This window comes from Gobius niger (genome assembly GCF_951799975.1).
Source record: "Gobius niger genome assembly, chromosome: 12".
Lineage (NCBI taxonomy): Eukaryota > Metazoa > Chordata > Actinopteri > Gobiiformes > Gobiidae > Gobius > Gobius niger.
Genome location: NC_136863.1, coordinates 27,053,376 through 27,124,226, shown reverse-complemented (window position 1 = coordinate 27,124,226; position 70,851 = coordinate 27,053,376). Strand labels below are relative to the sequence as shown.

Genomic DNA, 70,851 nt, shown 5'->3' with positions numbered 1-70,851 from the left:
TAATGCAAGGGTCTCGGTTTCATCTTTTTACGGATGTTATAAAAGAAGATAAGCAGATTTTTCACTAATCTCCTCTCAACATGCAGCCAGGAGAGAGTCTGATGCATGTCATCAATGCTCGTCCTTCGTGGACAGCGAAGAGGGACATCGGTGAAAATAGCATCATGTCCGCGACAGACTTTACCGTGGGTGTGGAAGTGTAGGGCCACTTTACTGCGGTCCAACACTGGGCCTTTTTTTTTTTTTTTTATCACATTTGGGGTTTTTTGTACTTCATGTATGCTCTTTCAAGGTTTAAAGTTTTTATAGTTTATTATTTACGTTTTATGTTTTATGTTGCTCTGAAGACAATTCCTACTTTGTGAACCTGTTCAATGTCAATAAAACCAATTCTGATTCTGTCGGATTATTAACAAGGAAAAGCTTTCAGTTTCTGCACATCTGGATGGTGAGGGAAATGCTTAGTACAGTTTCTTTAAAGGAATAGGCCACCGTTTTTACATACTGAGATATGTTCTTACCTTAGCTTTGACGAGTTCTTTCGGACCTGTCTGGTCTTCACCCATGCCTTCAATCACGTAAACACAGCGCAGACGGCGTTAGCATTTAGCCTCTCCCCCTCTCCTATAGCTCCAAAACACGTCAAGATAGAAGCTACCAAGCTCTTCCACGTTTTCCCTATTTAAATATGGTTACATGAAGTGTTACACTACAAAGTATAATTACACAAAATTTAACAATGTGGATTTTCTAAGCGGATAAAAGGGGGAACTATATTGTAAGGCGTAATAATACCAGGAGTAGTTCGAAATCTGCGCTGTAATCTTCACTTTACTGTGCAGTAATCTTCACTTTACTGTGCAGTAATCTTCACTTTACTGTGCAGTAATCTTCACTTTACTGTGCAGTAATCTTCACTTTACTGCGCAGTAATCTTCACTTTACTGTGCGGATGCCAAACTACTCCTGGTATTATTACGCCTTACAATATAGTCCCCCCTTTTATCTGCTTAGAAAATCCACATTGTTTAATTTTGTGTAATTATACTTTGTAGTGTAACACTTCACGTAACCATATTTAAATAGGGAAAACGTGGAAGAGCTTGGTAGCTTCTATCTTGACCAGTTTTGGAGCTATAGAGGAGAGAGGGAGAGGCTAAATGCTAACGCTGTCTGCGCTGTGTTTACGTGACTGAAGGCACGGGTGAAGATCAGACAGGTCCTAAAGAACTTGTCAAAGCTAAGGTAAGAACATATCTCAGTATGTAAAAACGGTGGCCTATTCCTTTAAGGCCGAGTGTGTTATCAGAAGAGATCCAACAAATGACATAAAAAGCATGTGATGCCATTTAGCCTTTCCTTCAAACACTATAATCCCTCCTCCCCCCATACAATGCTGAGAGAACGCATGTTCATGTAGCCAAATCATTGTGTAGGAGCCTATAAAAGTAAAGATGACTTACTTTCTGCTTTTCTATAGTACAGTTTATATATGTGTGTCATTTTCAGGAAAGAATGATCCCCACACCCAAAAAGTCGACATTTAATTTAGCTTGTGCCACTTGCTATTGGGAATTAAAACGAATATACTTCAACAAAATGTTGGTGGAAGCACAGATACTCACCCTCGATATATTTTTGATGATCTGTTAATATACCACAGTTTTCGTGCCTGTAAAGCAATCTTTATTCATATTGGGAGATAGAACATTTATCCCGATTGACCTTTGACCGGAAGCGCTGCGCATGCACACTACGAGATTACGACTTCGCTTATTAATTAAAAATAAAACATGGCATACTGTCTGTGTCCTGAGTTGAAGGAATTAGCCAAATAAACACGTTTTCATTCTTTTATTTTGTGTTTGTGTTATTATTTTTTATGCATGTTTTTTTTTTTTTTCCATTTTCCAAGGGCCATGTATTGCACCTGACGGTAAATGAATAAAAAGAAACCAGACATACACAAATCAAGGGGGGAAATGTGCATCACATGTTGCCTGAGAAACAACAATACAATTTCATCTCATGTAAGTCCGATGGTTTTATGTGCAATAGTATCGGCACTAAACAAAATAAAGTCATGGTCCAAAAAAACCTCGACAACCACCGTGTAGGATCAGTGGGTAAAAACACCAATATGTTCATTTCACTCCTATCCTATCCCTGAGTGGTGGAATTGAACCTTTCTCCCTACTGCACCTCTTGATGTAATCGACGGGTGGATTGTGAGCTATGTTTACACGCAGTACCACCCCCCCAAAAAAAAAAGTTAAAGCGACCTGCGTGCTCTGCCTGACCCTGATGGCATCTTGGAATTGTAGCATATGAAGTCTTTGGTGCTGAACTCTAGAATCAAACTCCTAGGCTCTAATCAACAAGACAGACAACTTCCCTCCTCTCTCTTTTGAATCGCCTTTTTGACAGACCCTACTGGGAGGACAAGGGCCTGATTTAAGAACTAAAACAGGTGTTCACACTAATGTTTAACCTCCTTCCCAAAGATGGATTAAGGATTGATGTGGGAGTAGAGGTGGCCAGCATGACTCTGCTGAAATTCTACCTCTCTGGGCCCTGTGTTTGAGGTCGGACAAAGTTCACACCACAGGCAGAAAATGTCCATGCAAGGACTGCCGATCACACAGAAAGAAACGGATTTTCAAATATCGGTTTCCTTTCTGACACCCACAAAAATGGTCCACAACACCTGCTGGCCTTGGACGCCTCAAGAAGAAAGAAAACCACACTAATCAAAAACTCTGATTCTTATTGTGTCCCACTGGGTGACCTGGTAAACTTGCCTCCGATGTGCCTTATATGTTGACTTGCCTCGCCGTGTGTGCCATGTGTGTATTGACTTTAATGTTGTGATGTTTTAAACCTCGTGTTTCTCCTTTTCCTTTATGTTTCGTAGTTCATCTTTTTTATCAATTTTTAAGCTTAGACTTCAGCTGATAAGCATTTAACTTGACATTTATAAGATTTAACAAATAATCAGGAAGGACACCAAGAACAGCTTTGTAAATAAATAGCAGACAGTGCTGCTCCCTCCTTCTTATAGAGCAGCGGTAGGCAACGTCAGGCCCGGGGGCCAAATCCGGCCCTCCAGCACAGAACCTCTGGCCCCCAAGGTGATTTTGGGAAACATAATGACTCAAATCAGAAAGTACTTTAACATTTTTAAGGTTAAATGGGAGAAATACTGCCAATACACCCAATTAGGTCATGTCATGTACAACTCTGGTATTTGTAGAAAGTGCACTGGAAAAAAATTAATACAAAATTATAGAAGAAATGACAGAAACCTACTTGAATTAAGAGATTCAATCTAAAGTTTGAGTAGATTTGGTCTGGTCTTAGATCAGATAAAACATCTTATCGCCAATGGAACAACTCATTATTCTCTTAACTCAGATTATATTGTATAATTTCAAGTGAAAAACAAATCTTCATTTGTCTGATTTCAAAGTGGGTTTTTATGCTTGTTCCATTGGCATTAGCATTTGTATCTTTATCTTAGATTAGTCCAGACTCAGACTCAAATTGAACATAAAGAACCTTTTTTCAAGCAATTTTAAGTCATTTATCTCATTTAAGATGGTATTTTTTCCAGTGTATTGCTTTACTTTGGCCTAAAACTGGCGGCTTCGGCCCTCCGTCTTTTTACAAAGAAAAAAATTGTCCCTCCGTTAAGAAAACTTGCCTACCCCTGTTCTAGAGATTGCCAACCCACTTAAAAATAATAATAATAAAGATCACAGTGGTGGGTCCTATAACCATCTCCGGTGATGAATCTAATGGCTGAATGGAAAACTGCATTCAGAGGCTTCAACACAGATGCAGTGGAATACATATATATGACATCAACATTATCCAAAATAGAAAGCAACGTAGTCTGAATTAACAGTTGTCTCTTGTTAGGAGGGATACAGTTTTTGTTTCTGTAGGAAAAAAAACACTTTGCTTTAAGTTTGTTCGTTAGCTCCTGAACATGTTTACTAAATGATCGATCCAAGATGCCAAGATATTTATAACATGACACTTTCTCAATAATGGAGCCGTCTTAAGCAGAGCAACAACATGCATTTAGTTTTCGAAGAATTCATTAACATTTTCAAGTCAGTAACATTTTGTTGAACCAAATTGAAGCCATGTTGTATATCTTGAATTGCTTGTGCAGCAGAGGACGATATAGAGTACAGAATTGCGTCATCTGCATATAAATGAATGGAGCTTTATTTCAGGCAATGGGCGCTGGCTGCTCTGCTTTATGACCATGACACTGGGGGCCGCAATAGCGTACCGCACGAGTGCTATTTTTAGACCGCAAGGCCGCGTGACGTCAGCAGCACAAACCGGAAGGGGGTCAAAATAGAAGCGCGCTCGCTGACTATTCATGCTAATACTGCTTGTTTTCTGCCGGTTTTTGCTCACACTACAAACATGCCCAGTAAACACTGCTGCTACGGAACGTGCAGAAACGACTCTAGACACTATGACCGGCCACATATGAAGGAGGTTTTTTTTATTCGTTTCCCGAAGCCGAAAACCCAGAGGGATAAATGTGAACGGTGGGTCAACTTGTGCGGACGTCCAAAAGACCAGTTCAACGCCAGCAGCGTGAAACCATTTACCTTCATTTGTAGTAAACATTTTGTTGGGGGCCATGGTCCTACAGATGAAAATCCGGATCCATTGCCTGCCACAGCCTGCCCCGAAGAGGTAAGCCATTTCGATAACTTTCTTTTTTGGCTTGGCGTTTGTCCGTACCGCTACTGTTTGACGAGAATGAATGACGTGAATACAGTTTTTAAATGCTCTCTGCCACTGTTGTTCTAACCTGTGTTGTCAACAGCGTGATTTTTTTTTGCCTCGCAAGTCAATTGTGATATTGATGAGTAGTCTTTTAGATTCTGTCTGTATGCTTCTGTCAGTCTACCTCAAGGCAGCTGTGGCTACAGCAGCAGCTTACCAACACCCAGTGTGGATTGAATAGTACAATGTAAAGCGTCTTTGAGTGTCCAGGAAAGTGTAAAACCGATGCTTCATTTATTTATTTTGTTGAGAGTTGAGATGTGCCTGAAGTAAGGCCTCACCTGTGAGATGTATAAGAAGTTATTTTTAGAAGGGATAAGCGGAGTTTTTGAGGAGATTATTAAAGAATGTTGGTTTATTGTTGCAGATTGAACGTATCAAGCGGAGGAGAAAAGCACCAACACCGAGGCCATTCGCAAGCACTCCAGCGACAAAAAGAAGGAAAGTGGTGGACTCAGCAAATACTGATCTGGAGGCAGCAAACATCTTGTTGGATCTCAGTATGATCTCACCCCTAGATGTTGCTGACACAGAAGAAAATGAAGTAAGTGTTCAAAGATATTTATTGATGATGCAGTGTAAATCTGATTGTCATATATTTCAATATGTGAAAAGGTCTTTGAGTATGTGCTCTATCAAACAACAAATTGTGGATATTAAGAAATTGGCCTCTTAATATACACTTTTGGTGGAGTGAAGCAATGTTTGAAAATTTCAATAATCACAAATTTGAGGGCCACTGAAATCATCCAGAAAAGAAAAAATGTTTTTTATACACAAGCTAATTCCTGATCTAGTCCACTAAAATTCTAATTTATCAAGTACATTTGTAGGCCTATAAATCTGTACCAATATTAATGTACATGTATCTTTGTTTTTCTGTCAGGCTAACTGTGTAGGGATTCAAACAGAAGCTCTGGAACCCTGCTCCAAATGTTCAAAGGTGATGGTGGATGTTGGCTGTCAGACTGTATATGACCGATACATGCTGCAGTCCAAGATTGAAAACATCATACTGAAGAATGAAGCAACTGTATCGAGATCCGGGCTTTCTTCTACCGACGTGCCTCCAAGTGATCCGAAACCTGAAGATGAGGCCCTCCTGACTTTAGGTGATGTTAAAGATGATGCCAGAAAAATGAAGTTCTTTACTGGACTTTCATTTTTACACTTCATGGCCTTATTCAACTTCCTCGGCCCCGTGGTAAATAACCTTACTTACTGGAACAGTACTGGGAAAAGTGAGCAGAGTTCAACTGAGAAGAGGAGAAAGACAAAACCAATGGACGAACTATTTATGACTGTTGTTAGACTACGTCGTGGCTATTGCTTTTATACAATGTCATTCTTATTCAAATTATCGGAGTCCTCAATAAGGTCAATATTTACTACATGGCTCCAATTATTGTACTGCCACTTTAAAGAGGTAAAACTGTTCCCAGATAGATCTGTCCTCAAGAAATTTATGCCTAAATCATTCAAAGGGTTCAAAAATATTCGGTGCTCTGTGGACTGTACAGAATTCTTCGTACAAATGCCTCGTAACTTCTCTCAGCAAGGAAACCTATTCTCTAATTATAAGCACCATCACACATTTAAGTGTTTGATAGCTGTTGCTCCTAATGGCACTGGTGTGTTCGTTTCAGATCTATACGAGGGTGCTATAAGTGACAGAGACATATTTGAACAAAGTGGCATATTGGAGCATTTACATCCCGGTGATCTTTTGTTAGTTGATCGAGGCTTTACTGTGAAAGATTTACTCATGTCAAGACAGGTCAAAATGAACATTCCTCCATTTTTGAAAGGTCGGGATAAGCTCACACCCCAAGAAGAGCTTCTGACAAGAAAAATAGCAAAGGCACGTATCCATGTAGAGCGATATAACGAACGTATTAAGAAATTTAAACTGATCTCCGGCACGATTCCATTGTCTCTAACTCCACTAGCAAGTCAGGCTGTTTTTGTTGCTTGTTGTCTTGTTAACTTTCAAGATCAGTTGGCAAAGTAAATAAAAGATGTGCTACAGCTTTACGGAAGTTGTAAAATGTTCTAATTCTGCACATTTAATCCAAAATCTATCAATAGGGGGGTCATCTCAATATTACTATAATGCTTAAAGGCAATCATATTACCAACAAGCGACCCTATCCAATTTCATTGTGAAATATACACTTGAACTTTTGAAAATGTATAAAGTTATTTTCTCTAAACATTAACTTGTATGTATTCTTTCTTTTTTGTTTGCATATAAGGGCAATTTATAAACTATATCCACAGAGAGAATAAAGGTTTATTGCAGAGAGGACAGTTGTGCACTATTGCCTTCATTGTGTATATGTACAGTGAAAGCAATAAAGAAGGATAATAGAAAATATTCTAAGTTTTGAGGTAATGAGCAGATTAACATAGACTTGATTTCATCTTGAGAATTTTTGATCAAAATGTATTTTACATAAAACTAATGAAATGCATACACATGAAATGATCTTTTAAACATTTTATGTCAAAAGTTTATTGTAAATCATTATGAATAACAATGAAATGCCTGTAAATAACTGATCATTTCCGTGGTAAACATTTTTATAGCATCAAAACGTCACCATTGTCTAAAGTAAATGTAATCAAAGTCAATTTTAACAATAAGCTCAGGCAAAAGCTGAGCAGGCACTTCTGCTGTAAAAAAATGTTTGGTGAAAGGTCTACAGGTCTACAGTAAACAAGTTCAAATGAGAACAGTAAAAAAAAAACTACATTCAATGTCAATACTGTGTTGATATTTTATCCGGGAAGAATGAATGGTATTAGATTACGAGGGGCCCTCATTTCAACCAACTCTGGCATGACAACACAGCTCCACAACTTACAGTTTGAGTTAATAATGTCAGCAGTGAAATGTGAATCGGAGTAGATTCTCTCAATGGAAGGATCTCCTTTCACTGACCACAGGACAAAGTCACACCACTCAAGGCCTGTGACACCAAGCTGATACTGAACTTGGTAATAGTAGGGATGAGAACGACGCAAAACAAGTTTATTGTCACTAATCGTGAAACAGGTGGCTTGGATGTCCTTGTTAGTAATTTCTCCAGAGTTGTACTGATCAACACATTCCTGAGGAGATTTCTTCTGAAGAAGCCCTAAAATTTTGATTTCAGCAAGACCAAAACTATTTGTGGAGGGATCATATGATAAGCCATCAGGGCTACAAGCCAGTTGTGGAAACCTGTGTGAAACAAACAGTCCGGTCTTCTCACAAGAGAAGTCAGGAACAGTCTTTTTTTTAAACAACACATAACTGTCCCTTGCTCTGTCCTCGTTTTTGATTCCTTCATTCATCTGTTTTGTGGTGATTCTGTCGAGGCCCCACACATTTTTGCGGATGTATTGTAGCACTCTTAACTTCACCGCAGGACTCATTTTTTGTTCACAGTTTGCAATGACCTCCCAAATCTTGTGAGCCTCTTTACATGTGGAAGCTGTCATTCTGAGGTATCTTTCTGAATACCAAACATCTGAGGATGACTGCTCAACAGTCCCTGGAATCATCGAACTGATGCATTGCACACTGCACTTGGGTAGTAAGTTGGCTTCATACACACTACGTAAGCTGGTGATGACATCCCTGTGGCTCTCTGGCAAATCATAGTCTTCATAATGGTATACAAGGACTGTTTCCCACATACTGATAACACCAGTTCCACTGTTTGCAGCCTGTAACTCAGTCAAGAAGGCATTGACATCCTCATTTTTGACATGACTGCCATCTGGACGCGGATCGAAAGATTTTACTTTAGATGGAGGGAGTTTACCATACGATTTTGCATTGATGCTACCAGGATTATTTCGTTTCCGACCCCGTTTCCACTCACATGGTAGGTCTGTACAAGCCGGTGTTCTCCCAGCATCAGTGTCGACAACTTTTGTCAGGAAAAGAAGAAGGGCAGCCACGTGACTACACCGCCCTAGGGCTGATGCTTTACAACTACACGTTGCACTTAAAACTGCACCACTTACAGGCGACATCTCAACTGATACATCATGGTGCTCATTTTTCATAGATGCATCAACCTTTGCTTTGTATACTATAGAATTATGAGTCTGCCTTACTTTGATATCCTGAACAAAGTTTGAGTCAACATACTGCCAGCCACGGCGCAGAGATTTTTCAGTGACAACTGAAGTTATGTCATTCTCCTCATCACTGTCTTCTGTCTGATTAGTGGGAAGAGTGGGCAGAGATTCCACCAGCCAGTGATACACGTGGCCATAGTTGTACAGTGGTGGGATGTTCGATGGTCGGAACTCCTTCCAATCATGAGATTCAAGAGCAGTTTGTGGATTCTCAGTATGGGTATTTGCTAATTTCTGGTACCATTTCCCTTTGTCAACTGATACGTCAATGTCTGCTGCTTTCCCTGATGCAATGCAATCTTTACATCTGAAAAATACATAAAATGACACAAGTTCAATCATGAGACTTATGTAGGCCTACAGGCACTAGTCCTGCACTACGCCCTAGACATTATTTTGAATAACTATCTATATATATGTATGTGAAGCCCCCCTATTTACTGCTAGTAGGTGCTTCTACTGCCTTGAATGACATCTATCTATCTATCTATCTATCTATCTATCTATCTATCTATCTATCTATCTATCTATCTATCTATCTATCTATCTATCTATCTATCTATCATAAAAGTCATATGTAGGCCTACTTTCTTAAAACACATGTAAGACATGTTCAGCCTCTGCCTTTTTCATTTTTCATTTTTCTGTTAATGCTTACAGGTAGGCCCTAGATCCAACTGATTCACTTTTTCTGTAGTATGGAAACAGCCTTAGGGGAAGGGTAAAATAATTGAGAGAATAGAGATTTTATTAAAAATTAAGTGTTGTTGGTTGTGACCGAGTAGCATTAGCGATCGCTAAACAAAAAATAAATAAATAAATAATGATGATATAAATTACCCCCAACAACTGTCAAGACAACCAGAGGACATAATATATATGACAGACAGGATATAGGGTGGTCAAATATAGCTTGTTGAAACTGCAAAATGTCAGTATCAGTGGCGTAAGGCGATGTTTTGGGGGGAAAAAATGGTGTTGATAACAATCTACCTCTGGATCAGGTCGGCTCTTTTCCCCGTCTTTTTCAGCCCTCTACACTCAAGCCATCTCTTTAACTGAACATTTGTATGTTCTTCTACTTCTATACCAGTGAATCTGGCACCGGGGACATCATTCTCGGACAGAGTGAGAAGATTTAGCTCAGTAGACATCTCGTCCGTAAACTGTTTACATTCGTCTAGCATGAGTGACAGGCGCGAGTTTGACCCCCCTAGCAACCGTTGCTAGCTTCATGAATATTAATGAGAAACGGTGACGTGTATCGTGCGGTACGCTATTGCTCCGCATTGCTGTAGTACCTCCATATCGCCACTAGGCTCCGATTGAAAAGCATTGGAGTTTAGACACCTTAAAAACAACTTTAACGCCTGGTTTCAATTTTTTCAACACTAGACTATAGGCTAGATATTCCTCCTGAGATAACGCTGGGTTAATCACAATATATGAAACCAGGCTGGTTTTCTCGTACTTAATGAGGGTCGGACTGTTGGCATTGGAGCAGCGCGAGCTACACGTCACGCAAGGGCCGAGTCTACGGTGAAAATCCCGCCCGTATGTCCTTTTTAGGAACATGCTTCGTCAGAGCTGGGGAGGGGGAGTCTGTAAATCCGCCATGAATTCCCCCACAGCCGTGGTCATTATGGTAAACGGGGAGGAGTGAGCATAAGATGTCCATTATTTTTACAGTCTATGGTTTCAGGTTATCACCATTAGCGTTCATATACATTGTAAATAAAAGTGGTCCTAAAACTAACCCTTGGGGCACACCCTTCTTAAGACATAAAAATTCAGACTGGTAGCCTTCAGCAACAACCGCCTGGGCTCGATCTGTGAGATAATTTGCAAACCAATTTCTTGCATTTAAATCAAAGCCAAAGAGATCAAGACGTTCTAACAAAATACAATGATCTACAGAATCAAAAGCCTTTGACAAGTCAATATAAAAAGCAACACATTCCTCATTCTTATCTAAAGCAAGAGCGATATCATTTATAACCTTAGTTGCTGCTGTTATGGTGCTATGCCCTGGTCTGAAGCCAGACTGATGGGGAATTAATAATGAATATTTAGTGAGATAAGCGCCAACTTGAGTACTAATCAGTTTTTCCAGTATCTTTGCAAGGCAAGACAGCTTTGAAATGGGACGAAAATTATTTAGGTCATTCATCTGTCCTGCTTTATGTAGGGGGAGCACAAAAGCAGTTTTACACACCTATGGGATGCTTTCTGTTTGGATTGTAAGATTAAAAATATGTGTCACACTGTTTACAATGAAGGGTGCAGCTAACAGCAGTTACCGTGGCTGTGACTTTTTAGGGTCAATAGAGAACAACATTTGTAAGACATCATGTTGGGTGAAGGGTTTCAAGGAAAACGTTTCAGCTTACTGACCATTTTGCAATAAACTAGCAACAGAAGTGGCAGCAGATACATCTTCTGAAGAAACAAAGTGCTGATTGAAAACATCACAAATGTCCTTTTTGCTAATATAGTCTTTCATCATTTCATTTGGTAAAAGAGATGCAGTGTTCAGTGATAGAGACTTTACCGTTCTCCAGAATTGTGCAGAATTGCGATTAGTATCAGTGAGAGTAGAAACATATACAAATAAGTGGATTTGGCTTTGCGAATTGCCGAAATGCACCTATTACGTATTTGCCAATCTGCCAGCGAATGATTGGTTCTGGCTTTTGCCCAGGCCTCATCACGATCATGGAGTAAACCAGGCATTAAACCTCTTTTTCAGATGCAATCTCTTCAAAGGGGCATGTTTATCAGTGACATTATTAAATAATTTTATTTAAAAAATCCAAATTAAAATGCTTAAAAGATCTTTTAAGTGTTGTTATTGGTTTTGATTTGGGTAACGTTGTGTTCCTAACACACCCAACCGGGCAGTGGTAACTAAAATCAAGGGGGAAAACACCACTGTATTTATATTTCTGAGGTTTGTTAGTTAAAATAATATCCAAAAGTGTTGCCTTAAGTGGATCTTTGGGGTCAGGGCGAGTGGGATTTGTAATAAGCTGTGTAAAGTTTAAATTACTACAATCATTTTTTAAGCTGCCAGATGCTTTAGATAACCAGTCAATGTTGATGTCACCTGTAATGAGTTGGTTGAGGTTGAAAAAGTCATCTAGAGCGTTTATAGGTGCTGAAGGGGTGCAGTAAAAACCTATAACAGTTATTATTCCTGAATTATCAAGAGCTAAGAATTCAAAACTTAGAGACATTTGAAATGACGGATACCGAAAAACAGTTTTTCACCAAAAAAAAGGGTAAACTCGCTTCCAACACGCAGCGATTGTCGGCTTGGTGTCAATTAGAAGTCATTTAACTTTGCCCATATACCCCTTTTGACTGTTTTTACTACGTGATTTTTAATACCCCCTAGTAAACCTATCGACCAGGGCCAAACCTTATTAAAATATTATTAAACCAATGTAATGAAGGTACTCAATTCAACGTGATGCTTTAAGTTGTCTGTGTGTGACCTAAGTTTGAATAAATATACATTGGCATTTAAAGTTTGGGATTCTTAGAGTTATTGTGCTTTGATTTAATCAGTATAAAGGATTCAAGAACTTCATTACTTCAGAGTTCACTAATTAAGAGACTTTCTTCCTGAATGTCTATGATTTTGTCAAAAGATTTTGACTGGGTATGGAAGATATTTTGTTTCATCGGACTTTGAATTTTAAATAAGCTTGAATTTTTCAGTTACATTTTTTTTAACCATGAAAAACACGTCTGAATTTTTTTTCCTCCGAATTTCAGTAGCTGAAAATTCAGAGTATACATTTCGATGTGTTAAAAAATTGAAAATTCACCTCTTAAATATTTGATGCATGTATTTTCCAAGTCCTCAAATTCAATTGTCTAAATTCGCAATGTAAAATACAAAGGGAAAAACAAATGAAAAATAATTTGTTTCATCAGACAATGATTTTTAAAAGGGGTCAATTTTTTCCGTCTGAATATGAAACTCTGAAAATCTGTGTTTGAATATTTTTGTCTGTGTTTTTTATACACTGAATTTATGTAACTGATTTTTTTGCATCTGTATTTCACCTCCATATTGAAAAAAATTCAGTGTATTTTTTTTTGCTGCTGAAAAAAACAAATGGTTTGGGTTAAATGCAGAGGACAAATTTTCCTACGGAAAAATAATTGTGGAAGTGTGGGATCTGATCACTGGTGCTGGACCAGGTTGAGAGGAGCAGGCGTTTTTATAGAAACTCACGAATGGGTGTGCAGGATTACTCATGGCTGAAAACAGGGGCGTGTCTTGATGATCGCGTGTGCATATTTAATGAGATAATGGTATGTTTTTTAAAAAGTGCCAAGTTAAGTCAACCTCTTAACCGAGCACATTTTCTCCAGCTTTATCCAAATGTAAAAGCTTCTCGACTGGTGAGTTTACAGCCTGTAGGCAGGGGGAGACAAGTTTGTGTCACGGAAGCCGATTTTCATCATTGCCAAAACCCCAAGGGCCGAACCTCACCAGTGTAGCCTAAATTTAAAGGGGCTAGATGCAAGTTGGCCATTTTATACTCACTACTGCCAACTCAGGTCATACGTGTAACTGCACCTTCTATATTAAGCTTGTGCATGATGGCAATTCGGACCGAAGTAAAACTTTTTGAGTGACAGTGCAGGATTTTAGAGGCAGTTGTGGTGAACAGGTCTGGGCTCATTCTACACATTCGGACATGACTGGAACATGTAGGGGGAGGAAAATACATGATTTTAACATTTTTAAACTCCCTATAGTCCTTTTAAGAACCATTTTCTGCAAATGCCAATGTTTTACATCAGTGGCTCTAAAGATTCAATTACCTTCATGACAAGCTGCGACCCAAATAAAACTGTAATTTGTCATATATCGTATAAAATATTGTATTTACCACATGTTTTATTGAACAAGCTGTAGATTTCCTTTCAAGACTGAAATTGTGATCAAAACAACCCAATAATGTGAATTAACAGACTCCACTGTGTTTCTGTGTAGTTTCAGATGGAACATATTGAAAAAAAGTTCCCTATAGGCTCGTGAGTCCCAACACACCTGCTGAGAATCACTGTTTTACATTATTATTATTATTTTATCATTTTTCCATTGCTTTTTTGCCATGTTTTGTCAGTTTTTTGTAGTGCAGTGTAACTGTGATCAAGTTAAATAAGCAACAAAACATGATGAAAACACAACCAAAAACGACAATCATAACAAGAAAGAGGCTTAGATGAGCTTTGTAGGTTTTAGCTTTGAAATGAGGTTGTAGGATCCAGTCGAGAAACTTTTAGATTTGGGTAAAGCCGAACTGGGGAAAATGCACTCGGTTCAGGTGACGGTTAAGCCCCACCTGAACCAAGCACATTTTCTCTTGTAACACATCAAAGAGAAAGCACTGAACCGTCACTTTTCACAGGAACAGGCCACCGTTTTTCCACACTGACATATGTTCTTACCTGAGCTTAGACGAGTTGATGCGTACCTGTCTGGACTTTGTGCGTGTGCTCAGTCATGCAAAAAGAACAGACATGTTGTTAGCATTTAGCCTCTCCTCCTCTGGGGCCAAACGGGGGTGAAGTTTGAAGCTCTTCCACGGTTTCCCTGTTTAAATACAGTTACGTGAGCGTTTACACGATCCAATAGTTACACAAAATTAAACATATTGATGTTCTAAAAGGGGATAAAAAGGGGAACTATATTGCTAGGCGTAATAACACCTTAGGATCACTTCGACGTCCGTGCAGTAACAGATGATGAGGAAAGCTTTGCATGTTTTAGAAATGATCAAATACATGTATGTAAATGCTTTGATTATGTGTAGTCATCATAAAGTGTTATTGCACATTTTATCACATTATGTAATAAGTTAATAATTACAAATGCAGCATTTTATTACAACATGTGGTTTTGTTCCTTAAAGAAGTGATTGTATTAAGAAATGTTATTACATTTTTAACTGGTATTACATAATGCAGAATTATTACAAATTGTGGCTCTACAAGGACTCACTACTGAGTGGTTCCTGAAGACCTGAAGGAGCACAATGCAGGGTTTCCAGGTCTACAGTTAAGCTGCATAATTGGGCGGCTTTTTAAGTGCCCCATACCTGATATTTTTTCTTGTAATGGAGCAAAATTTGTTTTGTCCTTCTTCAGTGTATCACAAACAAGACATTTGTGGGGAAAAAATGTGCATCTAATGTTAAAGAATGTGAACTAGTTTCATGAACTTGCAGGATTTAGTTTTTGTAAACATTTCTGTGTTAGTGACCCTGAATTTGGATGAAATGAGAGGAAAGATGGGAATGACTTCAGACACAACTAAGAATTCAGTTTATGCACTTTATTTATTTATTTGACTGTGATGCCAGTAATGCAGTCACACTCTTGCTCAATGGCACAATGCCAGCTGGGGTTTTAAAAATAAGGCAGAAACTCTGGTGTTGCTGAGTGGCCATACGCTTCACAATCAGGCCACCCAGGTACGCTGACATGATCAAAGCTGTTGGCACCTATGGCAATACCTGAATAGGTGCTCGCTGCCCAACACCCGAAGAAGAGCACTCCCCAAGCAGCCGCTTTGAGAAATCGACGGGCAAAGGTTTGGCAAGAGTTTGGCACAGTTTCTAACCTGTGCTTGTCCTTGTTTGATAGAAGAGAGTCAGCAGAGTCTTCGTTGTGTAGTGTCCTGCTTTCAGCTCCTTCATTTGCTCTGTTTTGCTCACCATCTGGTTCATTTACTTCTACTTCTTCATCAGCTGTCCAGCACTCTGCTGGTTCCTCTGCTTCATCAGCTGTCCAGTACTCTTCCTCTTCATCATCAACCATCGAACACTCACCTGGTTCTTTTAGTTCATCTGCTACCAAATACTCTGCCTCCTCCTCATCAACTGCCGAGCACTCTCTTGGCTTTTCTCCTTCATCTGCTACCAAATACTCTGCCTCCTCCTCATCGACTGTCGAGCGCTCTCTTGGCTTTTCTCCTTCATCTGCTACCAAATACTCTGCCTCCTCCTCATCGACTGTCGAGCACTCTCTTGGCTTTTCTCCTTCATCTGCTACCAAATACTCTGCCTCCTCCTCATCGACTGTCGAGCACTCTCTTTGCTTTTCTCCTTCATCTGCTACCAAATACTCTGCCTCCTCCTCATCGACTGTCGAGCGCTCTCTTTGCTTTTCTCCTTCATCTGCTACCAAATACTCTGCCTCCTCCTCATCGACTGTCGAGCGCTCTCTTTGCTTTTCTCCTTCATCTGCTACCAAATACACTGCCTCCTCTTCATCAACTGTCGAGCACTCTCTTGGCTTTTCTCCTTCATCTGCTACCAAATACTCTGCATCCTCCTCATCAACTGTGGAACGCTCTCTTTGCTTTTCTCCTTCATCTGCCAAATACTCTGCCTCCTCCTCATCAACTGTCGAGCGCTCTCTTGGCTTTTCTCCTTCATCTGCTACCAAATACTCTGCCTCCTCCTCATCAACTGTCGAGCACTCTCTTGGCTTTTCTCCTTCATCTGCTACCAAATACTCTGCCTCCTCCGCATCAACTGTCGAGCACTCTCTTGGCTTTTCTCCTTCATCTGCTCTCCAGGACTTTGCATCTTCCTCGTTGCTTGGTTCCTGTCCATCACAGCTCAACGTGTTCTCCGAACGTGCGACGCTCAGGTCCTCACATAATGAAATCGCTGGTGTGGGGATTTTGCACGATATACTGGGCATTTTGGAGGGTTTCTCTGTTTCATTGTCACTGCGAACACCTGGATCACTTGAATGGCAAACACAATCGTTGTCATTGCCATCCACACTGTTCTCTCTCTCATCTTCAGGACCCTCCAAGGTCGATTCAGGATCGCCACTGATGGCAAGTAAAAGATCTTTGACGCATAATGGCTCTGATGGTTCCTTTTCCAAACCAGCAGCAGCTTTATCTGCGGAATGTTTTGGTGGACCTCCAGGTGGGCAGAAACAAGAGGACATATTACAGTAATCGCAGGGCAAATCAGAGAGATCTGTGCCCCAGTTTGAACTGCTGTCTGAAATAATACTTGAAGTATCATGAGCTGGGGTTTCTCCGTCTTCAAGTTTCAAGTCCACATGGTCAGAGCTTTTGAGCAGAGTCAAAGGTTCTGCCCAAATCTCCTTTTCTGCGTTTGCTGACTCTAGCAAAGACTGAATGGTTGGAGTAGTTTCAAGTTCACCCTGTCTTCTTGAAGCAACATTGAAAGTCAGATTAGCAGCAGCGCTATCATCACTGGACTGACTATCCTCCTCAGGCAGTTCTGCAAAGTCATTTTGTTGAGCTTGCAACCTAGCCACCTCCAACTGACACTTTAGATCTGCAACTTCTGCATTTTTCTTGCAAACCTCAACCTGATAATATGTCAGGTCATTCATAACGTTGTTCTTCTCTTTTGAAAGCTGTGAATTTGCAGCCCATAAATGTGTGTTGTACTGGTGCAGTCTGTCAACCAAGCCGAATAAGATTTTAACCCAGGGAACCTGTCCTTCTTCACCACAATCAGCACGAGTTTCACGCTCATTAACCATCTCCAACTGATGTTCTTCTATGGGTATACCTTCAAGTGCTAGAAGCCGGATATTGTCTGCAATGAGCCTTTCTGTTTGTTCAGCGAAACTGCGTACCTCCTTCTCAAAGAGCGAATCCTTTTCACCATCCATGTTTGTGAGTGTTTTGACTTTCTCCTCAAGCTGACATTTCTGAGCTTCGAGATCCTGGACCTGATAGCAGTGATGTTTGTAGAGGGTAAGCTGCTGATCTCTCTGATGCTCTACGGCACTGATCCATCCATCCAGTTCTCTCTGACTTTTGGCTTTCTCCTCAGCGTATTTGGTCTCCTGTTCAAGCTCATTTCTGGAGTTTTGTTTAACTTTCATTTCCAGCTCAGCCAACGTCTTCTTCAATGCATTGTTTTCGTCAAGAAGGGATGTGTTACTTGTTTCCATGTTCTCAGAAGCAGCTGGGAGTTCGGATACCCTGGTTTCATTCAGCTCAACTGTATATTTGTCGGCAGTGTTGCTTGGAACTCCTGGTTCTGTGTCCATGCCTTGTACCTCCTCAATTTGCGACAATGTGTGATCCATCTGGGATAATATTTGTAGGATCTGCTGCTCCGAATGTTGCACATGCAAAAGATCAGTGACCAAATGTTTTTCAGGCAACATGGCGCTTTCAGGTTGATCAAAGCTTTCCCCAACAATCGATGTAGTTCTTTCCACCTCTGATCGCTGCAAATTAAGGTCTTTAACTTGAGTTTCGAGCCTCTCTTTGCCAACGTTTTGGGGATTGTCTGCCGTACAAGCGATGTCTAAACACAATATCGTTTCTTCTATTTCTCGTTTTAAATGCCGCGCGTCTTCGGCCTGCTCATCTACATGAACAAGAAAGGTTGTTTGCCGGTCCAGAAGTTCGCTAACCAGGGCAGTCAAGCAGTCCCCCAAAATGACCTGCGCTGGTTCTGACATTTTCTGTGCTTCCAGAGTCTCACTAGCATTCAAATTTGGTTTCCTATTGTCATCCATCTCTACAAAGTTATGTTTAAAGAGAAAATGACCCCAAGATTTGGCATTCAGGGCACTCCCTGCAGGCGTGACGGTCTTTCTGATGCCGAATGCTGCCTGTGGGCGTTTCAGAGACTATTCCACATGATGATGTCACACTCTTTCAAATGAGCTCGGGATGGAGTGAGACTAAATAGAATGGAACGGTACCATAGAAACCCACTCTACTGACTCTGATATTCTCCTTTTTTATAGTCTGTTCAAATGTTTACTTTATTTTCTCGTTGTTTTTATTTTTGCCCCTTTTAAACTTGAAGTTTTTTGTTATTACTCATTGTACATAAGATACCTCTTTTTACTATTCAACTGTTTGCACATTTCCTGTCTATTTTGCACACCCTGAGTGTTTCTCTTGAGTGCCGAATGTAACAAGTGAATTTCTCCATTGTGAGATCAATAAAGGATTATCTTGTCTTATAGCAAAAAAATTATCTTATTCTTATTCTTACATCCAGCAGAAGTACGGAAGTTCTGTCTAAAGCAGAATCTTCATGACTTTCTTCTTCACTTCTCAGTCTGTGACCGAAGTGCAATGAGGCCTTGGCCTTTTAACTGGAAACAAAGAACCCACTGTATATAGTGTCATGTGACTGTCACTCGCAGTGTCTGACCTAAAGTCTAACTAAAGTCAATTCACAATTACACTGAGAAGGTTGGAAAGGCGCCCCCTTGTGTCCAATTGCGTCCAAATGCCCGGACCAAAACTGGCACCCTGAAGAGGTTGAAAAATAAGTTGTGTGAAAGCAAAAAGGCAAATGAAACTACTTAACTCAATTTTATTGCGTTTATTCAAGGAAACACTTATTACACTGTATATTTATCAATTAATTAATGCTAAAAACTACGTTTGAAAAATGTGTTCAGGGTTGAAAGCTCAATACAGGGAGGAATTGTATGGCAGATATTTTGTTTCATCAGACTTTGAATTTTAAATAAGCTTGAATTTTTCAGTTTGAATTTTTTTTACCATGAAAAAACACATTTGAATATTTTTTCCTCCGAATTTCAGTAGCTGAAAATTCAGAGTATACATTTCGATGTGTTAAAAAATTCAAAATTCACCTCTTAAATATTTGATGCATGTATTTTCAAGTCCTCAAATTCAATTTTCGTTATGTAAAATACAAAGGGAAAAGCAAATGAAAGATAATTTGTTTCATCAGACAATGATTTTTAAAAGGGGTCAATTCTTTCCGTCTGAATATGAAACTATGAAAATCTGTGTTTGAATATTTTTGGCTGTGTTTTTTATACACTGAATTTATGTAACTGCATGTTTTGCATCTGTATTTCACCACCATATTGAAAAAAATTCAGTGTATTTTTTTCGCTGCTGAAAAAAAAAAATCAGTAAAAAAAAATTCAGTGTATTTATCTTTTGCTGCTGTAAAAAAGCTGCAAAAAACAGCTGATGGACAGCCAATCAGATCGTGAGCGCAGCCAAGGAGGAAGCTGGCTGCATCCAAGCCTCAAACTAGAGTTAAAAGTACTCACTTACACCCAGAATAAAATTCTAAAACTAAATGCATCCATTGTGGAAGTGTGGGATCTGATCATTGGTGCTGGACCAGGTTGAGAGGAGCAGGCGTTTTTATAGAAACTTACGAATAAGCGTGTATTTTGACTGTTGAAGCACTTTCGCAGCCTAAAACCTATGAGGTCGCTACTCTCGGCTTGCTGCGTGGTCAGGCTTTGTCCTGACTCTGACCTGCCCCAGACCTAAAGCAGGTAGAAAGGCGCTATATAAATGTGACCATTTACCAATCACAATAGCATGTAGCTTACCTTCATAGTTTGTCTTTTAGCTGCTTTTTTCCTCTAGTATTTGCCTTGACACTTAAACATAATACAAAATACAACATTGATCTAAGATGTAGATATACAATGTTTCCTTTTGTTTGTGTACAGAAAGTCCATCGTTGGTTCTTCAACGCAGAGACAAAGATTACACCCATTCTGTTTTCCCTGGCAGAGTGTCATCATCGTCATCGTCCATGCCCCCCGTGTACATGTCTGCCAGCCGGCCGAAGCCTGGCCCCCAGTCCAGCAGGGGCCTGAAGTCCTGGTCCCTCTCAGAGTCCGAGGAGTCCAGGGAGCTGAGCGAGTCCGCCTCCGAGCCCATGCCCTCGAAGTCAAACACCAGCAGCGAGTCGTACGGAGGAGCACAGGGGTCGGCGTCTGCAGCCGCCAGGTTCTACAGCAATCACACCATGAAAACAAATGCTGTTATTTGGATGATTTCAGCTTTATAGCCTTATTTAAAGCTGCCCTAAGTGATGTCCTTTTGAATTTTTACATACATTCATACTTGGATGTATCATTATTTACCACACTTTTGACCTCAAGTGTCCTGCTTTTCAGTGTCACAGAACTGGTCCAGCACAGCAAGGGAAGGCTCGGAGACGGGGAGCACTGAGCTTAAGAGAAATGTTTTGGCCTTTTTCAAAGCCAAAGTAAATTCTAAGTAGGAGATTTTAGGCATTCCATGAAGGCAATAATTAATAATTCATTTAAAATTAGATTTATTTATTTTTAGCGATTCCCGGCCTTAATAATAATTAATTATTCATTTGACATAGAAAAAAATATAGACACAAGAATCAATGCAACACTCCATGAACTTCGCTGCACCTACTATTTTGTAAATATGTTATCTGTCATGGGCGTGGCCATGGCAATTAAAGTTCCAGTGTATTGTTTGCAAACTGCAATTGATGAATTAATGAAAAACAAAGTAGTTGATCTGCCGTGTTGTTTTTGTGGTTTAGTAGCAGTAATATGCAGTTATTGGCCGTGTCCACTGTATTTTTTGTTGGTTTTCATGAGACCCCCCTTGAAATGACCAGGACGCCCCATTGCCCCCCCTGTCCTTTTTTCAGATTTATATGCCAAACAACAGAGTGGAGAGTGCATAATGGTTGAAGTGCCTTGCCCAAGGACACAATGAAGGCAAATTAGAGCCGGCTACTTTCTGGTTACAGTCTAAATACAAATGCACAATATAAGATTTTACAGATGAAGCCGCAAAACCATTCCCAGAAAATACACATTAGTACAATATCAAACAGTGCAACACAATATGAGGGTAATAATCCACTCAATTCTTATGTTTTTGGCTCTATAAATCACCACAATCGATAAACTGCAGACTTTCAGCTTTCATTTGAGAGTATTTACATCCAAATCGGATGAACGGTGTCGGAATTACAAGCGTTTTTGTGTGAGCCTCCCACTGTTAAAGGGACCAGAAGTAATGGGACAAGTGGCCGCTCGGCTGCTCCATGGCCAGGTTGTTTTCAAGGTCAAGGTCAAGGTCAGCTTTATTTCTATAGCACATTTACAACAACCACGGCTGACAAACAGATGATAAAAACTATGAATACACATACAAACAATTTTCCCTCATTATCCCAGAGACGTCCAGAGTTCATTTCAAGCGTGATATTTGCATTTTGGATTTTGATATTGACTGCGAAAGATTTGCAACCAAATATTATAAATAATAAAGTTTGATTGATAATCGTCCCATTACTTGAAAAGTGGGAGGCTCACATAAAAACGCTTGTAATTCCTACACCGTTCATCCGAATTGGATGTAAATAGCCTCAAATTAAAGCTGAAAGTCTGCAATTTAACTACATTATTTTTTAAATTTATTATATATTTTGTTGTTTTATTTCAAATCCATTGTGGTGGTGTAGAGAAACATAAGAAATGAGTCGATGTCCCAATATTTATGGACCTGACTTTAAGCTGTGTGATATAAACATGCCAATACTTTGAACTGTGTTATTATCCGAGGCTAAAAGCACGGATAGCCTCACCTCTGAGAGAAAGGGCCCGATGTCCTCGTCGGCCTGAGGCCGGTGTCTGTAACCTGGAAGTCCCTGGTTCGTGGGGGCCGTGTCGGTGCAGCTGACCTCGGGCGGCTCACTCAGACCTCTGTACAGCAGGCCGGCGTCATAATCCTGGAAATGTCAGTATCAGGGTCAACATCACATGAAGCAGGTTCCATTTTATAATAGAAACAAGTCACAAGACACAGATTTTACACTGTGTCCTTAAGTTGACTAAAATGTTCCTTAATGTTCCTTAATTAAACATTTTCAAAATGGCAGAAACGAAATAAAGGAACAAGATAAAAAAAACACTAACAAAGCTGAAAGTTTCTTTAAAGAAAATATGAAGATATCCAAGATATCCAAGATATCCAAGATATCCAAGATATCCAAGCCAAAAGGAGAAAAGTATGTAATATGTCAAAAATAATAAATTCATAAAATAAACCTAGTTCTGTCCGTCATTCTGATTTAGCAATAATCATTTGTGCTGCGAAGGACTGATGTATGACAAAGAGTAATATACAAGTAATTTGAAGGTTTAAACAAATTAAACAAAATGCCAATAAAAGTGAGATAATTATTAAAACATTCAATCTGAAGCTGACAGAAGTCTTCAGGTGAAAAAGTGGCGACACTTGCACTCACCCGGTCGTCCTCTCCCCCGCCCTCCTCGTCGTAGTAGCAAATGTTGTCTCTTGGTGGATGTTTGAGGAGAGCGACCTCTTCTTTGTGCTGTTTTCTCCTTCTCAGAATAAACAGCAACAGCAGCACTGGAAATAAACACGAAAATGAAATTGCACTTTTTTCCAATTTCCATATTATTTAAATAAATGGACCCGAGCTTGGAGGAAAAAGAGACCGCCTGCGGAGAGTGAGGAAGAGTTTTTTTTTTATTTTATTTTTATGTCCCTCTTGCAAACGAGATGTGTCATCTCAAGGGGTTTTCCAATAATAACTTCATATTGAATTGAATATGGATGGTAATAGATGCTATCTTTCTTATCTTACAAAGCAGTGCAAAGACGGCTCCCAGGGCCAAGGCGAGGTGTGAGGGCCCGTGCTGGAGGGGGTCTGAGCGGGGCATACTGCAGGAGGTCAGGGCCCCCTCACACTGGCACACCTCCACCTCCAGGGTACTGTCCTGGTACAGCAGCCTGGCGTCGTACACCCGCAGCAGCAGCGTGGACCAGCCCAGGGCCATGCGCCGCTTGGGGCTCAGGAACACGGCGTGACCTGTCACAGAGACAACATGGAGGTGAGACATGGACACTCCTTTGACTTGCTGTTGTCATATTAAAGAACTTAAACTGGGTACGATTTTAGCCAATAAATGGAATAAAATACAGGCCTACTGTTCATTTTGGGCATTTTGATTGGTGGAAATGTCTTAAAGGAGGTATTAATAGGGTTATTACGCACTGAGCTGAACCAGATATCAGAGGCTCCACAATTCTGATCAGTGACATCTATCTCTCAAATACAGACACAGAAGAAGAACAAAAACCTCATGAGGTTCGGTTACTGCGGCAGTCAAACCTCAATTGCTTAGAGATCGATAAACCTTGCAGCCCTACAGCACGCTACATCAAAACATCATCTTTGGATCTTCACCAGTAACTATTGTTAGCATGGTGGCGACAGCTCCCAAAAGGCCCTACGTATCCAGGAAGTGCTTTCCTCATCTCTCCAGCTCTTGCTAAGCTTTTTTTTGTTTTTTACCTTTATTTAACCAGGAAAGTCCCATTGAGATTAAAAACCTCTTTTTCAAGGGAGTCCTGGACAAGAGGCAGCAAACGATACAGAATAAGCTTAATCCTTTCATCACGAAGTGAAAACACTCACTACAGCTGCGCGGACATTCCGACAATTTATGTCTCCTTATTGAAACAGTTGCACAGCAAAGGGGAGCCAGAGGAGTGGTGGAGTGGGAGGGGCTCATTGTAACCCGCACAGAGGATCAGGAATATGTTGTTTGAGCTGTTTTAGATGAATATGGCAATAGTCGCTAACCCAGTGGTTCTCAACTGGTGAGTTGGGAACCTAAAAGTGGGTCGCGGGCCATTGCCAAACATTTTGCTATTAAATATGCAACAAAAATATTTGAAGTAAAAGTTGTCATGATACATTGGAGGTCCTGAAGTTCAGAACCACAAAGTTTCAATATCGTTTTATTTTAAATGTTAAAAAACTAAAATAAGGCATAGGAAGTGTTCTTGGACATTTCGGGCACTTGGATTAGGTGTGTGAAGCCCTCTGCTGGTTGAGTGGGGTAGTGAATTATCTTGAAAGACAGATTTGCAACAAAAAGGCTATGTTATATTATCAACAAGACGCTAACAAACAAACACTCAGTAGAAAAGGCACTGTAGCCAATTCTCCACATTTACAAACCCTGACTGAGGTTTACACTGAAAACAGTCTTTACAATAATGCCCATATAATACTGCAAATGTACATGAGGTCATTCGGGAAATGTTGCCACTATATCATGTTAAAGGCTTCCTCTAAAATGTTACTTGAGTTGGAGTGGATGTTCCAGTGGAGGCGGTGCCGTCCCAGCAGCTCCACAGTGAAAGGGGCAGTGTTCCCAGGGCTGTCCAGGTCCTCGATGTCCAGCTGGACGGGGACAGGGTCAGTGTCACACAGACTGACGCTCCTCTGCAGGATCACCGGAGCGTGGTCATTCACGTCCAGTAACGTCACGATCAGGGTGCCAGTGCCGGTCGCCGGGATGGTGTCTGAAAACAACACGTTTATTACAAATATTACAAAGAATCAGGAGTCTTAAACAGTCAAATGTAATGCTTTTTAATTCCACGTTAATGCCCAAATACTACAGTTTAATGCTACAAATGTCTAAAAGAATGGGCGCATATTTAATTTCTTAAGATTTGCAAACATTTCACCAAAGAAAGGAAGACGAAATGGACGAAACGGAAAACTTTTTTGCCCAAAAATTTGGTGAATTTGTGCCAAAATTGCAACTGAATATGTTTTAGACCAGTGGTGCTCACCAAATTGTTATGGACAATGCAAAATACTGTTTTTACCCCCAAATCATTATTTCATATAGTCAGGTCCATAAACATTAGTACATCCACTCATGTGTTTTTGGCTCTACTTTTTAAATAAGTTTATGTCGGCGCTTAAAGGGACATACGGAATTTAAAAATGTTCAAATTAAGTATTTTCCTCCCCTACATGTTCCAGCCATGTCCTAATGTGTAGAATGAGCTCAGACCTGTTCACCACAACTGCCTCTAAAATCCTGCACTGTCACTCAAAAAGCTGTTACTTCGGGTCTGAAGTGCCATCATGCACAAGCTTAATATAGAAGCTGCAGTTACACGTATGACCTGAGGTGGCAGTCGTGAGAATAAAATGACCAACTTGCATCTAGCCCATTTAACTGTGTGAATAAACAGTCAAATTGTTTTTGGCTGTATGTGTAGTTTGTGCCTAAGCAACGTCTGCAGGAAAAAAAGAAACTGAAGTGTTGCGACTAATATTTGTAATCGCACTAAACCTTATATAATTAATTAATTGTAATTAATCGCCAAAAGTTTCCATACATGCCTCATTTGAAAGCTAAGAACCCACAGAGGCTGCTCTGGCACTGATTGGAGCTTCATAAATTGGTCAACATGAAATAAAAGGCAGAACTGGATAGAACAATGACACTGGTACACGTGATGATGTGCCTGATGTTAATAGAAGGCCACACTCACCGTTATCGTAGGCCAGAACCAGGACAGAATATCTGTCGTCTCGGACAAAGTGAGACTCTCTGTCCAGGTCACTCCTGACACTGACCCTCCCTGTGTCCTGGTCCAGGCTGAGCCAGCCTGCCGCGTCAGAGAGCAGCTTAAACCTAACAGAAACATATATGTCGAGTGGGGCATTAATTACTCTTACTTATAAAAACTGCTTGGACTAAATTGACTAAACTTTAAAAATGTATAAACTAAAACATTAAATGGAAGCAATTTGTGCCAATACAAGACTTAAAAATAGACTGGCCCAAAGAAAGGTTCAATTTCAACTAAAATCAGGGTGAAAACTGATCATTTGCACGTTTTTTAGGTTTGCAAAATTGTGTCCTCCTCCGTCAGACTGAAGAGCTCAGTGGTTTGTCGTGTCTCTCTTCATCACACACATTGAATATTGTTATTGTAGTGACTCATTTCAAAAGCAAAAGGAAAGGAAGGAGGCCAGATGAGCCGTCTCACCGTATCCTGGTGGCTCTGGCTGTGTCTGGGTCTATTGCTCGGAGGTAAGTGACCGAACTGCCCAGCGCGGCGTTTTCAGGAACGGTGGCGTGTATTTTAGACGGGGCAAACCTTGGCGGCTCGTTGCGGTCTTCTACTGTAACCGTGAGAGTGGCAGTGGAGGTGGAGACGGGCCGAGTGAAAGGAGCTTCATTCGTAACGACCACCAACAGGATGTAGGAGGGAGCGCTCTCAAAATCCAGCTCCTAACAATGACAGGAGACTTCATAGTACTGAATCTGAAGGAAATATCATAGACTTGTTTGTTTCCCGTCTCTCTAACTGATTTATTCCACAAATGTTTGGTGTTTTAATGAAAAAGTCACTGAAATGAGATGAAGAAACACAGTGTGCAGACCTTAGCGGTGGTGAGGACGCCCTCCCTCCTGTCGGGGCCCGTGCTGATTCTGAAGTGTCCACCGTTGTTTCCTTTCACGATCTGGTATTTGGAGTTGGCGTTTGCCGATCCCAGCTCGTCCTCATCGGTGACTCTAAATCGGAAAACTTCAACTCCTGCATCGTTCTCTGAGACTGATGTAGACGCCTGGAAAGAAGCAAAACAACAGAACTACCCATTGTCAACTCGTCTTTGAAACGAATCATTAGGCTTTCTGTGGATATTACACATCTTTTCCTAAAACACATTCATATTGGCTCCGAGGTGGAAGAAAAACTCAAATCATTTACTGTAATAAAAGTACAGAAAGAGAAGCAAAGAACTAACTGAGCAGAAATATTAGATTAAAATTCGACCTACTTTCTACGACTTGACCTGCGATTTCCAAAGGCATTGCCGAGTGAAACAAGTATTTCAATGAATGTAGAAAAAGTATTTATAAGTGGTTCCCAAAGTGGGCTCCCCTGTGAAGCCTCAGAGGTAGTGATGGGTTAATGATGCCTCAGAGTGTGTGTCACACACTTTCAAAATACCGTCACACTGTATCACACTGTGTTGGGAGGCTCATAGGCGCCATCTGGTGGTGTAAAAGCATTGCAGCAGTGAGTATGAAACTCAGCTCATTTATTCTCATTCAAAAATATGAAGCAGGATTGAGCTGCTTAACAGCTGAGAGTGAGATATTAGAAAGAGGAAAACTGCTCTGGATAATGAAAATAGAAACAAATGAATGATAATTAATGAGAAGTATCAGTGATACAACCATCTAAAAATGAAGTCACTGACCAAGATTTAATAAAGGATAGTGCCTGTGACAGTAACAGGGTTTTGTTTACCAGCGAATATCAAGTCAAACGACTAAACCATCATAGCCCATCATCTGACTCAAACTCACGACCCTCTGATTATTAACTGGACACTCTCCTCACAGAGCCACGTGAAGTGCAGGATGACGTACTTGCGTACCAGCCTGATCTATGTTTTAGCGGTGAACTTCAGTCTGGACGTGAAGAGAAAAAACTAGACGTGCTCTACACGTTTTCTATTGAACCATTTTGTTATCAGGGCAGATTGGCCTCGTGGCCAAAGTTTTGGGCGGCCCCCGGATCAGCATCCAGTGCTGAGTCAGGTGTTGCTCTCGTTCAGCTGGCGCCCCCTGCTGCTCGCTGCTGCACATGACACTACGTGATACAAAATGACACAGTGAAAGTGTTGGTCACGTGACTTACGCTCGTGATACATTTAGCCCATCACTACTCAGGCCCTGCTGGGGGGCCCTCAAAGCTTACCAACAAGGCAAGTATGACAGAGTTTGAAGGGAACTTTAAGGGAACTTTTACTTTAAAGGTGTGTTATGGAGCTTTTGTTATGGAGAGGAAAAGAACTTGATGTTGTGCATAAGGACAGTAATGATCTGGTTACTACTTTTGACTTCTACTTAAAGTTAAAGTGATATTATTGTAAAGATACGGCACTCTCACCGACGCGCTGCTGAACTGAGGGGCGTGATCGTTGCTGTCGGTGACGGTGATGACGGCAGAGCAGGCCGTGGACAGGCCTTCTCCCTTCATGTCCGCCGCCTCCACGATCAGCGCGTACTCCCAATGGGCCTGGAAGAGATTTAGACAAATAAAAGCCAAATAATTAACATGAAAATGAAATGTGGCTGTTCAGGGTTACAATATCTGTAATTACCAGGCCTGGCCACAAGAGGGAAACATCCACAAGTCACATTTCACTCACATTCATTCATTCATTCATTTAACTTATGCAGAAGACCAGTTTTAAGTCCAGTCATAATTTCAGTAACTTAGCACAATTTTGGCCATGTTTTGGTCTGACAAAATATATATATTATTTTTTGATTTACATTTTGTTAAAAAAAAAAAAAACTCAATCAAAAACAAATCAAAGCTTTTTTTCAGTAAGACAGACATTTGTTGCTCCACCCACTGTGAGTAAAACTATCAGTGACTAAAGCTTCATGTGAAAATGAGAACTATAGTTCATAGGGTTTATACAGGCAGAAGCAAGTCACATTTAATCCTTTTAGCCATTTTTATGCCCAAATACTATATTTTAATGCCACAAATGCCGAAGAAAATCTGCACATATTTCATTCCTTAATATTTGCAAACATTTCATCAGGAAAGAGAGTTTTTAGCAAACGATGTGGTCAATTTCAGCCAAAACAGCAGCTGAACATGTTTTTGAGTCAGAACATCATTTTGGGATTTTCTATGAACTTATGTTGTAAAATATGTTGAGCAATTTTCCAAGAGATTTAGATTTAATATTTGAATCCAATGTAATGCTTTTCAAAGCCCGGCGGAAACTCTTTACAATGATCTATGTGGCCTGTTTTCATGGTTCTTGATTTGGAAATAGTATTTGATGTTTTGACAGTGGGAATAGTGGGAGGCTCACATAAAAACGTTTGTAATTCCTTTACCGTTCATTCCATTTGGATGTAAATAGCCTCAAATTGAAGCTGAAAGTCTACAACATATTTTCTTTTGGGCCAAAAACATAAGAAATGAGTCGACGTAAACATATTTATGGAGAATACCATAATATTTTTCACTCTGACTTAAACTTTGGCTTCTTTAGCACATGATTTAAATCAGAAGAAAAAACAGTCTGTGGATAAAGAGATAAGGTGAAGGCAGAAGTGTTTTGAACTGAACCCTTTGTTGTGTCCTGTATGTTGAAACTGTCCTGACGTGATCACCACCTGGGGCCCTTTGACCTCATCCTTATCAGTCTCCCTGTGGTCTCAGCTGACCTCCTGTTACTATCCCCTTCAATCTTTTGTTACTGCCTTCACACGAGCGTCTGCACCCCCCTGTGGGGATGATTCCATCCAAATGTAAATGAATCTCCATCTCTAGGGGAGACTTCAGGGGGGCACCTCAGCTTAGTGTGGTCAGAGGCTCAGTTAGTTTAAAAAGCAAAAATACCTTTTGCATTACGAACAAAAGATCCTGTTATGAAAGATGGTTAAGAACAATACAGTGCATTTGTTGGGGCTGCCGTCTCCAATACACAACACAAGCCGAGGGAAGGTTTGGGAACCACTGCTCTGTTGTATGAAAGCTTTCTTTTCTTTCCTATCAGTATACATTTAAAAAAAAATGCTCTTGTGTTTTCTCAAAATGTCAGTCTTTATCTTGCAAAGGTAGTCAGGGAGAGGGCCGATCTGCAATGACACTGTTGTCAGGACGGTCCCGGGTTAAACTCCGCTTAGGGCCATGCCACTGCTATGTGCAATTGTCCAGCTTGCACTTCCTATTTAGCACCTATCTTGATGAATGACCCACATGTGTTTAAATTAGTTAATATCTGGTTTACACACAGATTCTATATTTAATGCGATTGTCTTATTATGTTGTGTGAGAAAAGTCATGGAAGGTCCAGTGTGTTTGGAAGGCTGGAGTGGACAACAGTTGGTGAATGTAAATGAAAAGCATGGGGATGTTCATGGTTAACCGATTAACCAGTGAACTGTTACTAATGAAGTACCTGGTCTCAGCTCTCCTGTGTGCATTTGTGATGTATTCTTTATCCACAAGTGCTTCATTCTTTCAAGTCTACTTTTCCACAGAATGTTGTTATAGCCTTTTCAAAAAATATATGAAGTTTGCCGACTACTGACTGACTTACAATTCTCTTACATCAGAGCTCACTCAGCTGCCCAAAGGTACAGGCAGATGCTTTCTGACATAGCAGTGAATAGGCTGGAACGACGGGCGCGTGTTCAACTTAGCATACAGTGCAATGGCAACAGCGGAGGGATACATGTTTAGTGATGAGGCGACTGGATAGATGTCCCACACATAAACAAAGGGCTGTTGGAGAAACAAGACAGAGAGCATGGGTCATCGAGGCTCTGTCGGGTCCTGGGAATGAAGTCAGTGAGAACGAGGAGAAAGGCTGTCTTTAGTAGATCTGCTCATAAACATAGAGCTAACGAAGTCACAGTGACATAAACTCTCATGTGATCACTTTATGTCCCGTGTCAGATGCGCACATGAACTCATGAGAGAAAGGTGACTATAGGTGGTGTTTGGAGACCTACAGGGTGCACGTACAGGGTGCACGTACAGGGTGCACGCCCACATCAGCTGGACTTTTGTAAACATGAGCCTTGTATTGTGTTGACAGACGCACCTCTCTGTCCAGCCCTCCTCCCGTCACACTGACGACTCCACTCCATGGGTTTATTGCAAACATGTCTTTACTGGGGACTTCTGGTGTTTGGGACAAAATCCGATACTTGATGATGGCGTTGTCAGTGTCAGGGTCATCTCGGTCTGTGGCAGTTATCCGCATGACAGGGTCACCTTTGGGGAAAACACAAAAAGACAACATGAAGATGAGAAACACTGTCAAAAACAAATCTTGCAATACTTTCTCAATAATGAAAAGCGACACAGTACATCATAGAGAAGGGTTGTCCGAGCTGTCATCAGTACTGGGTTGTTTACAGCAGCATCACAAAGGATTTGTCACACACTTGTAATTTCAGTGTTTAAACGTCCACAAATCTAAACAGCCCAGTGTAGATGACGCCTCCAACAATTATTTTCTACAGTGACACAAATAACTACAAGTCTTGTTGCTGTGGCTCCTGGGTCAGGTTGGTTATACATGTGAATATTAGTTTCTGCTTTTTGTTCATGATGCTTATTGCTTGATTATATAATGACCCAAAGAGGCTGAGGGTGAGGATGAGGCCAGGGCAGTTGGTGGAATATACAGTATGAGAATATAATACGTCACAACGTGCATGTAATAATATAATCATACACTTTATTTGTATAGCACTTTACTAAACAACTGTTACAAAGTGCTTTACAGAAAGACATCAAAAATACAAAATTAATAAAATTACATTACATCAAGTATTAATAAACTACACCAGCACACCGAATGCCTTACAATATAAAAATGTCTTAAGCAATGATTAAAATGAATTCAAGTTATTAGCCGGATAGAAAGCGGGTGCGAGTACCATTTGTGTCCTGGGCACAGCCAGCAGTGCAGCCTCATAGACCTCAGAGCGGGCAGGAGTATATGTCTGTACAGGATCACACAGATGACCTGGCTCCAGACCATTCAATTCAATGGGATTCTGAACTAACCAGTTGAACAGCGGCAGAGACGAGCCGCGCGCGTCACGTGACAGCAGCAGCGTTTCCTCACCCGCCTTAGCGCTCTCGCTGATCGTCCCGTAGAAGGAGCTCTGGGTGAACTCTGGCCGGTTGTCGTTCTGGTCGATGACGTGGATGGTCAGCTCCATGGGCTCCTCGGCCTTGTTGCCACGGTGAGCATAGATGGCATCAACCCACAGCTAAAATTAAGCACATACAGGAAATAAACACATCTGAGAGTTTATATATTTACACATATTCCAGCTACACTGGCAAAGCGTCTTCATACTAAGAGTTAACTTCCAATTTCTTCTTTGAGAGAGTATTCACTTTATTCTGAAAGTTGCCTGGAAGTGGGCGCCATGAACATTTTCCCTCCTTCTCCGTTTAAATGAACGGGCTTCGTGCTCTCCCGCCTGGGTGCCCAAAGATTTGAGTGGGTGCTCCAGCCCCGCAGCACCCACGGGATCGGCGCCTATGGCACTGGTAGTTTTGCGAGAGTTCTTGGTAATGGGATTAAAGTTTAAACTCAGGGAGAGACCTACAGACTCTATTACAGAGAAATATAAAGAAATAAAGAAATCTTCAAAAACATAATTGATAAATGTTGAAAATTATCATTACTTGTAAGTGATTAGATTCACACTATTCTAACGGCTGAAAGTCTTTTCTACCGACCAACATCACGCAAACATGTTTCTGAATATTGTCTCCACTTTTGGGCTCCTTCATGAGGACGTCACTGGATCTTAGTTTATCCGGCTTATACTACTGGCTAATAATGATCCTGGAGTCAGACTCAGCTCCTTTTCAGGTTAAAGCGGTCTGTGTCGTCTGAGGAATGTTTGTAGAGAGAACTAGTGCTCCTTTGTTTTAGTGGCTAAAATCCTTGGGGGGGGGGGGGGCGCTGGTATGCATTGAGTAAAAACATCACCTTGTTCAAATAATTGCCTGAATCATTTTCATTGTTTCATTCTTCTCTCCAAACACTGTTGCATCTTTAGATATCAGAGGTTTGTTGTAACCCAAAATAAACAGTTAATGTTAAGTTAATGTTTAACTGTAAGCTGTGTAGCATCTTGTGATTATGACCTAGGCCATTATTTTATCAAAGAACCTGAATGTATCCGGTGAAGCACACCCTGGACAGTTTTAGAAGCCAAGATTATTTTTGTCTCCTTTTGATACTAAATTGTGTCATAAATCTATCATTTGGTTTGCAAATGTGTAAATGGAACTTGGTTTGTTTTTCCAACTCCTGTATTGCCAAAAGTGCAGTTCAGTATGACCATAGTCCAGAGATGTCCAGACATTTTACATTTTTGCCAAATTGGAACGTAGAATACAAAGCAGACTGAATGCTTGAATGGGTCAGTGTGGGTCAATCCGCCCACAGAAATGAGTGTGAGGCCCATGGTTTGTCTCAGACTCACAGTGTAGGTGTGTGTCTTCTCTCGGTCCAGCGGCTGGGTGACCTGTAGTACTCCTGTCCTGCGATCCACAGTGAACAGCCCCAGTGGAGGCTCATCTGCCCCCGGGCCGGTCAGACGGTAGTTGATCTCCACGTCCACTCCCTTACTGGTCTGAATCTGACACACAACGGAAACAGTTACTATGATGAGCTCATGTAACCGGACAGAAGCTTGCTTTTGATGTCATTCACCAGGATATGAAGGAAACATGAAAACCTCTTCTCACCTTGACCATGTATTTAGGAAATGGACCTCTGTCATTTTCAGGGAAGAACATGGGAGGAATCACCCACTCCCTTTTCACTCGTTTCACATGTGGGAAGTTGTTCTCCGGTTTTGTATTAAACATAACCTGATAAAAACATGTATAAAATCATTCTTGGGGTCTTACACTGCACATAAACGTGTACGTGACCAGAAACGTACAGTGTGACTGCTGTTGTGTAAGGCTGGGGCCTGGATCTGTGTCTCAGGTTGAGCCGCGAGCAACTGCAAGAACAATGTGACAATAGATCACCCATCTTTACACCATGAAATACCACTGTGAAGTCAAAAACTAATGATAATAATGCATTAGTCTCATATAGCTCTTTTCTAGTACATTATTCCTTCACTCCATACTTGTGATGGTAAATGTAGCCACAGCTGCCCTGTTTAACAAATATAAAGGAGTAGGTCTGTGGAAAATCACATTTATTGCCCATGAAACAGAAAAGTACAGCCTCTGTATAAACCTGTGTGGAACAATGGTTTAAAGCAAGACTCTGCAGGGGAAAAGGGGGGGAAATAACATTCATTAGTATTCATATTAATACGATTATTATTTGAATATTTTACCATAGATTACTGAAATAAATATGAAAATAATATTTTGGTTTCAATATTTTTTTTAAACTAGACAACTGCCTGCATTTTTGGCAACAAAATGAAAATAATGGATAGAGCCAGGCTTAAATGTATGTTTTATTTTGTGACATACTAGATACAACATTTGCACTAAGAGGATGATCTGGTTTCAGAATAAGCTAGTTATTAATAATAAAAAAGAATGATGTGCCTTAAAAAAATGTAATAATAATAATAATAATAATGCATCGGTTTTATATAGCGCTTTTCTGGACAATCAAAGACGCTTCACATTGCATTATTCGTACTATTGTAGCCACAGCTGCCTTGGGACTGACAGAAGCGAGGCAACCAGTCTGCGCCATCGGCCCCTCCAACCTCCACCACTCACTCACTACATTCACTAGGCTTCCTGGTGTTTCCCAAACGGTCTCCCATCCAAGTACTGACCAGGCCCGTCCCTGCTGAGCTGCTACGGTCTGACGGGATCATGGCTGATCAATCAGGCAGAGTCAGAGAGTGAAAAGTCCCTCTGAAAATAACTTTGAAATAAAGTCCAAGACTGGAACATGGGGTTCATGCAGGAGCTACTGAAGCTGAGATGTTTTCACAACAATGTGAGAAAAATGCATTTAGAGAAAATGGCCCTTGAAGTTACAATTCTCCACATAAATCTACAAAGACATGTTGAATCCGAGCCCTTATTTTTTGTGAAGATTGGGATTTATTTGTGAAAGTTAAGCAAACTGGCACAAAACTTGAAAGACTAAAAGAATGGTTTTGCCTGTAGTGTTCCCCATTAGGTTAGTTATGCCTTGAATATTGAGATAAATATATTATTTTTGATAGTTTACTAAACCATTTCGTCGCTGTACATTCCATTAAATCTATCCCCACAGTGGAGCGTTTTAAATCTCGTCTAAAAACCCACTTTTATTCTCAGGTTTTTAACATCGCGTGAGTTGTGTGGTCCCCTGTGTTTTTATTTATTTTATCTTGTTTGTTTTATTGTTTTATCTGTTTTTATTATATTATATTTATTATATGTATGCTTTTCACGTGCGATTTATTGTTTTATACAGGTTTTAGTGCAGTCTCTTTGTTTTCTATTCTTTTGATTCTGTTTCTTTTAGTGGTAGAGCTGTACAAATAAAATGGATTGGATAAACATAAACAATAAGCACTTTGTTTTTTTCATCAAAATGTGCCTCCACAAATACAGTGGGAGGAAAAAGTATGTGAACACTTTGGAATTTCTCACATTTCTGCCCAAACTGGTCACGAGACGTGGTCTGATTTTCATCCAAATCAGTTTGAAGATAGAGCCGACCCGCAAAACTTACCCAGATTTGAAGGAGGAAAATCCAAACTCCAAACGCCATAATCCCCGTGGTGTGTTCAGCGCAGACGTCCTCGGTCAATCCCCCAGGTGCCCCTCTCCTCACAGCGGGTAGGAGCGACCACAACAGGGGGGTTAGGAGACAATAAACAATCCCACATGAGAAGCAGTTAGATGTTATCAGTGGAGGAACCTGCTCAGCTGAAGGCGACGTCCTGATGTCACTCACAACACACACGTCTGTTGATGTGGGTAAAAACTCGCACGGCCACTTCCAGCCAACTCCTAAAACACACAAAAACTACAAACGGCTTCTCTTCAGTTAGTTCACATTAGATATTCATCTTGACAATGTAGTTCATTTCTTTTCTATGATAACTTTAGAATGACCAGGTGAAAACAGGTAGGTGTGACTTTAAAAAATGGTGTTGTGTGTTACCGATATTGTGAAACAGGGGTACAAGGGGTTCAGTATTCTTTTGGTTAACTTTAATGAATAAAAAGTAGGTAAAAACAAACACAAAAACTGAAATCTAATCGTTGAGAGAAGTACACAGGAAACTTGAACTAAACAGGAAAGCCTCAAAAGTATAAAAGCTTTTTTTATTATAGCAAAATAACCAAAAAAATCCTGTAAATGCCATCCAATAAAGCAGCTGGCGTCCTGGTGGAGCCACAACAACCTGGAGCTGAATGCCCAGAAGACAGTGGAGATGATCGTGGACTTCAGGAAAGACACAGCCCCACCGTCCCCCCTTCGCCCTGACAGACTCTCCCACCCCCATTTCCATTGTGGACTCCTTCCGTTTCCTGGGCACCACCATCACCAAGGACCTCAAATGGGAGCCAACCATCAGCTCCCTCATCAAGAAGGCCCAGCAGAGGATGTTCTTCCTGCGGCAGCTGAGGAAACTTCAGCTGAAGACCAAGATGCTGGTGCAGTTCTACACGGCCATCATCGAGTCCATCCTCACCTCCTCCATCACCGTGTGGTCCATCCTCACCTCCTCCATCACCGTGTGGTTCATCCTTACCTCCTCCATCACCGTGTGGTTCATCCTCACCTTCTCCATCACCGTGTGATCCATCCTCACCTCCTCCATCACCGTGTGGTCCATCCTCTCCTCCTCCATCACCGTGTGGTCCATCCTCACCTCCTCCATCACCGTGTGGTCCATCCTCACCTCCTCCATCACCGTGTGGTTCATCCTTACCTCCTCCATCACCGTGTGGTCCATCCTCACCTCCTCCATCACCGTGTGGTTCATCCTTACCTCCTCCATCACCGTGTAGTCCATCCTCTCCTCCTCCATCACCGTGTGGTCCATCCTCACCTCCTCCATCACCGTGTGGTCCATCCTCACCTCCTCCATCACCGTGTGGTCCATCCTCTCCTCCTCCATCACCGTGCGTTCCATCCTCACCTCCTCCATCACCGTGTGGTCCATCCTCACCTCCTCCATCACCGTGTGGTCCATCCTCTCCTCCTCCATCACCGTGCGTTCCATCCTCACCTCCTCCATCACCGTGCGTTCCATCCTCACCTCCTCCATCACCGTGTGGTCCATCCTCACCTCCTCCATCACCGTGTGGTCCATCCTCTCCTCCTCCATCACCGTGTGGTCCATCCTCACCTCCTCCATCACCGTGTGGTCCATCCTCTCCTCCTCCATCACCGTGCGTTCCATCCTCACCTCCTCCATCACCGTGTGGTCCATCCTCACCTCCTCCATCACCGTGTGGTCCATCCTCTCCTCCTCCATCACCGTGCGTTCCATCCTCACCTCCTCCATCACCGTGCGTTCCATCCTCACCTCCTCCATCACCGTGTGGTCCATCCTCTCCTCCTCCATCACCGTGTGGTCCATCCTCACCTCCTCCATCACCGTGTGGTCCATCCTCACCTCCTCCATCACCGTGCGGTACCCGGGCGCTACCGGCCGGGACAAGTACCGACTGCAGCGCATTGGGCTGCTGCTGCTGAGAGGGTGATTGGCTTTGAGCTCCATCTCTCCAAGACCTGTTCACCTCCAGGACACAGAGGCGTGTGGGTCGGATCACTGCTGACCCTTCTCACCCTGGACACGGACTATTCACCCCTCTCCCCTCAGGCAGGAGGCTACAGTCTATCAAGACCCATAGATCCCGCCACTTGAACATTTTTTTCCCCCACAGCCGTCAGACTCATGAACGATAGAGACCTAATAACTCAGAACAGACTGTAATCTGCTCTATTGCACTATGTGGTCTGTCCACACTGAGATCCACTGCACCACTATCACTGTATCACTGTATGCACCATGTAAATCCAATGTTATTCTATGTCAATTGTTGTCGTCTTCCATATTTTACCTCTTTTGATCTTATTTATTTTAATATTCGTATGAATGCCCCTAAAGCCTTATAGTTTAAGGTTTATAGCTTATTTCTAACTAAACTTGTTATGTTTTTTTGTTTAATGTTGCACGTCTCACCAAGAAAAATTCCTAGTTTGTGAACCTGTTTACAAGCAATGGCAATAAAAAACGATTCTGATTCTGACATTTATTTGTGAAATATGTTCTTACAAATATGAGTAACTTGCATTGATGCACAACTACTTAAGAGTAGAGTACATCACTTTACCAAAAGCCTTTATTATCAATATTTCTCTGCACAAGTCCCACACACAAGTAAAAACATTAATCACAGCTCTCCTTCATTCATTAGAGTAACTTAAAGGACACATCACAACTTCTAATTGCCGCCCATGGGTCTGAAATAATGTAGGACTCTTTCCATAGTAATTAACAAATAATCTCCGTTCCACAGGTCCGCAACAGGCAAAAATCACATTTCAGGCACTTCATGTAAACGTAACACTAGCACATAGCACTAAACAACACAACAGGGATCTTTGGAGCAGTGACAGTAAACACCAGTGGGCTGCGTTCACGACATTCTACAATTTCAAGTCATAATTATTTGAGTACAAACTCTGTCATCTGAAGGGAATGCCCTTGAACACAACCTATTGAGTATGTACAGTAACCATAAACGAGCCTCACCCAGGACTAAGCTCTGGCTAAGTCGGAGTTCAAGTTGACGACAGTAACAGTGATATCGTCCCTGTATAAACGTGCAAGGTCCTCTGGGAGCGAGAGCATGGTGGCCAGCCTCTCTTGACACAGCTCGCCGTAGTCGTTCCTGCCCAGAGCGTGGCGGATGAGGTGGGTGGCGGCATTTGTGTCCAGAGCTGGGGAGGCTCGGGCGCGGCGCTTCTGGAGGACTTCAAACAGTTTACCAAGCTTCAGCTTTCTTTCTGTCTGAGAGACCGGAGCCTGGGCAGAGGAGACAGAAGTAGAAGAGTCGTAATTAAAGACAAGACAGGCCAGGTCAGAGGTCAGGTCACAACATCAAACCTAACTGTTGCTGAACGCTGAATGCATATGCATTTAACACCGGCCAGGACATTGTTGCCGGTGGACCTAATGCATTTAAATCACATGTTTGGCTACTTGCCGTTAATGGAAAGCAGCTACATCTCCATGGAAACAAGCTCCCAGCAGAGTTACAGGTCAGGTCTGAGGAAAGGCGAGACCTCACTGCTCACTCTCATGTTTTGCAGAAAAACAATTCTCTTGCAGTTGTTTAAAGCCGAGTGTACACTGCGTGATTTTGGCAAATAACTTGTCGTAGGTCGTAGCGTCTCTACTTTCTCCGCAAGTTGAGAAGAGCCAGAGTCCCAGCCTCCGTTATGTCCAACTTCTACAGAGGAACAATTGCTGGGTTGCAGGTGACATCACAGCGTTCTAAAGGCCAATACTATTGTATGGAGGAAAAATTATTTTGTTTTTTAGGAAATTTTTGGTCTTGTACAGAGAGATCATGGACCCAGTGACTGATATTAATGATCATTTTTGTAATTCATACATTTTCTTTTGAGCTATGACTTGTGAAAGTGTAATGCTGTTAATAGGAAAAAATGGCTCCTGCCCCCCGCTGGGTCCGGTGACATCATCATATTCTAGAACCTGAAACCCAGCAATAGAGAGCATCCTGACCAGCTCCATCACTGTGTGGCACGACGCCAGCACTGCCTTCTGCCGAAGGAGCCTCCAGCGCATCGTGAGAGCAGCGGAGAAGATCTGCGGAGCCCCTCTCCTCTCTATTAAGGACATGTTCTCCACCCGTCTCACCCGCAAAGCCATAAAATCACCAGGGACCCTTCGCACCCATCACACAGTCTCTTCAAAGTTATGCCGTGAGGGAGGAGACTGCGGAATCTACGGGGCAGTTCCAGTCGACTGAGGAACAGTTTCGTCCACAGGGCCATCGGGAAGCTGAACGCCCTAACCTCCCTCCCACCCCCCCACTCCACAATCAAGGATGAGAGAAACATAATTTCAAACCATTCACACGGGTTGACAAAAAAAAATCTTGAATCTTGTACAGTAAAGCAGGGACTAAGATTCAAAATAGAGCCGTCTTACGACCAAAGACGAGCTGCGGCTGACATCAGGTAGTGTCTCTCACAGTGAGCCTCCTCTAGCTGCAGATGGGATCTCTGTCAAGCGTCTCGTCAAAAAAATACATCACCGCACGGTGCCAGAGTCACAAGCAACAGAGGGCAGGCATGAGCGGGTCTAACTCTAACTCCGTATGTGGCCATACCGCCTTTGCTCTGCCCAATCCCGTCAGACCTCGGAAGCTAAGCAGGGAAGGGCCTGGAAGGACTTGGATGGGAGACCATTTAGGAACACCAGGAAGCCTAGTGAATGGAGTGAGTGCGTGAGTGAGTGGTTGGTGGTGGTCGGCGGGGCCGATGGCGCAGACTGGTTGCCTCGCTTCCGTCAGTCTACCCCAGGGCAGCTGTGGCTACAATGGTAGCTTACAATCACCGAGTATGGAGTGAATGAATAATGCAATGTATAGCGTATTTGAGTGTCCAGAAAAGCGCTATATAGAACTATTGCATTTTTATTATTATTATTTTACAGGACTTTACCAGCACATTTCTGTGAACATTTCTGGAGATACATTTTTTTCATTCATTACAGTCCTTATATTTGAGGAGTTTAGTGGTGCTAGGCTAGTGCATGTCTATGGTAACTAGTTGCCTGCAATAAAAACCTCTTCAAAATCATAGGCTCGTCCTCCAAACATTGCCATATCTGATTTGTAGGAAGCTCCTTTGTGAATTTCACGTGTATGGCGGCCGCTGGTAAACAAACTACATAGATCCGGTTACCGAGCAGATCACTCCGCCGCTGTGTAGCTTACAACCAGGAAGCTGATGCTGCCCAAATATAAGTTCTTTTAAATGGAAAATGGTTATATTTCAAACATTATTCAGTCAAGACAGACATTTAAATGGGTAGTCTTCAAATATTAGGACTGCATGAATAAAAAAATAAAAAAATCTCCAGAAATCAACCACACTCTGGATAACTAGCAAATGAGGCCCTTTGTCAAAAATCTTGAGCTATCCCTTCAAGTGGAGATAATTTGGGAGGTAATTCTCTCCACATGGATCCTTTTACTTTTTCTTTGTAACTACAGCTGCTTAGAAGAAATGCAACATTCTGATCGGTGCTTAACTATTTCTGTGTCACATATAAACACGGCACTGGAGGAATGACACATGGGTTTTTGTAAAGGTATTGTCTGACTCCATGGCCTCACTGAAGGACTTATAATTCAGAATATTCATAGCAGTTTTTGTGATTTGCCAGTGATTTTAACTGACCGTAATTAACTGAGCAGCTCTGATTTCAAGTCACCAGCTAACCAACCTGTAAGTGAATCCCACTGAGGTGCTCCCCGACCAGCTGTACAGCCTCTTGATTGGACAGCTCGTCCCACAGTCCATCAGAGCCCAGGATGAGGAAGCGATCCTGTGGCCGCAGCTTGTGACCGGTGATCTCGGGCGTGGCGTCGAGGTAAGGCGGGCTAATGTAGCTCGGAGGGACATAGTTGTACAGGTTCAGGGAGTCTAAGTCCACACTAGACTCCAGACTGGACATAACGCTCTGCTGTAACTCCAGACTCCATTTAAATCTCACATCCCCAAAGGCTCGAAGCGGCATCAGCATCTGCAAACACAGGACAATGGTAAATAATCTCTTAGTCCAAAACCGCAGCTCTGAAAAGATTCAGGTATGATATGAGGTTTTGTTTTTTTGAACATTACCCGTGTATGACCTCAGACATGACGGAGACTATATATTGCAATGTTGGGTAATTAATTGAAGTTGGAGCCATTTGTGTGGTTTATGTTTGAGCGTCATGCCACTGTTGGGCGTTGGATTAATCTACATTTGCAGTTATCTGCCCTATATAGGGAGGAGGAAGGGACACACTGGTGTTGCAGTGTAGAGGTAAACGGACTTTGAAAGACACTACATCCACAGCAGACATTTGCGTGGAGAAATTTGGCCACTAAAATTGATATGGGGGTCATACAGTCCCTCCATGATTTCGCGATCGCAACTATTAACGCAACATCAAGCAAACTTCGCGAAATCAGTGCGGAGTTGCAACTTTTCCAAAATCCCGCAACTTTCCCGCAACTATTCCAATAATCCGCAATGTCCTTCGCAACTTTTACTTAACTCCGCAACTTATGCGCAACTAAAGTGAGTTTCTGATCATTGAAATATATTTTACTTGTTACATTTTTGCGTATATGCCCAGCACCTCCGCCTCAGACTGAAGGACTTTCGCATCTGCTCCGCCTCCTCTCTCTCGGGCCTTTACAGCCCGAGCCGCTGTATGATCCTACCGCGCTCTGTCCAAGTTGCTTCTCTGCTACTGGATCTTTATTCTGCAATATAGGCTTTATCTGACAGAAACACGCTGCTTTTGCGTTTGGATGCTTCTTCCCCCTTGATGCGGTGGTGTGTGTGTGAGGCGCTGGGGCTTTTACTGCGCAAACTTTAGGAGTCACAGCTCTGTTGAACTGGAGCCGATGCTCAACGTGGATGTGTGAAATAAACATTCGTCCTTTGGTCTGTTCTCCTCCGATTCTCATTTGTGGCTGTATCTTATCAGATTTGTGTGGCTTCAGACCCTGCGCTCACAGAAACAGGCAGGTGCCTTTTAGCCCCGCCCATTTTCTGTAGCTGAGAGGAGGAGACGCGAGGGAAGGGGCGCACATGTTTTTTTTTTATTTTTATGATACAATTATCTAAAATAAGGGATATTTCATTAGTCTTTTATTATTCCACAGAGTCTCTTTGATTAGAACTGATGCAAAATACAAAGAAAAGTTATTTTTAAATGTAAAAAAAATTGTTTTAAACAGAAAAATCACAACTTTTCATCGCAACTTTTGGAAAAATGGCCCGCGAAATCAGGTGTTTGACCCCGCAACAATCACAAAAAATGCCCGCGAAATCCTGGAGGGGCTGGTCATAAAATCAAAACACACTCTCAATACTAAATGCTTTGTGCTTTAACTTTAACTACCGATAACTTGTGCTTCACGTTCATCACATTAGGGTCGACAGAGAGAGACCGTATTCTCTAATTGATTTAGAATGATAAAAGATGATAATGAAAATACATAGCTCTCCGTTAGCCTTACAGGTTAACTAATGAATGTACACTTGCGTCATGCAGCTGTAGTCAACTATGCAGGCGACAGTTATCCTGGTATAACCAAATAAAGCATATTCTCTCACCCCAAGCAGTCGGTCATCAACGAGCACAGTATCTCTCTCTGACGGAGGGTGCTGGGCCCGTATCCGCTCCACCTCAGAGGGATTCTGGGAGTTGTGATCAGACGTCAGAGGCAATGCACTCCACGAGCCATCTTCTTCTTGAACCCCCAACACCGCCCTGCAGTCACCGGCATTAGCCACATGGATCACGTCTGGGCCAACATGAGCAACACATGCCGTTGATCCCGCAAACGCAACCTGGAAAAAGCAATTCCATTCTTAGACTTTATAGGTTTCTTTACATTTTCTTTTTGAAACAGTTCAGTTTCTTTCTACCTGAATCGCGGTGCTTTTCATCAGGCTGTTTGTAAGAGGAAGCTGGGCCTCCAAAGAGATGTCGGCATCAAGTCGTCTAAACGCCAGGTCCAGGGCATCAGGGGGGCTTCAGAAACATGACAAGATGAGTGAGTCTTGTGGGGTAAAACAAACAACACCACCCAGCGTAAACTGTTGAGATTTTTGTTAGTCCATATATTCTTTTATAGAAAATAGCCATAAACCAGGCTCAAAGTTGCATCTAAAAGTCACACACTTGGCTTTCACCTCAATATTAAACTTTGAGCCATTTTGTATGTGTCCATTTTGTTTTCTAGACGTCTTCGGACCAGGTGAATTAACAGCTAAAGTAAGTAAAGTATTTTAAAGGGACTAGACGGAGTTTAAAAATGTCAAAATTAAGTATTTTCCTCTCCCTACATGCTCCAGCCATGTATAAAAAATAAAGTAGACCAGTATAAAAATTACCAACTTCCATTTAGTCCCTTTAACTCCCATATATTAAGTGTATGCACAAATTGGAAATAAATTAGGTCTAAATGTAGATTAATACAAAATAAAGATAAGATAAATGCCTATAACGCCTCTCTAACTAATTTTTTCTTTTTTTTCCTTCATCAGTACCATTAAAATACTGGATCGATAAAGAGTATCGACAAGAGTAGCAGTATTGATAAATCCGTAGCGATACCGATCCCTATTTGTAAATTGTAATAATCTAAATGGCAAGTAATATCACAGCCACAGCCTTATTTGGTGGCTAAAAATACGCCACGTCCTACATTCAGATCTTAAAAAACATATTAAGACCTGAATCTTAGCCAGTTCTCTGATAAGACTGTTGCTTTGTGTGACAGTGTAGTGGATAGAAATAAATCAAGGAGCATTACAAATCTGTTCACTGTTCACAAAACGTTCACTGGCTTGTCCATCTTACCTCATGCCTTGACTGTACTCTTCATTTTCAAGTAGCTCCTGCCAAAACACGCGCAGGTGTTCAATGTAGAGCGCTGCAGAGTCCCTGTAGTTATAGTCTGAGTGGTGCTTATACCACTGCAGAATGGGAGGAACAGCTCTGCCCTGTTCCACACACCTGTCCAACTCCTCAAGGCTATGCTTGGGCATCATTGCAACAGCGACGTAGTAGAGCAGTCTCTCACAGAGGGCCTGCGCACAAGTCCAGCCCCCGTGGCCATCGAACACTCCGAAAAGCATTCCCTTTGACTGATAACACATTTTAAATGTTACATTTATTTTAAAAGCAGGTCATTACAATCAAATTATGAAAAGGTACCTGTAAACATGTGACTGCACTGCGACGATCCTCATTTGGCGAATTGGCCGGTAACTGGTTGCTCTCAAACTTTCTTACTGAGCACAGACCTCGACCATCAAACTCTGGCACACTGACACTCTGCAACACAGCAATGGGAAATAAAGTTAGAATGTATGGACAACACACTTCTTTATTTTTGGTAAGCATAGGTCTTCATTACCTGCTCGTTTGACCGAAGGATGCTGTTGATTTGGACCTGGCTTAGTTGAAAGTCCAAATCTTGTCGGGTTGAAAAGCCGCGTTTTCCCACTAATGACAAGTGGGATTTTCTACTGGTTGTGCAAGTCTGGGCTGTTCCATTAGTCCGAGATGATAAAAGACTGTGCTGGCCGTGTTGAGTCGGATAATTACACAACAGTGAAAGTTGAGGACCCTAAAAAGCAATAAAACATTGTAAAAACGATTCCCGACATTAACAGACAATTTGTGACTGAGCAGTTTGGGTCAAACCTGTGATGCCACAGGTGCAGTGAGGACCCGTTGAAGGATGCTGGCGCACACTCGCCCAGGCATCTCCAGAAGATGCTCTTGATCAGGTGAAAGGTAGGTCGATTAAGACTGCAACAAGAACGCACAGAATTAGACTGACAACTGAAGATAGCATCCATTCATGCTGTACTAAATGTGCAACCCGTACTGTACTGTGCAACTGAAAGCTGCAGTGAACTAGACTATTGTCAGTGTTATATAATGTAGCTGTAGCAGTAGCTAGCCGGCTGCTCGCTCTGTAAAGTTGACCATTCACTCGGCAGTACCTGACCTCAGCGCAGACAAACTGTTCTGTCACAAAGCTACTTAGATCTTAAACTGCGTAACAATACAAATATCGTACTTAAAGTGTAACACGCACTTACATTCATACATTCATCAAAACACCGCGACCAGAAGCAAACAGGAAGTGACGTACGAGTCGACGCTTCATATGATAATGAAGCAGACGTAACGTCATCTACGGCGTACTGCTGCCCCCTGCCGTTCGTTCAGCAAATTGAGTCGACACTAAAGAGACTTTTTATCGAGCCCCAAAGGCGAAACAAATAAAGTTTTAAGGATCTAATTCATGTGAAGTCTAGAGCAACGAGTCAAGCATCCTGCACAATTATTCATGCTCTGCTGATCCAGTGGCATAAACTAATAGCCTAGCTTTCTCCAAGTTAATTTATTGAATTATAATAGATTGCAATTATGCTATAATCTAAAATTAAGTATGTATTAATACAGTAAGTTACTTGTCATCACTCGAGAAGAGCTGAGACACCTATGAGAGAGCGTTCCATAAGCAGCGGACACACGAACACACTATACTAATGGTTTGGGGTGCTGAGACAAGATTACTCCCAAAAATGCGCAATGCACAAACATTCCCTTGTTTTGTTTTGAAGACATTTTGCAGATCTTGTACACCAGTGTCCAAGTTGATGGGGTGCTGCATTTTATTTGGAGGGAATTTGCCTTTTTTTTCGTTCATTCATTATGCTCTTACGTGTGTGACCTCATATGACCCAAACATAGCCTACGTTTACCAAACCCATCACTGTTATAGGATTTGGTGCTATGCAAATCATAATTAGCTGTCAATGTTGCATGAGCAGTGCATTGTGCGTTTAAAGTATAATGACTAATATGTTCTTGTGTGAGTAATATGTTGTAGCTATTCCTTACTGAAAAAAGTATTTGTGTAACTTAAGCTGCAGCAGGGCCACCTTAGCCTGGGCTTGCTTGGGCTGGAGCCAGGGGCCTACAGTAGTCAAGGGCCTATCAGAATACATTAAAAAACAAAAACAAACTCCAATGTGTTGATTTTTCTGTCAATCACTTTACATTTGCGGCATGCGTTAAGGTTAGGGGCCTATAGTTCATGGTTAGCCCAGGGGCCTATGGGTAGGTTACGGCGGCCCTGAGCAGCAGGACGTGCGCAAGAACACGCGGTTGGTCTGCGGCCCATGTGACACCGATAAACATAAATATAATGCTCTTGGAACATTTCCCAGTTCGATAACAAGATGCTATCTGTGTGTAAGAAGTAGTCATTTGCACTGATGCCAATTTTGTCCGGGCAACAATGGGCGGAGGGAGAAAGTGGCCCCGGCAGGAGATGGAAACAAAAAGAAAATCGGCTCATTGCAAGAAAAAAACACAAATGCACAGGGATATGGACTGCTGATACATTTACAAGCATGAACGTCACAATAATAATAAACACATTTGTAAATGTCTGGATGAAGCTCATACTCACCTAATGGCCACAGTGGGCTAAGTTACAGGACAACGTGGCTTGTGGAAATGATCAAGGGGGGAATCGAGTGATAAAAGAAGTTGACCCTTGGCTACGTTGCTGCCCCACCCCCCCACCACAGCTTCCGGTCCCGCTCCGTGCGTTTGTGCATTCGTGAAGTATATTGATTTCAATGGTTCACGCTCGATGCGCAAATCACGGATCGTGGATGAGGATTGTGGATTCTAAACAAACTGGCGGGGTTTCGTGTTGAATGAAATATTGGAAACAACCACAACCACTGCCAAAAAGAGCGCTTAACGAAGTGCTCGGTTAAAAGGAGGATGCAGGTAGGCCTATACCTAGAGGCAGCCTATTGCAAGCACATTAGAGCCATCTGGTGGACAAAGCAAGGAGTGCATCCAGCCACTGTCTTACATTCTGAACATTTTCATTTCTGGATTTATTAGACATTCATTCGCCATAAAACTTTGATGTGATAAATTACCAAAGTATGATGCCATCTATCACAAAAACAACTTCATCACCACGAAGAGCATAACGTCCTTGTATAAAGCCCGTGTTGATATTTGATATTTATCTTAATCAGTCTGATAAAGATGGGGCATGTAACACCATATTTTGGAATAAAACCACAGTTCACATTGTAATAGAACGTCCATTCACCCACCATGCACTGATGACCTTTGTGGTCAAACAGGGCCCGGTTCTAGTTAAGGTTAGTATAATGTAGTTAGTAATTGGGACAAAAGTTTCATATGGTTTATGAAAATGAATCAAAGTTTAGTTCATTCAAACTTTCTTTTTTTACTAAATTCCCTTTTTTAATTGTCATGGAATATTCTCTTGAAAAAAATCAGAATTTTAAACGATTTTGTGTGTCATATCAACACTAAAACATAAATCCAGTGCTTCATTTGATTCCCCATTTGGGACAAAACATTCCGCCAATTTTCAGTTTTTCAGGGTAAAGGATCCAAAAAATATGTAGGAGGATCTGGCAAAAAATGTATCTGATATAATGGTGTTTAATGAGAGTGCTCCGGCAAATGTTTTGGCCTGTTCCCCGAATCCATCACATCAGACCAAAAGTGTTCCTGAAAATACTAATTTACAAATTAAGCACTGCATAAATCTCATTTAAAAATAGAAGAATTGTTTATCCAGATGGATTTTAACGTCATAACTGGATCTTCATGTTTTATTACAAACAATTTTTGAGAGCAAGCTGCCGTCCTCATCAGAGCAAAGCTTGTCCTGGAGCATTTACATTTGAGTGGATGTGGACTGAAATATGAACTGCTAAACTACTACAAGAATCATAAACATTTCAGAACATTTGTGTAGAGCTCTGTACTACAGGTTTTATACATGATACATCTTCATGAAGACATGGCATACCCTACTTTGTTGATTGCAAAATATGTTGTATGACCTAAATCAGTGGTTCTAAAACCTTTCACATCTCATTAACTCTTTTACCTTTCAAGTACCACCACCAGGCCTCGATCAAGATCAAATTAGGAGTAAAGAAAAAACAACTGTTAAGTAGTAAGTGCTTTATTTGTCATTGTACAAACGTACAACATAATTGTGTTAAGGTGTTAGTCCTGAGCCGCTGCGACTGAGTCATTGTGGGCCAACCTGACCTGCATGTTTGTGAAGATTGGGGAAACCAGCACCTGGCTGCCTTCAGTCTCCTCTGAAACGGTGCACCGCCTCCTTGGTTTGTCCCTGTTTCAGAGCGTGGTGTCCTGCACCGGTCAGCTCCTTCCTCTTCCTCCTGTGCAGCTCCCTCAGCTCCACAACAGTCTTTCACCATCTGCTGGGAAGATCTTAGCAGTTAATCTGTTTTGTGGAATGTGTTGCAAAAGAATTTATGGCATTATTGTTAACATAAAGTCTAAAACTGCTCCATTAAATTATACTATCCGACATGGTTCCTGTGATTACCATATAATATATTGATGAGAGCGCGTGCTTCCCCATAGCATTCAGGCTAACTGAAGCTTATTCATGCTAGCAGTTTGCGTGGGATTTTGGAGCCAACTCCATTTAGAATAGGGCAAAAGAAAAATGGCGAAAGGGGCAAAGTATACCGTGCAAGTGGCGTATTTTGTCACGTGACTGATAAAACAATATCTTATAATAAAAAGGTACATTAGTTCAATCCTTACATTTGTGACAGTAACACCGAAATTATAAAAAATATAATAAATAAGACAGTGTTGCACACTTTAGCCACGGATCAGCACTTTTATGTATTGACACTTCCAGTAGAGCGAAAATGTTATGCCATTGAAATCTGATGTTTAGTATAGGCTATTGATTTGTGTAAAATGTTCATTTGCACCAACAAGTCAACAATGGAATGGTTTGCCCTTTAACTGTTGTACTTCTGTAACTATTTATTGTTATTTACATTGGCGACATCGCCACTTGCACGCCCCCCGTCGGCAGGGGGCGTATTTTGACACGTGACAGATAAAACAATATCTTCTAATAAAAAAGTACATTAGTTCAATCCTTACATTTATGACAGTAACACCAAAATTATTAAAAAAATAAAAAATAAAATAAAAATAAAAATAGGCGTCTTTCATTGATTGAGCCAGCTGTGGCCAACTCGTTGCCATGGTATTAAGATGACAGCAAGCTAACCAAGCTAACTAAGCTAACGGCCAAGTTCAGACGATTTTAGATTCCTGTTACGGTTTTTCTTACATGTCATTCAATGACTGCAGTGGGGATACAGTAGAAAGTGCAATTTAATTCTAAACAACAACTTTTGGTGAGATGGACAGACTTGAAGGATCGGAAAGTAACGTTAGCAGTCGAAATAGTAAGTTGCTAACCATTAGCGTTTACTGTAGCCTTAGTTTAGCCCAATTTGTACAGTCTAAAAAAATATCACACATATTGTTCAAATGGAAACTAACTTAACTTTGTTTTCAGCCATCAGAACAGATCTCAGTTTGCTTCTTGAGTGTCTGAAGTTCCAGATGAAATGCCCTGACCTGCAGAAACAAGCTCTGCTAACTATCCTTTCAATTTGTGAAAAGAGAGGTACTTGTATTGCACTTTAGACTTTACTATCTACTACTAAGAACAAAAGTAGTGCTTGTTACCAGATGAATTGTATGTATTTTTAGAGCAAAACGTTGAGATGCTGAGAGAAATGGGAGGTATTGCCTTTTTGCTGAACCTCTCCAAGTCCAGCTTTGTACAAGCAGATGTCAAGGAGACCGCTCTCTTCACACTGGGGACTCTGGCAGAGGCCAATGGTAACTGCACTAAATGAACAGAATTTGTGAACATCCTATTTATTTATTGGTTATGTGTTGCTTTGTAGTTTATTGCAAGAACTCGCTGTGCAGGAAAGAGATTTTTACTGACCTGGCTGATTGGTTGGTGAAAGAAGAGGCTCCACTGACAAAGAAGAGGGTCATTGTCTATTTCTTGTCCGTGCTAGTGGCCAATAACAGTAAGTTCAAAGCTACAGGCCACACTCTTATCGCTTGTGGTCAGTGAATTATTAAGAGGAAACTCAAGGCATTAATTTGGATGGTGTTCAAATATCATTTTGGATGCTAATTATCCAGGGTGTAGTCTAATGCACAAAGTTTCTCAAGGTTCCTCAAAGTAAAAGTTGATCACAGGGGGAAAAAATGCCGCTGGGGCAACGTGTCAGGAGCAGTGGGCGACCACAGTGCAGCGCCCGGGGGGCCATCTCCAGGGCCAGGTCAGAATCACCTGGCTGGGAGATTAAGCTGTTGTGCATGTTTTCGGTTGATTTGGGAAACCGGAGTACTTGGACGAAACCCATTCAGACACGGAGAGAGAAACATACAAACGGGTTCGATTCCTGGACCATGTGTTTTGAACATCATGTTATGATAATACCATTATGTTTTTCTTTGCTTTTGTTTAATTTTGTTGCAGAGTTAGGACAGACATTGGCCCAGAACACTAACTGCCTGGATATTCTTCTCAACCTCTTCAGGTGCTGTTTATTTTCAGGGATTGCATCATATACTGTGTCACGCCCCTATCCTCTTGTTGTTGACTCACACACCATTTATTGATATTTTTCTTCAGGGCCACATTCCCCCTGTCTGCAGAAGGCATGTTCAAAAGCAGCAATTCTTCCCAGCTGCATCAGCTTTGGTCTTCTGTATCTAGTGCTCTCTGCGGATGTGTTAACAATCCTCACAATGGTAATGTCAGGAACTGCATTTGAATAAGTCACATGCTCAACATGCAACATTTGTTTATGATAGCTTCATTGAAACGTGTTCTTTTCCCTCAGAGGAAGGACAGCGCGCGTGTGTAGCCGTGTTTCCAACTGTGAAAAAGTGGATTCAGCAGATTTCTCTTCCTCAAACTGAGATATTTCAGCCCATATGTTCCTTCATTTCAATGACAGTAGCAAATAACTGTAAGTACAACAATAAGGAGGAATAATAGATACAGCTCGCAATGTTGGAGCTTCTGCCCGTGTATATGTAACTGCAAACCAGTGGTGGAAGTGAATATACACACTTCTGATTTTACCTCACTGCATTTTAGAGCAGATATCTATTCTTTCTACTCTACCATAAACTCAACTACATGTGTGAACTGGACATTAAAATGAACCTCTTGCCCTCTTAGCTGCCTTTACTCAAGACCGAATAAATGATAATCAGCCTGGGTACCTGTTGTTGTTATAGATCATCTGAGTGCTGCTCACGGTATATTTGTTTTCACAGCTTGTGTTCAGGGGAGCTTTGCCGCTTCAGGCGGGCTGGAAAATCTCACGTTGGCTCTGATTCGATTTAGTCTGGGGTCAGAGACGAGCCTGCTGGCCTGCCAACTGGCTGTCTCCACATCCAAAACCCTGTCTGCCTGCATCAGTGATAACCGTGAGTGTTGTTTTCACACAAGGCCCGGCCAATATGACGTTCATAAAACAACCTTTTAAACTCATCATTACTCTACAGCGGCCATCGCCTCAGACCTGGCAAAGTATGAGGTTGTCTGTCACCTTTATTTACTGCTGATCAATCCCAAACTGGAGTCGGAAGATCGGCTTTCTGTGTTACTCACCATGGGCCACTGCACAGAGGCGTCAGGTGATCCCACTAGCTTTTAACTGTCACAATATAAGGCAAATTACGGAAATATGATATAATATCCACATTGCAAGAAGCCACAATATTTCACAGAGGACTTCGCTCTGACTGAGATTGAACAGCCTAAAACAAAAACGGTAATGGTAACTTAAAAAAACAAATCAGTTTTAGTTAGCACCGCACAATACAACAAACAATTTGCTGTAACTGTCTTGAATATTGTGATTTATAATAAAAACATGTCAGCGCAGTACATTCCATCAAATTTGAAAAAGAATTATAAGGGAATTCATTTTTTTTTTTTCAGAAATTTGTGTCAAAACAAAACTTCAACAATTGTAATTCAGGCTCAAAAGAAAATAAGAAATAAAGGCTATACATATGTCACTTTTCATGTAATGAGTCTGTCATATATTAGTTTCACAGTTTAAGTTGAATAACAGAAGTGAATGCACTTTTTAACGATATTCTAATTTTCCGAGTTTCACCTGTATTGTTTAGGCTTAGTTTTAGTGGTAATTTTTCCAAGTATAATTCTCCTTTAACCTTTCTTTGGTCTTGTCTTGACACAATTTTAAAGAAAAAACATTTAGGCAGTGTAGGATGAAAGAGTGTAATATCACAATAATGTTGATAATAAGTATTGTGTGACATGGCGTTTCAGAGGAACACCAGAAGCAGCTGATGCAGATTGGCAGTCTTCCCGTGATCATCACTCTACTCACAGAGGACGGCAGCGAGGAGGTCCGCAAGGCTGCCACCTTCATCTTACAAACCTGCAAGCTGGCCAGTAAGTCACTCTGCAGGTCACAGTGCCGACGTGTCCTTGGGCAAAACACTTCAGCCATACGGCCCAAGTGTGAATGGGTTTGTGTGAATGTGATTGACTGAGGATTTTTACATTTACACAAACAGTTGTCATTATGTACATCAACATTAAACATGAATCAAGCCCAACACACAGAGACGCTTTTACGCGTGGCAAAAGAGCCGCCTTCAGATTCAGATTTGCTGAATCCAGACGTGACGCTGCGGAGGAAAACACAGGCTTTTAACCATCCTGCAGAGACTCAGACGAGACTCTGGACTGTGACAGACTGGGAGGCCGCTGTAAACTTTGTTTGGAGGGACGAAAGCAGCAGCGGAGACAGAGAAAGGGCTCAAGCTTCAGTTGGAGCATGTTTAACTCATGTTTGTCGCCAACTCGCTATTAACCTTCAAAAAAGAGCTACATTTGCTCTCTCTCCTGCAACATGGACATACTTGTCTGATAAAGTGACAACTCAAGTGTTAAAAGCCCCGCATGGTTTGAGAAAAGCCTTTAAAGTGACACATCGCACTCCAGTGTGTGTTGAAATGCCACATATATCCCACCAATTCATTTTCTCATAGGAGAGGTGTGGTTAATGATTGTCCAGAGCCGTTTATTGGGCGCTACGAATGTCTATCATATGTGTCTGCAGTAGCCATAGTCAATCGTATCATCGTATCAGATCACGTATGACGTACCCGCTGTAAACTTTAGAGCGAAACTATTTAGAACACGATCTAAAGATTGACTGAAAAATGGCATTGTGTCTACTGCTGTCAATGTTGATCCGTAAGTAAACTTTTTTTAATTTTTTTATCCATAAACAAACTACAAGCTTCCGTATGTCAAATAGTACAAATACATCGTCTTGCCGTCCCTCGTCATTCTGTGATTGGTCCCCAAATCCATGCGAAGATTTTGGCCATGGTCCCCAGGCTGCTGTGAAGTTCGAAATGATTCAAGCGCACACAGCAGGCTACTATGTCCCTCCATTTCCCCCCAAATTATTCTCCATTCTTCACACATTTCTCGACAGTTGAGATGAACCTGATATTGTAAATGTGCAAATCTTCCAAACATTATTGTTCTGTTTTCTTGTTCAGGTATCGGTACCAAGTATTGTTAAAGTACCGGTATCAAAATGGAATGTAATGGTACCCAGCCCTACTGGTTTACATTTTAGATTTTAGTACAATTATTTCAAATGTCACGCTCAGCTAAATGGTTTGGTTGGGCTAACTCTACCACCACAGCCAAAAGCAGATGTTTCAGAAATGAAAGTGTGTTATGATTAGTAATAGCCATATTGAGGAGGTTATAGTCCTAGTAGTATGGTGTGACACTTCAAATTAGCCTTTAAAAGATGTCTTTTGCCTTTTATTTCTGTGCAGCAAACACTTTGTGGATCCCTGACGTCAAGGAGACAACTGACAGAGATGCCTTCGTCGAGCCATCTCCAAACATTGACACTTACAAACGATCTGCCCAAGACCTTCTCCAAAGAATCAACCAGCTCGAGAAGAAACAAGTATTGGCTTATTCAGTTAGAAAGTGACAGTACAGCGGTGATAATAACGTTGTAACTTTGATTTATTTTTTGAGGCTGAAGCTGAACTCGTGTACCCACAAATGACAGCACAGGAGTCAACACCACTTCCTGAGGGCGTACTGGCACCAGAGGAAGAAGTGACTGATAGTGATGAGGAACCTTTAATCATCAGAGTAAACAGAAGTCTGAATGGCACAAAAATACAGACAAGCTGCGAGGAAGAGACGTCTGAAGCGGGTGGTGGAAATGTGCTGTGGCCCGCATTCAACAGAGCCAAAGCCATGCAGAGTTTTTCCTACGTTCAAAAGCCAGAGGGAGCCAGAGAGCAGCATGAAAACAGGTGAGGAAATAAAAGGCACTCCACTCCCTTGTAAGTACTATTTTGCTCATTTGTTGTTTTTGTTTAGTCAGCAATTTAAAGCCCCAAGACTGAAGGATGAGCCAGAACACATCTATTCACTTGAAGAAGGTAAACGAAACCAAACAAAACCTAATGTCGACTGGTACGTTTTTAAGAAATATGTTGTTGGTTGTTTTTAGATGTTGATAATGAAACCGTTGGTACTGGTGAAGAGGGGTCTGTTTCAGATATGAGGTGCACAGGTAAGACAAGCTAAACCAAAGCTGGACATGGTATCTTATGATTGCAATGTGTATGGTGTGCTCTTAGGGCTTCAGCAGGACAATACAACGCATTAAAAGTCATTCAATTAATTGTGCCAAAAATCAATCATCAATCATTAAAAAAGCATAATATTGGATTCAGACTGGCATTAAATCTCTATTTTATTTTTTGGAAGAAGATGACATTTCTCAACAATTTTTACTGAATAAGTCTATCAAAAATAGCAAAATGGTTCCCTTGGACCTTTCAGTGGTTGTCCTTGTAACTCAAAATATAGCGTTCACTATCATAGTCGTGATCAGTTTCCCCTTTTTTTCAATCTGAAATTGTATCCCGTGATAGGCCCTATAGTACCCACATCCCTGGTTTGGAAACACTGGACTAGAACATAAGGGAGGGCCGCGGGACACTGAAGTGGGGGTCGCAAAAGGATTTTTTACATTCCTGACTTTGAATTTGATATATTTTTAATTGAAAACAGCAGATTTTAGTGAAATGAAGCCAAATATCAACAGACAGTATCCAAACTAAAACATCATTAAATCAGCTTGTAAATGTTTTGCACCTTAGATTAGTGATTTTAGGGGTCGTAGCCCTGCTCTAATATATTCAATTGCAATTTTGGCCGAAACTGATCACCTTTCTTTTCTAAAAATGTTCCCGTTTTGTCCAATTCTCATTCCTCTGTTTGATTAAATGTTTGCAAACCTTAAGAAAAGCAATATGCACAGATTTTTGTTTGTATGTGGTATTTGGGCATTAAAAATGGCAGTAAAAAGCATCACATTTGACTTGCTTCTGCCTGTATAAACCCTGAAAAGGTTGTGCAATCATAACTGACCCTGGATGCTGGACACAAGTACAGGTTTGTGGACACACCTCACCTGAGCTTTAACCACTGGAGGCTGCACTAGCACTAAGTAGGACCTGTTTGGAGACACTGACACTCAAAGTGCAGTGCTGTAATTCGATGTTAGTTTTTCGATTGACTGCAGAATACACCTTTCACTTGCGACTTGTTCTGGTGCATGACCCCGTTGCACTCCTGTGTGTCAGGGTGCGTGCTGCGCTTGGACGAGGTGAACAGTCGCACATTCGGCTCCCTTCAAAGCTCCTGCGCCCACAGCTGTGATATGCATAAGGTGCTCAAAGAGGCCACGGAGCGCTACATGTCCCAGCACCGGAGGCTTTTCACTCGACAGGAGCGACCCCCCAGCACTCAGCAACTGTCGAACCCCAGCTCCAACAGTGTTCCTGCAGCAGAGTCACAGAAGAACCAGAAAAACTGGAGAGGTGAGGCCAAACTGTTCTCAAATGTACACTTTCTACAGGCCTTTTTTTACGTAACTATTATGCAACGCTCTTACAATGCATTCTGTAAGTGAAAATATCTATGTTAAAGGTGTCAGTCTGACTCCGATGCAAACACCCACTCCACTCAAATGTTTCCAGGCGGCAGATCAACGGGAAAACCACAAAGGTACAGTATGTGCGTGTAGAGCCCTGTATCATGGTAAATAGACTTTAGAGCAGGTTATAACAACAAAAAGATACTAAGAGTGTTGAATCATTGATGCCTGTTTGAGGAATCCCCCATATTGAGATTGATTCCCTCTTCTAAGTTCAAAACACATTCACCTTGTGATGTCACTAGGTGGTAATCCAGGACTATTGTTAAAGTGCATATGACAGGTTTTAATGCATTTGAAAGTATGACCTATTTAGAAGATGGATACCGTCTGTCCTAAGTAATAATTATCATTTTCTTTCAGTGAAGCAGAAATTTAATGAACAAATGTTGGGCAGAAAAGTTATTTTTATGGGAATTTTGAAGCTACTGACGGAGAAGGGTCTGAACACAGCTGACAGAGGGGCACGTGGTCAGTGGAGCTCCACTTCTCCACAGGGAACGACGTCGCCTCTGCAGGACAACGCCATCTTAAACTAATCCTAACCTTGAGGATAGTGGTGCCTTTATTGAGATTCATTTAAATAAATGTCGCTGACGTCATTTCCTGTGGAGGTCTGGAGCTCCACTGGTCATGTGACTCCATCGGCTGCATTTAGACCCTCTTGTACTGACAGGAAGTGACATAGATAAAGGTAAAGTTCCACAGCAGTTTGTCTCCTTTCCCATTGCCATAACATGGTCGGCACTGCAACAGTTTACACTTGTTTGCCTCTATCTATGTCACTTCCTGTTGTGTCCAAAAAGGAAGTGAAACTGTATACATCACAAAAACGATCAAACTAAAGAGAACTGTGAAAAATATTTAGCAAAATATAATAGTATAAAAAAATTCTAATATGTCATATGCACTTTAAGTCTGTACTCTTTCTAAAATGTTTCTTTTAATCAAAGAGCCCTGCTTTAGTCAGGAAGCTCCCATTGAGAGTCCTAGACAGGGCTGCACAAAATCACACCAAATAATTTTTGTTGAAATGTTTGGCGACACGTTCATTCAAAACCCAATGATCACAATTTGACAATGTAAATGCGTACAACCAATTCTGTTCAAAAGTTGTTGAAAAACCCTGAAAGGGCATCTTGTTGGGCCTGTAACAGTCTTTTTTTCCTTTTGATAGAGGTCCGTTTAACTCCTCTCCACAAAGGGATAAAAACGGAGGGACCTGCTTTTTGTCAGAGAAGCGGTAAGTGCGAGTTGTCGAGCTCGGCAAATGAAAAAAGGTCGCTAACATCATTCCCACTTTTGTGTCTCCTTAGCTCCGGTCTTCAATCCTTTCAGAAGGCCCCGTCCTCCTGAAAGTAGGCGTTTATACCCATACGGTGACTTTCGGTGTGTCTAAACCTTTGGTGCTGCGACGGGAGCTATCGTGTCCTGTGCAGTGTTTCCTGGCAGTCAGCCTGGCTCACCAAAAGAAAGAGCAGCAGGAATGTTGAGCCGGAGCCAGGGTTTTCACAGAGTTAGGCCACAGCTGTACTGAAGCTATTTCACATACGCCTCAGCATTTATGCCCCTCACATAAAAAAAAAAGAGTTGAGTAAAAAGTGTTTCCTGCTTGTAAAAGAGGTGTTAAAATGCAGCTGGAGAAATACTTGAAAGATGCTGTCGTCCTTTAAGTGGATATGGCAGTTTTCATGTTTTTGTGATTAGCACTTGTGTTTAGGGTAATGCTTGTGTCCTAGTTTTGCACCAGTGAAGTGGCAGTGTATGTTCTGAAACATAAGCAAACGTCAGAAGAAGGAGAGTTCCAGATTCCAAAGAAACAACTGGGACTCGATTATGCCCCTTAAAGTGCATATGTCACATCAGACACAATTTTAACACAATTATATGAACATTTAGCTAAATTCTACCCAGCTTTCTTCAGTTTGGCATTTTGTGATGTTTATAGTTTCACTTCCTTATTGGACACTGACAGGAAGTGACATAGATGGAGGCAAACATTTGTGCTGTTTAGGGGTTTATGAATTTGTTAAAAGAGAACATTATAAATCTTTCAACATGTTCTTAAGAAACAACACTGAAATGCCAACATGAGTATTAGGAATAGGTTTGGGCGAGTTTCATGTTTTTTGTATTTTGTATAAATTTAGGGACTCTCATAAATATCATATCCATAACCATACTGTTAAACTAAAGCATAGTTAAACTTATACCTTTTAAAAGAAATTCAAACTAGACCCAGGTGCCACAGGATGGACGTCTTTGCATGTGTCGTGTTACAATATTGTGATAATATAAAATAGGGCTGCACCATGTTAAAGATACATAAACAAATTGTAAGTATTTTTTTTAGATTCACATTTGCCAAAATGAGACTCTAAATCCGCTAAATCCGGACCATAACAAGGCTAAAAATGTGTGTTTGCAAAAAAAAAAGTCTCTCTTTATTCTGATTCAAAAGCAGATCTACACAAAGACCCAGTTTTTTAGAACCACTCATCCAAGTTGACTCCACTCTCCTTGTGACACTTTCTTTCATTTTTAAAACAGAAAATGAAGAGAAGAACAAAAGAAAACTCTCTCCAGATGACGGAAATATGGAAGCAGAGACTTCTTCCGGCGTAACTCCTCTTTCTCTGCCATTTTTTAAATCCCCCTGATGCACCTCTGGTCGTGGTTCCATTGTTGTTTGTTGTTCCAGCACAACTCCCAGCGGAGGAAGAGGCAGTCCTTCAGCCGCGAGGAGGAGCTGTACTTGCTGTGCGGAGTGAAGACATACGGCCCCTCATGGAACGCGATCCTCTGGTCCTTCCCCTTCCAGTCCGGTCGCACCAATGTGGACCTGGCCCAAAAGTACAGGCGCCTGATGGTAACGTGACAACATCGACATTTATGGGGAAATGGGGAAGTCTCCGCCCGACTTGACAGTTTGCTGTCTGTCTGTTCTAGAAAAGCAAAGCACAGGACATAGCTTTGGCCTAACGCCTGTCCAGCTCCTTGATGACCATCTTTAAAAATGTCACAATTCTTTTTGACAATTTATCTATTTATTTAAACATCAATTTAAAAGAAATATTACATTGACTTGTATGTCACATATTTATTTATTTATCATTCCAGTTGAACATGTCTCAAATGACAAGAATCTGTTTATGGTAACTATTGCAAATATAAAAGAAAAAAAACAAAGGATTTTTTTTTCATTCTGCAGTACTTGTTCTTGATTCCATATTTAACAATGCTGGGTAACACATCATATTTAACACAGTTTTATTGCATTTTTATGCATCGACGCCTTGTTTAGCACAAGTATGAGTAAAGTCCTTATGAAGAGCACTTTCATTTTAATTGTTTGCCATCAAAGTTGATTGTGTGCCTTGAAAATCCGAAGTTGACTCCGTTTATGTGTTGCATGTGCTGTGCTCCACGTTAGCTCCACATTTGTCTGACTCAGCGCTACAGCCTGACATCACCGGGCCTATCCCAGTCCGTGGAGACCCGTGACCACGTTGCCAAAGCGCAGGGCTTATTCTGTTGCAGAGGCTGGAGGCGTCAGCTGTCAGACAGACAGGGGTGTGGCAGGAGATGAAAAAATGATTAAGCTGTTAGGTAACACAAGAGTGATTATGTCAGGACGCATAATGTGTGCTTTCACACTTTACATGATGGTGATGGTTTCTGATGGAAAGCAAAGGGTATGAACACGCCAAAATATCTGCAGATTAGCAGTTGGTACATTTGCTCGACACAAGAGATTGCATACATTTTTTTCCAATACCAGCACTTTAATGATACTTGGTTCCTGATAGGTACCTGAACGATACTTTTCCGATACCTATTCTAAATATTTGTCATCTCGAATTTGGGGGGAAAAAATAGGGGGAGAAAATAGGGGAGAAAACATAGAGCAAAATGGGGGGAACATTGAGAGGAGAAGCCCAGACTTCCCCATCCTCACGCACCTTTTAAACTGTCATAATGCACACGTTTTCACCTGGTTCTGGGTTAATATCATTATAAATGGTTTATATTTGTAATTACTGGGTCTATACACATGAAAACAAGATAGCTGTCATGAAATTAAATTTGTTTTATTTTCTTTAAATTCTTTGTCATCCAGGTGGTCAATTAATTAAATGAAAATGTTTCCCTCCCCATCTTAGAAGCTTCCACATGACACATTTGGGTACTGCCACGCCCACCAGATAGAGCTTTGGGTTTGGGTGGTGAAATTCCAGCAATGTCCGAAGACATCTTTCACTGTTCACTGTTTCTCTCAAAAACAGTGAAGAACAGCCCAAAGTTGTTCGGTGATGATGTCATCCTCATACTTCCAGATCCAGCCCTATTCACTACATTCACTATAATGGTATATACACCCACACTCCGAAGCTTTGTGCAGCCTGTTTAAAACATCTGATACCACTCAAATGTTAAAATTACTCTGAATTGGACCCCTGAAGGACTATAAATTCTTTTATGTTATTGCTTTTTGCTATAGTGCATATATATAATACTGTAAAAAGAAAAAAAGTATCTGTTTCTGCTGAGTGCAGCTATGGAACCTCCCCCCGTTTGGACCAGGAAGTAGCTTCATGCTCATGTGTGTAAGTCCCTGGAACTGAAAAAATCAGATCAAATTCTAGAACGCTGTAAACACACCCCATGAAACTCCTCAGACTTTTTAAAATGCCTGGATGTTATACGAAACCGGGCCGTCCTCTAGCGCGCAGTCGCAACAATTGTTTCCCCTCATCTTGATTCCATTAATAATACTTTGAGTTTATCCGAATCAACCAAGTCCATGTGTTTGCTGTCAAAATCATGCCTCGTACCCAGAGACGGCCTCCTCCCAAACGCCGTGTTGTCGGGATTGCGATGCAGCGAGTTGAATGTGGAAGGAGGCGGGAGAGCAGATTCTCATGGACCTACACCCGGTCTCGGCGAAGACTTTTGACCCGGGCCCTTCGAAAACCCCCTTCCTCTGGAAAGAATGTGCCCCCCCCCCTCACCCCCTCTCCATCCATCTCTGTCCCACCAGACCATGAGAAGGCACTCACTCACGGATTCATGCCGGCTGCTGGGCTTTTATTTCCATATGTACATTGTGTCCCATACAGTTGTGTGGAATCCCACTTGAAATGCATGCAGCTGGGACACAAAACACAGCTCTGTTATGTTGGGAGACTTACATAATACACCATTTATTATGTCATGTTACGCCATGTTACAAATATTTAGTTTTTTTTTTTTTTTGTACATTCATGTAAACACAAAACTGTTTACCGACATTTGTACAGTCATATTTTTTTATTTGATTTCTTACAAGCAAGCAACATTGCAATTAATTATCCCTTATTAAAGTAGAAAATGATAGCGATCAACCGTCCCATCAACCTTGTAGAGATCGGGAGTGTGTTGTCATAACCGGATCAAATTCTCAGTTAGTGCAATGGTAAAGCAACGGCGATTGTAAAATACTTGATTTAGCATTCACATTAAAGGCCCTATATCCGATTTTTTTCTATCGTAAACAAGCAGGCTAGTTGTTTATTGTTTACTTTGACAGTATTTTTCCCTGAAAGTTGTGAAACGTGCTTATAAACTCCTCCCTGTTAAGAGCTGGGATGTTAGAAATACATCAGGAAAGTTAGGAATGAGTTTAGCTACAGCTAACAGGTAAAGTATTTGCGAGCCTCCTTTTCTATTGTGTAAACAAACAAACAAAAAAAAACAGGTATAAGGCCTTTCAATTCTAATGATATAGTCTGTGAGTTTTAACCAGAGTCACAGTAGCTAACCGTTTTGTTTACTTTTTTAAAGTTTGGCTAATATTAACATTTGATCCCAAACTCATATTAGGGACAGATCGAACACATACATTTACTATGGTCCCAGATTGAATTCCATTTTTCTCACATTTCCGTTTATACCTAAACTTAACCACATAGTAGATACACCACATGTGATCATTTTCCCTTATTATGGAGACTTGCATAGTGTGACCTTAGCTTCACCCACCTGCTTTAAGATTCACAGAAGTTCTTTATATCACTGCTGAGACTTGTTTCTCTATCGTCCAACACTCTTGTTAGTAAGTACATTTCTCCTCGTGGTTCTATCCCTCGGGCCTCACACCCCTGCACTGTTCAGCCCCTGATCGCTTCTCAGAAACAAAGTAGTTATGATTACAAAATGTAATTATTATTATTATTATAGGCCACATTAGGTGACAAAAATAGAAGTCAGTAAAATTTTCAGGGAATTTATCGTAAGGTTTACGAGGCTTCATTCGAAATGTCTATGGAATACTTGTCGCTTCACATGAGCAGGTCGGATTGGGCGCCGATGTCGAGAAGAGCGTCTGGCATCTTCATGTCGTTCAGCATGAGGTCGGACACCACGCCGTTTGCCGTCACGTCTAGTTCTTTCAACAGTTCGCTCGCCATGTCTTCGCCGTTCATGACTACTTCCTCAGTTTCGGAGTTGAACTGGCACAGGAGGGGCTCGGGCTCGGGGAGGCTGAGGTCGAGGAGAGTGGGGTCGGCAACGTCTACCTCAGGATCTGGAATGAGCTCCGGGACCGGCAGGGGCGCCTCCACCGTCTCGGAGGCGTAACACTGGACCAGTTCAGCGGGGATCTCCACCAGCTCCGGTAGCGGGGTAGGTTCGGGCTCTGGGACCTCATCGGGGATTACACACAGGACAGGTTCTGGGATAACTTCGGGCTCAGGGAGAGGTTCTGGCTCCAGACATGCGGCCGGTTCAGGGGTCTCCTCAGGGGCCGCGCATGGGGCCACTTCTTTTTCAGGGAGAGGTTCTGGAACTGTTGGGGGGACGGGCTCGGGCGCTACCTCGGGCTCTGGTTCTGGGACCTTTTCGGGGGTTAGACACAGGACTGGTTCGGGCTCTGGAACCTTTTCGGGGGTTAGACACAGGACTGGTTCGGGCTCTGGAACCTTTTCGGGGGTTAGACAAGGGGCAGGTTGAGGCTCGGGTATGACCTCGGGCAATGTCGGTTCGGGTTGTGGTTCTGGGACCTTTTCGGGGACTGGTTCGGGTGCTGGGGCTGGTTCTGGTACAGGCGTAGTCTCCGGAGGAGGGGCAGGTTCTCCATCAGACTCTGGGGGGGTCGGTTCAGCAGCGGGGGGCTGCTCTGCCTCTACTGGTGGAGCAGTGACAGCAGGTTGTGCCTCCTGGCTCTCTGGCACACTTTCCACTGCCGTGTCAACTGCTGCTTTCTGCTCTGCTTCAGGGCTTTCATCTTTGGCTGGTGGAGTCTCTCTCCGCTTGCTGAACCGGATTCCCATGGTGCCCCTATACATAAAACATGACAAGATCAGTTCTCTAAATCATGGCTTTCTAACACAAAATTCAGGCATTAGAATAGATCTTCAATCTGAACCATTTCCCTAAGGGGTTAACATACATGACAGGCCATGTTGGCCATTTTGGTACATTATGTTCTCTGGTGCGGCCCGGACATCATGTACTACATGCGTTGTAGAGTATACAAAGAGGGGAGCGTGAGCGTAGCGTGCAGTTCTCCCCATCCTTGCCAACGTCTAGGTTAGATTAAAAAAATGAAGAAGCCCTATGATAAATTGTACATCCCTTGGAGGAGTTGGGACTAGATTTACGCGCAAACTTTACAAATACAAAATCTTTAAGCCTTTTATTTAGGCTGTAATAATCTTCTGTTTCAAAGACATTCAATACAGCATTCACCTCAATGTTGCTTTGGTTTTATTCCGTCCCTTGTAATCGCTTCATCCCCAATTTATTAACATGCATTGCCATAAATGTTGTTGACGCCAGACGCACTAAAGATAATCTAAATAACGTGTGTAAAGTGTCGATTTAAAACGCGGTTTTGCCTTCATGCAGTGTCTAAACCAGAGCGGACAAAGAAAGTCTCGCAGCCGACCACGCCTCCCTCTGGTGCCAAACTGCACAAAGTGAACGCTGAAAACCGACCAAAATCGACACAAAAACAGGAAAGCGGCCGGTGTCAAACCTGGAGAAGCTTGTCCGCGGTGCACAGTAGAAGGAAAAGTTCCCCAATCGCCGCTGTGTGGAGTGGGAAGAAGAAGTCCGTGCGTCAAAGTGACTGAAACACGCGCGAGTGTGGGACAGGGCTCTGCAGAGGCGCGTTCACGATGTGTGCCCCCGACGGCCGCGCGCACCATGTGATTAACGGGGATCACACCCACGAGCACCATGACGAGCACACGCCTTTATATTACTCAAACACGTGCGGCCTGTGTTGTCATACTGTCACAGCCAAAACATGTTCACTCAAGTTATAGTGACATTTAGTCAAGACTCCTGAAGTAACTGTACTTCTTATACTGGTTTATCATACTGTACTTTTTACTTCTACTTGAGTGACATTATAGTTAAGTATCTTTACTCTGAGGCCACCGTACTTGAGTACAAAAAACAAATTAAGTGGCAAAAGCTGCATGTTGCCATGTCGATAAGGTTTTGCAGAGTATCTTCATTAAATCATTTGTGCTAAAATTGAGGCCTTCAAGCCGGGGATCCTGATTTTTTGGTGTTGAATACATTTATTTTTGCCACCTCAGAGTATGTACACAGCAAAACCTTGTTGTCTTCACCTTTAAGTTTTATTGAGCAACGGATGATAGAAGTCTTATCTAAATGAGTGGAATTCACCTTGGGGGTGGCCCCCCTGCTTCACTTTGTCACCACTCTATGCTGTATATGGGTGTGAAATGTGTTTGTAATTATTTGAATACACAGAAGGGACTGTGAGTGAGAAACAAGTATGGGCCAAAACAAAAAATGTCACAGTTTGAACAGGAAAAATCAGGTAACCCAGCTTTAAATGTAATTAAAAGCAACACATTTGATTCAAACGTCATTAAATTATTTATTTTGAAAAGGATCTAACAGAAATAAAATTCCTTCAAAATAATATTACTCAAGCTGTACTAAAAGTACTGTCAAACTACACTAATAAGGACCGTAACTTCACAAAGGTACTGAGTGTTGTCACACAAGTCATGCACTGTACAGTATGATGAGCTTTGTGTCCCACAGTAGTCAGGTCGAAGTTCTCATTTAGTTTTATCATCCATTTCATTCATTTAAAAAACAAATGCAACAGCATTTAACATATGAATGAAAAGGAGCAGAAAGAAGTAAACACGTATGTCTGCCCCTCTCAACACATCATTTACAGTTCCAGTTCATTTGAACGTCTGATACAGCGTCTTATCAATTACAAGCCATCAATACACAATAATACATAAATAAACTAAAGCAGTGTCTTTTCTGTTACATTGAAAATGTCATATTTTCTTAAACACATAAATGGACTTCTAAGTTTTAATTTTACAATCAAGACAGTTCCACAGACTGACACGCACGAAGGACATCTACAGGTTCATTAAAATTAAGGCGAGAAACTGCAAGCAAAACTTATTATTTTCTGTTTGTTCTTTAAATAAACTTGGATAAAAATGTAATCATTTTAACATTTTAACAGTTTCCCCTGTAACTATGTTGTATATATGTATTTTACTTTGGTCGTGACTGCGCATGTTATGGGAGCCATGCAGGATAAAAAACACCACATGGGAGTGTAGCCTGATGTAACAGAGATTTACAGCAAAGTGTAGCCTGATGTGCCATCAAAATAAACCCAGACATTTAAACTTGACCGTATCCATTAAACCAAGTTTGTCATCAACAATTTAAAAAAACATTTAGGCTATGTGTGTCTTGCGTTATCTTTTGGGAGCCCGGTCCTGTCATATGACTCCAGTACAACAACAACAGTCAGCTTTATGGATCAGCTGTGGTTGAAAATTAAACAAACGACCTATGACCGGGACACGGCTGTTTTCTTTCCGCACTATGTTCTCAAGAAGTCACCGAACAAGGCAGGAAGCGCATAGAGCTGATTTCTGTATGGATGGGGACATGCTTCTGTGTCCGAATCCCACATGGCAGCGTGCTTGGGCTCCCACTTTTCTCCTTTTGATCTCCATCCAGTTGTCCACTTCTCTTCTGTTCTTCGGCGGAGAGTTTGTCCACTCCGACACGGCCCTCATCAGCCCGTTCAGAGTCTGCCTGACACGCAGCGACGACGAGACGACACTCGGGACCTGGAGGAACATAAGGGATCACACTGAATGTTGGCAGCCACACCACTTTCTCCAGACGGTGGTGATCCTCTGCCTGTACGTGCCGGTGGTCCTCGCGCTATTCGCTTTACTGGCTGCGGTGTTTGCTGCATACGCCGACGACTGGGCAGTGACGCGGCTGGGCGTGCTGTGCCAAGGGGCGTCCAGCGCGCTCCTCTTGGGGGGCATGGTGGGATTCGTGGTGCTCCATCGGGCCTACGTGAGCTGGAGCGGGCTGACCTGCTGGTTCTACGCCTGTGTGGCAGCGCAGGTGGAGCTGGCCGTGACTACAGCGCTGACCAACAGATCTGTGAAGAGACCGATGTCTGACTTTGAAGTGGAGTGACCAGGTTTTCCACAAACGGATTTTGTTATTCCCTGATGGCACGGGCATATTCCAAGATGACAATACCTGGATTCATCAGATTGTGCAAGAGTGTTTCAGGGAGCGTAAGACATCATTGCAGGGTTCATACAAGTCAAATTGAATGCCTTTAATGCCTAAGTAACATATTTTCAATGGGTTTTAAATATATTTTGTATTTTGGATGAATGTACGCAGTAAAATAGTCAAGTTGACAGTATTATTCACAAGAAATTTAGACTTAAAGGGGCTAGATGCAAGTTAGCCATTTTATGCTCACTACTGCCACCTCAGGTCATACGTGTAACTGCACCTTCTATATTGACCACCTTTTTGAGAAACAGTGCAGGATTTTAGAGGCAGTTGTGGTGAACAGGTTTGAGCTCATTCTACACATTAGGACATTGTTGGAACATGTAGGGGGAGGAAAATACATAATTTTAACATTTTAAAATCCGTATAGTCCCTTTAAAGTGCATATAACATTTTTGAATGACTTATTTAGATGGATAAAATGATCGTAACTTTTTTTCATCATTTTGTTTTGTTATGTTTTCATTGCTAATTTGTTTTAATAGTTTTTTTCTCCCAATTTTGTAGTTTTTTTTTCTCCTTTGTTGTTGTTCACTGGTTAAGTTACTGACAGGAAGTCACATACATAGAGGTACAGTTCCTGAGCAGCTTGACACTCATTTCCCATTGACATAACATGGTCGGCACGGCAACAGTTTAAAATTGTTTGCCCCTATCTATGTCACTTCCTGTTAGTGTCCGATAAGGAAGTGCAACTATAAACATCACAAAAAAGGTCAAACTAAAGCAAGCTGGGTAAAATTAGCTTTAGCAAAATCTTCTAGCTTTTTAATGAAGGCCTTTTGGTTTTGGCCTCATTTTGGTTGATTTAATGACTTTTAATGCCATGTGGAAACCTGTCATTTTCACCATTTCAGTCCAGACCTTGACCCATTTTTGGTCTTGTTTTTTGGCAAAGGGCCACGACTGTGACCTACTTTTATGTCTCGGTCCACCAGTTGAGAACCACTACTTTTTGTTTTAATTTGAACTTTTTTCAGAGCCTTCACTGGTGTAAACAAGGACAAACAGAACATAATATTCCATAAACATGTAGCCAAATAATAAGTAAAAGCTGTCATTTGCACTTTAACTCTCCTTTGCCACGTACTGTATTTCCAGTTGCAGTGTTGAACTATATTTACATACGGGATGGCAACAGTGTGCGGTCGCAGACAATAGCGTGGCTGCCATCTGGCAAATCCCTTATTCAGTCGGGGTTATTGTGGCAAACCAGTCATCAGTCCTACATACTGTGACTGGTGTTGGAAATCTAGGTCAAGTGTGTGCTCCCTCCTGACTCGCCAAATCCGAAATGGAAAACTAAACAAAAGGGGTTTTGCATGTCTCTCTTTCCCCTGAGTTATGAGGATGTTCTGCTTTGCATTATTTGCACCTATTTGTTTTTATTTGTGTTTCACAACTCATTATTCTGATTCTTATGCGCGTTTTGTTGATATCATTTAATTGTGATTTGGTTTGCATCTGCACTTATGTAAATACATTTATAATGCAAGTGTTTATTGGATTATCAATCAATCAATCAAACTTTATTTATAAAGCGCTTTTCATCACAAAGTGCTTTACAGGTTACAATTAGGATTAGGAGCATCTTTGTTGGTGAAATGTCTCTTTAATGTCAACGATACACTTTTGTCGCAAAACAAAACATATTCTGATACAGAAAACCTGATACAATATGTACTGCAATACATGTCATTATAACGAACTGTAAATTAAAAAAAATATCATTTTGTTTAAACCAATCAGCTCCAAAACAGTTATAAACCCTCTCAACTAAGTCTAAAAACATTTGCATCATTTTGTTCTAGTACTGAGTTGAGAACTTGAGTATATAAAGTATCACAACAAAGACGTATTGTGATATCTTGCAAAGCGATATTTAGTCCCAGCCCTTATAAGTCGGCGCGTGTTTCCAACGTTGTTTGTTTTCAGCTTTTCAGTAACTTCAGTGACAGTTAGTTACTGAGCTCTTGTGACGAATGTTCCGCAACGTAAACAACAAAAAACATTGACTACACAACAAAACATGACAATTATCTCCACAGCAAATTCTTCACGAAATTATTTCTCCCACAAATGTTCAAAATGAAAATCTTTGTAAGAATTGTGCAAAATGTACAAACAAAAACTTGACTAAAAGTGTGTTGACTTTTAAAGGTAACAGGCATTACAGGAGAAGCCCCACAGCAGGAACACTTCGACTCCACAGTTATAGTGGCTTTATGAAATGCAGTCTAGAATTTATAAGATAAGATAAGATAAGATAAGATGGTACTTTATTGATCTCACAGATGGAGAAATTGCATTCGATGAGAGAGCATCCGGCAGCAGCACCCATTCAGTGCGCACCACTCTTTTTTTTTTTCTTTGGTGAAAGATGGTTGTGTCGCGGCCGCCATCTTCACTGTTTTGGTCACAGGAGGAGCTCTTGCGCTTGGCCACGATGTTCTTGGCCACACAGGTGTAGTTGGCCGTGTGGGACAGACGGCCCATACATATTATTATTATATACAGCTTCAGTGCAAATGTTTGAAAGAGCAGTAAAAACTCAAGTGAAAAAGATTTCTCGCACCAGTCGTAGGGCATCGTCTTCATTCCCGCCTGATGCGGCTGGACCCTGTGAGCTGCCATCTTTGTTCAAGTCCTGCCTCTCTTCCTGATTGTCCTGAGCCTCTCTGACTCGGTCGCCTCCCTCTGCCTCCTGGTTCTCCGTACGGCAAAGTTTCCACCTCCGTCATGTCCAAGTCTGACTCCGACACGTAGCTCCTGTCCTGGGCATCGGCGCTGTCCGAACACCCCCCAGACGAAGCCTCTGCCGCTGGGTGGGACGTCCTCGCCTCCTCCACCCCCTCTGCAGGTCTGGGCCCGGTCTGTGAAGAGAAGCGAGTATTGAATTTACAGTATATAAAAGTATAACCGTCAGGGCAGGGTATTGTTCAATTTTTTTGGGGACCAGTACTTTCGTGATACTTGGTTTTGGAAACCGACACCTGAACAATACCTATCCTAAAATATGTGTCATCTAGAACCAGAAAACAGAACCATAATGTTTAGAATATAGTCAAATTTACAATAATGGGTTCATCTCCAAAGTCAACTGTGTGGAAAATGGAAAGTAATTTGGGGAAAAGATCAAGGAAATATGGGAGACTTTGTGGCAAAAGTAAGGAAAAATAATGCTAAAATGTGCCCTGGACCAACGGCATCAAAACTTACATCTAAAGATAGAAGACTTCTTTTCTGGTACTTTCATTTTTTTCAATACAAGTAGTATCAAAACTTTTTTTTTTCCAATACCTATTGTTAAATGGTATCCAG

At 41.6% G+C, this 70,851-nt stretch overlaps 5 protein-coding genes across 7 annotated transcripts; 1 reads left to right on the top strand and 4 right to left on the bottom strand.

The window, feature by feature from the left end:
* Positions 1–20,467: 20,467 nt before the first annotated feature.
* LOC306971341 (B-cadherin) lies at positions 20,468–35,013 on the bottom strand (the record flags this gene model as incomplete). Its single annotated transcript, XM_079567581.1, has 15 exons — positions 20,468–20,737; positions 22,368–22,511; positions 23,031–23,155; positions 23,394–23,618; positions 24,902–25,123; positions 26,114–26,256; positions 26,615–26,859; positions 27,012–27,197; positions 28,532–28,660; positions 31,221–31,393; positions 32,256–32,403; positions 33,637–33,792; positions 33,902–34,027; positions 34,102–34,164; positions 34,972–35,013. 15 exons carry the CDS (start codon positions 35,011–35,013, stop codon positions 20,489–20,491), a joined length of 2,376 nt encoding a protein of 791 aa, XP_079423707.1. The 3' UTR covers positions 20,468–20,488.
* A 1,516-nt stretch (positions 35,014–36,529) lies between these two features.
* On the bottom strand, positions 36,530–38,046 carry LOC306971521 (uncharacterized protein). Of its 3 annotated transcripts, XM_079567831.1 has the most exons (3): positions 37,417–38,046; positions 37,135–37,341; positions 36,530–36,778 (listed from the first exon to the last, which is right to left on the bottom strand). In XM_079567831.1, exons 1-3 carry the CDS (start codon positions 37,867–37,869, stop codon positions 36,587–36,589), a joined length of 852 nt encoding a protein of 283 aa, XP_079423957.1. In that variant the 5' UTR covers positions 37,870–38,046; the 3' UTR covers positions 36,530–36,586. The 3 variants fall into 3 exon arrangements, with proteins under 3 accessions (XP_079423957.1, XP_079423958.1, XP_079423959.1); XM_079567832.1 differs by lacking the exon at positions 37,135–37,341 and having other exon boundaries at positions 37,375–38,046; XM_079567833.1 differs by lacking the exon at positions 37,135–37,341 and having other exon boundaries at positions 37,405–38,046.
* An 861-nt stretch (positions 38,047–38,907) lies between these two features.
* Positions 38,908–46,100, bottom strand: pdp2 (putative pyruvate dehydrogenase phosphatase isoenzyme 2). The gene is made up of 9 exons (XM_079568096.1): positions 46,030–46,100; positions 45,626–45,733; positions 45,336–45,548; positions 45,134–45,253; positions 44,777–45,063; positions 43,840–43,945; positions 43,525–43,761; positions 41,635–41,934; positions 38,908–39,180 (listed from the first exon to the last, which is right to left on the bottom strand). The coding sequence occupies exons 2-9, from the start codon at positions 45,686–45,688 to the stop codon at positions 38,914–38,916; spliced, it is 1,593 nt and encodes a 530-aa protein (XP_079424222.1). The 5' UTR covers positions 45,689–45,733; positions 46,030–46,100; the 3' UTR covers positions 38,908–38,913.
* Positions 46,101–50,147: 4,047 nt separating this feature from the next.
* terb1 (telomere repeat binding bouquet formation protein 1) lies at positions 50,148–60,004 on the top strand. Its single transcript, XM_079567580.1, has 21 exons — positions 50,148–50,253; positions 50,367–50,477; positions 50,564–50,695; positions 50,764–50,895; positions 51,354–51,414; positions 51,510–51,628; positions 51,721–51,849; positions 52,163–52,315; positions 52,394–52,525; positions 53,190–53,315; positions 54,728–54,864; positions 54,939–55,225; positions 55,293–55,354; positions 55,426–55,488; positions 56,567–56,803; positions 56,913–56,990; positions 58,097–58,162; positions 58,236–58,277; positions 59,470–59,540; positions 59,621–59,788; positions 59,869–60,004. Exons 1-21 carry the CDS (start codon positions 50,208–50,210, stop codon positions 59,899–59,901), a joined length of 2,385 nt encoding a protein of 794 aa, XP_079423706.1. The 5' UTR covers positions 50,148–50,207; the 3' UTR covers positions 59,902–60,004.
* A 2,206-nt stretch (positions 60,005–62,210) lies between these two features.
* Positions 62,211–65,110, bottom strand: LOC306971831 (uncharacterized protein). Its single transcript, XM_079568229.1, has 2 exons — positions 64,937–65,110; positions 62,211–64,236 (listed from the first exon to the last, which is right to left on the bottom strand). Exon 2 carries the CDS (start codon positions 64,227–64,229, stop codon positions 63,240–63,242), a length of 990 nt encoding a protein of 329 aa, XP_079424355.1. The 5' UTR covers positions 64,230–64,236; positions 64,937–65,110; the 3' UTR covers positions 62,211–63,239.
* Between the last annotated feature and the right edge of the window lie 5,741 nt (positions 65,111–70,851).

Coding starts and splice junctions, on each gene's coding strand:
- LOC306971521 (XM_079567831.1), bottom strand. CDS start 37,869: ATGGAGCTCAAAGCCAATCACCCTCTCAGCAGCAGCAGCCCAATGCGC. Junction 37,342..37,416: donor AGGTGAGGATGGACCACACG/GTGATGGAGGAG, acceptor ATGGAGGAGGAG/AGGATGGACCACACGGTGAT. Junction 36,779..37,134: donor ACTACACGGTGATGGAGGAG/GTAAGGATGAAC, acceptor CTTGGTCTTCAG/CTGAAGTTTCCTCAGCTGCC.
- pdp2 (XM_079568096.1), bottom strand. CDS start 45,688: ATGCCTGGGCGAGTGTGCGCCAGCATCCTTCAACGGGTCCTCACTGCA. Junction 45,064..45,133: donor GTGCAGTCACATGTTTACAG/GTACCTTTTCAT, acceptor ATGTGTTATCAG/TCAAAGGGAATGCTTTTCGG. Junction 43,762..43,839: donor TGAAAAGCACCGCGATTCAG/GTAGAAAGAAAC, acceptor TGCTTTTTCCAG/GTTGCGTTTGCGGGATCAAC.
- terb1 (XM_079567580.1), top strand. CDS start 50,208: ATGGACAGACTTGAAGGATCGGAAAGTAACGTTAGCAGTCGAAATA. Junction 50,478..50,563: donor TTCAATTTGTGAAAAGAGAG/GTACTTGTATTG, acceptor ATGTATTTTTAG/AGCAAAACGTTGAGATGCTG. Junction 50,696..50,763: donor GACTCTGGCAGAGGCCAATG/GTAACTGCACTA, acceptor GTTGCTTTGTAG/TTTATTGCAAGAACTCGCTG.
- LOC306971831 (XM_079568229.1), bottom strand. CDS start 64,229: ATGGGAATCCGGTTCAGCAAGCGGAGAGAGACTCCACCAGCCAAAGAT.